At 31.3% G+C, this 72,089-nt stretch overlaps 1 protein-coding gene and 1 long non-coding RNA gene across 2 annotated transcripts; both read left to right on the plus strand.

The window, feature by feature from the left end:
* Window positions 1–16,482: 16,482 nt before the first annotated feature.
* Window positions 16,483–29,894, plus strand: LOC145328875 (uncharacterized). Its single transcript, XM_080172798.1, has 4 exons — window positions 16,483–17,175; window positions 23,916–24,329; window positions 27,609–27,675; window positions 29,669–29,894. Exons 1-3 carry the CDS (start codon window positions 17,083–17,085, stop codon window positions 27,636–27,638), a joined length of 537 nt encoding a protein of 178 aa, XP_080028924.1. The 5' UTR covers window positions 16,483–17,082; the 3' UTR covers window positions 27,639–27,675; window positions 29,669–29,894.
* Window positions 29,895–30,422: 528 nt separating this feature from the next.
* LOC145328877 (uncharacterized) lies at window positions 30,423–34,645 on the plus strand. Its single transcript, XR_013882669.1, has 4 exons — window positions 30,423–30,797; window positions 31,626–32,960; window positions 33,394–33,464; window positions 34,110–34,645. It is a non-coding gene; the product is annotated as an uncharacterized LOC145328877 (long non-coding RNA).
* The last annotated feature ends 37,444 nt before the right edge of the window (window positions 34,646–72,089 follow it).

A 72,089-nucleotide genomic window follows, 5' to 3' on the forward strand; every position in this document is an offset into this window, starting at 1 on the left:
AAATTTTCTGTAATACAAAACTATTTATATGATTTTTCAGTATGACCAAGAAACGGTTCTAATCCAGCGGATATTATACGATTTACTGGATATGAATTTACACACATTTCATTTACCAATTTTTAAAAATTAACTTGTACTTACAATCCACACAAAAATTTTTTGGAAGATTTTTTATGGTCTATTTTTCTATCCTTGATAACTCTGAAATTATTCTCTTTACACTAATAATCATTATTAGAAAATTGTTTTTGGTAATCCTATCTAACATCACAAAAATAATAAATCATTGATTCCTAAAAATACGATTTTTGGTATTTTTATTCTAAAAAGGACAATTATTTTCATAAGAATATCAGAACGTCCATAGGTTCATTCAAAACAAGTTAATTTTAAAATATTTAAAAGTAACATTTTATTATCCTCTTACAAAAAAATAGGATATTTCTTTGTCTGTCTGTCTGTAGTATATGATCTCGCTTACAGCTGGACCTAAATAATCATTTCTAGTAATAAAACTAGTAATAATCTTATTATTTTTTTAATATTCGTGAAAAATGTCTGTAATACGATGCTATACAAGACTTTTCTATATGAGAACCGGTTTTAAACTAGCATATATTAATCGGATTTGAAGTCATACTGGAAAACTTTTACTCTTTCTATAGTAAAATTCAATCCTATCTTTTTATCTAATATCAATTTGTTAAATTGGTTGGCCATTGCATTTAAAATACATAAAACGCCCCATTTTTAGACACATCTAGACATATTGTACCAGGGATAAAAATAAATTTTTCTGATTGTCTGATTATGTATTCCTTTTCTTATTGGTTGCATTTTAACTTCTCATGTACTTCTCATTTTTGGTTTTCCTTTTTAATTTTTTCCTTAATTTTTTTCCATTGTTTCAATAAAAACAAATTCTCCAAATAAATTTATTTATGATATAAAATATTAAGGTATTTTGTTTGATTTTGCCAACTACTGAGCCAATTCATTAAATCTTATAAAGAATCTAGGTAGATTTTCATCTATTAGTTCCTATTTATTTGCTCTGGCCACGGTGATTAATAATGGACAAAGTTTTCTCTGTTTTTGTATTTCTTCATTATCCCTGAAATTCAGACAGAGTATTTTTCCTAAAAGTAAAATTTTCATATGTTGTTGTCGGACCCTTTTTTTACTTTTCTGTTTACTTTCACAGACAAACTATTTGATGTATCAGAAACTTAAAATTTTTATGTAAATAAGCAAAGAAGAATAGGTATATAAAAAAGACAGTTTTCTGTGGTTATTAAAATGAAAAATTATAAGATTTATACCAGTTTTGTGGGCTATACTTAAAAACGCCTATCTCAGAAAACACCCATCTCAAAAAACGCCTATCTTAAAAAACGCTTAATACACATTTTACTTTGAAAACGCCCTGTTCTATTTCTAGCAATAAATTGAATAAGATGAATATATTTTGTTATAATTAATAATTAAAATTTGTCAGACTAAGAAAAATCTTTTCCACAAATAAACTTTTCACTACCCATTAATGTAAACTCTGTTCTTTTTGCTTAATTTCAAGTATATATAAATGTGAACTTAATTCAAAATTGAACATAAGGTATAAGACAATGGATTTTAAATTGATGTACATAACAAACTAGGGGATAGGCGTTTTTTGAGATGACCCGTTTTGTGAGCCCGAACTAACCAAACTGTTTATAATATTATGATTTGTATTTCAATATTCATGAATAATTGTTTGTTTTACAATTATATACATGCTTTTTTAGTATGGCTCATAACCGGTTTTAATACAGCGTATATAAAGCGGTTTTGAAGCCATACTGGAAATTTTTTTCTTCAAGACATTCTGTAGAACACAGAATTTAAAGATACGGTAATCTTATACGGATGAGAACCAAATAAGCTGATAAAAACGTAGTGATAAAATACATTAGGTTAATGTGTACTTTGATATCAAAATTCGCTTATTTTGATAGCTTCTTTATTATCTCTCTAAATTATTTGATTTTTTTATGATACAAATTGTTGGCAGTAATGTTAAAAAGTCTTCAAAATTTCAGTTCCCCTTTATAAATATTACTGAATTAAAACTATTTTTCCTCTTACTTTTCCTCCAACGAAATTTAAGATCCATAGAAAATTTGTTTTATTCTATATTTTATCTTAATTTCCTATCTATGGAAAATTGCTGTATGAAAGTGTCTAGTTTAGAGAAAGTGCATATTTATCTTATTTTCCTATCTATAGAAAATTAGTGTATGAAAGTGTTTAGTTTAGAGAAAGTGTATATTTATCTTATTTTCCTATCTATGGAAAATTAATCTTTGAAAGTGTCTAGTTTACAGAAAGTGTATATTTATCTTATTTTCCTATCTATAGAAAATTAGTGTATGAAAGTGTCTAGTTTAGAGAAAGTGTATATTTATCCTATTTTCCTACCTATAGAAAATTAGTGTATGAAAGTGTCTATAGTTTAGAGAAAGTGTATATTTATCTTATTTTCCTACCTATAGAAAATTAGTGTATGAAAGTGTCTAGTTTAGAGAAAGTGTATATTTATCTTATTTTCCTATCTATAGAAAATTAGTGTATGAAAGTGTCTAGTTTACAGAAAGTGTATATTTATCCTCTGGGTGCACTTCACAGTATTTATAACAATTTTATGACCAAAACTGTATCAAGACCAGTGTTTCTTTTAAACTGTAAATAAAATATTTTATTATTAGCAATATGCACTTGGAAATTGATAAAAATATCCTGCTGCAGTCTTTCAAGCTAACCATTAAACCAAATCAAGTATGACAACGCGAGGCTCTAAAATCAAAGGGAATGGCAAACAAGCAATAACCCTTGCATTGTAGAGTGTCAAAATTTAAAAAGCGGAACAATAATTTGTCAGTCCAATTTGTTGCAAAATTGCGTAATTACAGCATACAGAAAAAGTACATACTTATAGAGTTGCTACTCTCCTGTAATAGTTCTGAACTCTTCAGCATAGGAGGTTTGAAATCGATAGGACAATTCTAAAATGACTAAATTAAGGAAAAGACGATCCTAATTATATAAAAGCTTTGCCTTTAATACATCATTAATCTGCTATAATGTATGAACACTATTATATAAAAGTAAACATATACACAAAACTATTAGCAATAATTTATACTGATAAAGTTATACAGACAAATTACAAAATTTTATTTCAGTATAGGACAAAAAAACTTTAAATCCGACTAATATCCGCTGGATTAGAACCAGTTCACAGACATACTAAAAATCATGTTTAGTATCGTAATACAGACAACCTTCCCCTAATATTTGAATAGAAATCATAAAATTAATACCATTTCCTATAACTAGACAACTTTCCTTGGATATGAAATGAAAAATTATCCAGAGGTGCCTAAGTCCCGGCCAACAAAAAAGTGAATAATCTTATGATTTTTATTTTACTTTTCGTGAAAAATAGTCTATAATACGAGACAATACATAAGTTTTCAGTATAGCTCTGAACCATTTCTAATCTAGTTAATATTAATCGGATCCGAAGCCATACTTGAAAATTGATTAAGAAGTCAAATTCAATAAAAAAGCTATTTTATTACTTTGCAGTTTTTGTAAATAAAAGCTTCATAGACGTCCAGGGGGGGGGTAAAGTGGAAATTACCCCCCCCCCCCCCATTTAAAATTTACCCCTACCCTGGGGGTGCCGTAGGCACCCCCAACCATTGAGGAGGGGGTAATTACCCCCCCCCCCCCCAACAATTTTGGGGGTAAATACCCCATCCAAAATAAAAAATCTCTAACAAAAAAATTTTTTAATACTAAATATTTAATAAAATTTAAATTACCCCCCCAAAAAAACTTTACCCCGGGGGTAAATTTCGGGGGGGGGGGTAAACAAAATTTACCCCTGCCAACAGATTTCAGGGTGGGTAATTACCCCCCCAAGCAAATTTTACCTCCGGGGTAATAATTTTGGGGGGGTAAAAAATTTGCGACGCGCTTCGCGCGCCATTTTACCCCCCCCCAAAAGCGAATTACCCCCCCCTTAAAAAATTTTTACCTCCCCCCCCCAAAAAAAGCTTAGACGTCTATGAAAAGCTTGTTATGGAATTTTTCCTTATCCTATTTTTCCCAAACTCATTTTCTGCCATTTTTTCTGTCCTCGTTAAAAATAATAGAAAATAATAAATAAACCTAATAAGAAGTTTATTCAATAAACATTTAAATATAAAATTCTTCTAACTTTGCTAAGAAAGAATTTTTCCAGATAGATAAATAAATGGATTTACTGTTTTGGAACCGAGAATCCACGATTGTTCTTTATAGACCTTAATTTAAAATTACATAGAATTTAAAAAAAAACAAAAACACAGAGGTATTAAGATATAAGACAATGGAGACAAATTGATACACATCAGAAATAATATCAAACAAAAATAACCCATCTTTAGATTGAATTTGCTGGTTGTCAAGGTTAGATACATTGTAGATTGAAACCAACGAATCAAAATCCAATAAAAATAGAAACAATTAAGCTAATGTAATTTATAACTATGGGTACCAGCTAGTGTAATTTACAAAGGCCCTTTTCCCTCGTCTATGAACCTATATTAACTATTTTTTTTTTATAATCCCAGGTTTTTTTTCTAGAGAAAAAAAAACAAAAAAATATACATTAGCGTTCACAAAACTTAGTAATCCTTTCGTGTTCTTTATTGCATTACTGTTCTCATAATTCGAAATCCATTCGCATACCTAACTATTATTCCCTTATGTTTCCAAGAGATTTAAATTTGAAACGGCAAATTTTGCAGAGATAAATGATCCGTGTTATTTTTCTTTTTATATCATTGACTCTATTTTTCATTCAACGACGAGTAAAGAGCACACACAACCTATATTTTATATCTTTTCAATTTTATATTTTTCTTCAAAATTCAAAGGTTGACTAGAGATATTATCTCTTTGTGTGAAAGGTTATCCATAAAGTCTAATTAACAAAATATGTATGCCTTTTCAATGAAGCCTTGACGACTGTTTTTCAAATTAGTTTTCCAAAGACTCCACCTAACCAAAAGCAGTCGGACATTTATTATTTTGGATGGGGGAAGGGGGACGGTGCACTATTACCCTTTCATCCTCTTTATCTCAGCTGCCGATAGAGCTAGAGAGCTAGACCAAATTACTCCACTTAAAAGTCAGTTATTTATATCCTTATCTTTTACACAAGAGACGAAAAAATGAGATGAAAAAAATGATATTGTATAATATAACCAAAGAAAATCCAAACCCCGAATGAGTTTGTAATTAATAATTGCAAATCAGTTAGAAGGTAATTTATATTACTAGAGGCCTCTAGGGGCATTTAAGATGGTGGGGGGTTTGAGACGTGTTAACTTGCTACTATAGTCTCACCAGAGTTAACAACCTCATTTATCTCTGAAAATGGAGTTAGAAAAAAGGGAAAACCCCTTAAATCCCCTTGTTAAACTATAAATCCCCTAACTAACTCCTAATAAAATACACCTTTCAAAAAATAATGTGCCTAATTTAATTCCCCTAAGTATTTTGAATTTGAAATTTTAAAACTTAGTATTGGCAGACAAACATCCTGTTACTTTAGTGAAACGCAAATAAAGGCTTACAGCTTAAAAAACGAGCGAATGAAAAAAGGTATTTTTAGCAAGGAAATGTAATTTTATTGATAAGGAAAAATAAAGTTTAATAAAAAATAGTACTAAGACATAAATTGATTTTATTTTAGGATTTGCAACAAAGAAATGGCAAGAATTTTATGCTGTAAGAAAAAAGGGACTAGCGAGTTAAAGAAAAAGATGTATGCTCCAAATGAGCCTTGGTGTCCGACTGCCAGCTAAAATCTCCCAGCAGTACCCATATTAGTTATATTATTGCCATAAAAGAACCTTGACTTAGGCCCCGTGCGCAAATATTCTAACACACTCCTTTGTTGCAAAATTATTACATTGCATTCATATAATGTAACATAACTTTTAATAATCACAAATTTCATTACATTTATTAATACAATTAATTAAAAATAAAAATTTATTCTAATACACAATATAGTTTTAAAACCTAATTTGAAATAAACGAGTCCGGAAAAAAGTCCAAATTTGGTCACACGGGAGTGTTTTAATCTATTTGACCATATTCATGCGATGTATGTGAAAAAGTATTTGCGCGGATTTGTGCTAAAACAGACTTATTAATATTCATTGGATAACTTTGTTTTATTGTATAAAAAATGTTATTTAAATATAAAGTGTCTAAAAAGTGTTATATTTTACTGATTTATTATATTTAATTGTTAAAATTCATACTGTTTTTGCATGAAAAATGATAAAATGATCAAAGAGTAGTATTTTTTACTACACGGAGTCGGATGTTTAAACTCATGAGAACTGACGTTTTCTTGGAACTTTTCCCCGAAACCGAATCTTCCCCTTCAAGTCTTAAAACTTCGTTTTTACTATTTTTACTAGTATTTTTTAAGAAAATTGGTAAATTATGAATATTTTGACTGTTATGAGTGGCCAATTTCTGCAATATTGTATGTCTTATTATGTACTCAAAGTTTTAGCATTCTAATAGCTTGAACGCCCTTGCTACAGGCCTGCGTGGTCTGACATTTTATTTTTTAGGCGCGCCTTTAAAATAGGCAATCGTTAGATTACTTCAAGAATATTCTAGAAAGAAAACATACTCATACAGAAGCTAGGCCACTCTATAATTATCAAAATTAAATTGTCTATTTTAAAGAAAATGCATTATAATTTATGGATAAAAAGGGTTCTGTAAATAGAAAAACATGAATTATAATGCATGCTCCCCCCAAATAAAATGAGAAAACACAATTCCCCATAAATTGTGTTTTTGTTTTTGCCACCTATCTCTTGCTAAAAAATTTTTTAAGGATTGACATATCAAAATACTAACTTCAATTGCAATAATTTTTGTTCTTTTTTATTTTGTGGCTTTTTTTGTAGTTTTTCTATAATTTTAATCTTTTTTTGTTTGCTCTCTTTAATAATTTTCTTTTGAACCAATAACAAATATATATATGTCTTACTATAAGATTGCAATTGAAAATCAAGAATAATAAAAATATGTAAAAAGTATTCCTTATACGAAAAAAAAATGTCGTCTTTTTTAAAGTTTGCGCTTGAATGCCGCGCAACATATTTTACGTTAAAATTTATGTATCACATGAAATGAAGCTTAAGAGAAAATTTTCTTTTTATTTTATAAGTAAAAATTGATCATTTTGTGATAAAAACTATCTTGGAACGTATATTGAATACTTTTCCTTATTAACTAGTGATAATGAATAATATAGGACATGTTATAATATATCGATAATATAGTTTTTCTTCTTTTTTTCAACTTTTGTGCTTTTTTTAGTGTTCTAAAATTTTTTCAGATTAATTTACGGACTTATTGTTTTTTTCGAGACCATGGCAGTTGCGAGGGTCGCCGCTAGTGTAGGGTTAACAATGCAGGAAATTAACCTCCTTAATTTGTTTAACCCTTCCCTAGTAGCGGACCTCGCAGCTGACAGAGACGGGGAGGGCGTTCGGCTTATGATTCAGGTTGCTTTTTAAGACAATTTTAACTTTTTTCTATTAATGTGGTTTCCTTTTTAGGAGTACAGAGTTCTTTATAGATTTTGGACTGAGGTAGGTTCTCTTGTAAACACTGCAGTTCTTGAGCTCCATGTTGATGATATGATGTAGGTTTTTTGTTGCTGCTGGCGCAACTGCTTCTGAGGTAAAGTAGGTAGGTTTTATGCCTACTTGTGCAGCGAATTCTCAGACAACCAAGGTAATGAAGTATGTAATACTCTGCTCCAGGTGGTAACCATCAATGGCAATGAAAAAGACAAAAATGCCATTTTGTTGAAAATTGTCTTAATCACACTTGTAAACCATCCAGGTATAGTATGTGGTGGCAGCTGTGTGTAAGATATCCAGGTATCAACTGTGTATAGGATATCTAGTTATCATATGTGGTGGCAACTGTATGTAGGATATTCAGGTATGATTTTCGTTGACACCAGTGTGTTGCTAACCAATATCCGCGGCCTAAAATCCATGCCCGAATCCTCCATCTGCTTGTCAGCCTATTTTGAGGACCGCTACTCTTCAGGACCAGCTAGCACCCCTCTTATGCCATAGTCACGTATCCGTCCGGTCTCACATCACTGCAATGTTTAGAATTAGAATCATATAATTTTAATCATAACAAAAAACCCTAATTAGGACATAAAAACTAAATCATAATTTTAATCATATTAGGATCTTAATTAAAACGTAAAATTTTAATTTCTAAACTAATAATGGACTTATTTCAGAGGCAACTGCGGGAGTACCATCGCCTTGGACTGCGCTTTCCTTCCCTTGACCCGTCCTATGATTGTCCGTCCTGCGAGTGTAGTTCCCCCATCCCTAATGATACCCTTTTCTCTATCTTAGGTTTGGGGGTACTCACTTTGGTCCTGGCAGTGTTAAAAATAGGTAATCTTAAAAAATTTACTTTTTTATCTTTTATTCTTTTTTTTTCTAGTTTTTTAAGGACTTTTAATGTTTTTTTTCTCATTTTTTCTGATTTATATACTTTATTCAGCTACAATATTCTTACTTTCTAAGTGACAATTTCTACATATATATAAAAAGTGACAAAATATAATTAAAATGGTGACAAAAATATAATTAGAAAAGTGACATAGTCTTAGTTAATTAAAATTAAAAATGTTACTTACTTTATTTTTTATAACACTAGCCTTCTCTGTTTCTTTTTTATGGGGAAAAATTAACAGAGGAAGGTTTGTTTGAATCAACACATAAAATTCCCAGAGCATAATTGACTTTTTATTTGTTGTTTCAAACATTTCTTTTCAGCATAATGCAAAAAAAATTGCTTATTACAGTTTATTTTCGCTTTTACCGATATTGATATAGAAAATAGTTGTATTTTAACCTATTTGATTAAATTAAACCTTAATGGTTTTGTGTACACAACTATTCCCTATTTCACATGCATAGTAATGATAAATAGTTTATCCTTTAAATTGTCGCTTTTATAGAAGTTGTAACTAAAAAATAGTTATTTAGTTAATTTTTTAACCTTTGTGGTTAACTTTTTATTCAATAACTACTTTTTATTTCGATCTAATTAAGGAAACTATATTTCTTTATAGTTATATAGGCTTTTTGCTACTTATTGATGTTGTCTTTAGATTAGTTACCTAAAAAAAGGTTATTTTAAGCACTTATTCTTTTGGTATTTTTTTTCTTTACTTTTTGCTTGTTATTGTTGGGCTACTTATATTTTGGAACATATAATTTAGATTTTCTGATGACTGAGTCTTGTTTGATACCCATCCTTGACCAGTCGGGGAAAGAAAGCAAGATTATCCCCCTACCATTATTAATGATAGGGTCCGCAAGGCGGTATTATTCAGGATCAGCCAATAGTTTTTTTTCTAAATTATTTGTTTCAAAAAACTCTAGTAATAGTAGTTCTATTTTTTATATAAATCTAGTATGATTAGAAATTATACCTGCCGTGATTCTATTCTATTTTTAATAGGTACTTACTTATAAAATTTTATGGATCTAAGCTTAGGATTATTTTTAATAGATGAATAATTGAAATATGTTTAGTCGCTATAAAAAATAATTAGTTAGTTAGTCTTTTGTCGTGTCCGCAGTAGTTTTAATTATCATAATTAGTCATTATTTGTAAGAAATGTCATATTGTCATTTTACTAACTTGTAACTAGTCATCTTGTGTGACTACTACCTGGTTGGGTCTTACTGGTATCAACTCATATTGCGCCGGCAAAGGATCTTGTTTGCGGCAGCATATGCACTTAACTAAGTTTGTTAAATCTTTTTTACTCATAGGAAACCAGCGAAATTCTCTTGTAGCCCCTTTAAAGAAAAAGTTTACTAGGCAGGAATATATTATGATAAATGAGTTGAAACCAGTAAAGCTAAGCCAGGCTAATATTGTCCAAGACCACGTTTTAAAAAATGTCAAAATCGTGGCCCATACATCCCCAATTCTTGGCACATGAAAATACTCTTTTATTATTTCATTATTGATTATAAATTTTGTTATAAGACCACCTGACTGTCCTATGATTTCACAATCTTCGTTACAAGTATATTTTAGACCAAGAATCAGTTTTCTATTTGCCCCTGTTCTGAAGTCAAAAATATAGTCACATATATGTTTGGTATCAAAAGCACATGTTAAATCTTCAATTTTTGTTTCCTTGTCTGTACAATAAATGGACTTTCCTATTATTATGACTCTATTGCAAATTTTGTTTGGTGGAAAATCTGGTGAATAAACTGAATCTTTGTCTAATTTATACTTTGGCGTAAGACCGAAAAAAACTGGCTCATACTTGTACCCCTTATCATGACTATTTTTGTAATATTGTATAGTTTCGTCCTGATATACTATGGCTAGGGGAGGATTTTGGGCATTTAAAACAGTGCAAGTGCTAAAAATAAGAGGATTGATGACCTTGGGTTTTTCATCGGTTGGGACCACATATTCCAAAAATGATTTTACTAATAAAATTTCATGCATAATTCTACTATGTACTTTTTCGGTTAAATCTGAATCTTTTCCTTTTAAAGCGTCAATTATTTTTTGGACCCTAACTGCCCTACTTGTAACTGGTATATCAGATTTTTCTTGGAATACTATGGTACCATCCGATGGGAGATCCCTGGGCATCCTCTTTTCTATCTTAGATATAGTTAGCCTATTTGTCCTTAAGTCATCAGATAGTGTCTTAAATTTGTCATTAATATTGTCCAAAATATTTTGTTTAATTTTCTCGGGTAAAGTTTCTATCTTATTAGACAGTTCTTTGTATACATCGTCGGAAAAATTGTCAATAAGCATGTCAGATTCCTGGTCTGATCCTACCGTTCTAGTTATATCATGATTTTTAGGATCCATAATTGCAGATAATTCTTCACCTTCACTTCTCTTATTTAATCTTAGTTGCCTATTCTCCTCTTTTAAACCATTAATAATCTCTTTGTCTTGTCTTTCTGTCCAACTTCTTTCCGCTTTTAAAAAGTCAATAGTATATCTAGATTCTTCAATTAATTGTATCTGTTGTGACCTAATATCAAAAATGTTGCCCACTAATTTTTTAATTTCATTATCTTTTGACCGAATATCCCGTTCCTTTTCACTGATTATTTCCCTTTTTTCAAGAATTTTACCCTCAAGGATTGACTTTTCATTTAATAATCTCTCATATTCTAATTGTTTGTTTTCAAGTTTACTGTCGCTTAACTTTATTTTATCCGTTAAATCCTGGTTGTTTAAACTTAATATGGCTATTGTCCTATCCTTTTCACCCAAATTGTTAGACTTAGTTTTAGTTTCTTCATCTCTCCTATCTATACCTTCCTGTAATATATTATTTTCTCTACTTAAAACGCCCTTTTCTGCTAAACACCCTTCCTTCTCCTTTTTTTCTCTCTCCTTCTCTTCCTTCTCGTTTGCTAATAATGTTTGAAAATTATCCCTTTGCATAGTAATAGTACTTAACTCTTCAGTTAACCTATCTTTTTCTTTAATCAACTCACTTTTCTCATTTTCTAAACAAGTTTTCTCTCTAGTCGTGTCTATCAATAGTTTTTCTTTCCCCTGTAATTTTAGATTAATCTGTTCAATTTTTTCTTTACTTTCATTTTGAACTTGTTGTAATTGCTTATTAAACATTTTAATAGAATTGCCATTGTCAAAATTAAAATTATTAGTAATGTCCGTCTGTACTTCTTGGTCTTTTTTATTTAAAGTGCCAGTTGTGATTCTGGAACTATCCCTAGTGCCAGTTGTTATTCTGGAACTATTCCTTAGATTATTACTAGAACCTAGATTATTTTCTTCGCTATCCATAATCAAATTGTCCTCTGGAACTGGTATTAAATTATGTTTATTTTTGTCTGTCCAGTCCATCCTTCCAGGATTATCTTGACTACCATCAGAGGTACTCTCACCGTCAGTCAAATCCATGTCAGAATTATCTAGACTATTTATTATTTCATCTGATACTTTCCTGCTAGGATCCTCTCTATCTATCATAACTTCCATCCCCTTTTCTTCAATGTCGTCTGTATCTCCTATACTCTCTATTTCCTCTAAGAACTTATTGTCAGAGTGATCTAACTCTAAGCTATCTATTTTTTCGTCTGTCTGTTGGTTAGTCTGTTTATTATTATCTGTGCTGGCTATGTTATTTGCAATATTATCACCTACTTGTTGTGGAGTTATACCTGTATTTGATGGAATTTTATCATATAACTTACTGTCGTCAGATGTTTCGATAGGTATTAATAACTTACTGTCATCAGATGTTTCTATAGGTACAAATAACTTACTGTCATCAGATGTTTCTATAGGTACAAATAACTTACTGTCATCAGATGTTTCTATAGGTACAAATAACTTACTGTCGTCAGATGTTTCGATAGGTATAATATTGTTTGTACTATCTGTTTCTTGAAGTGATATATCACCTGTTTCTGGAACTTTATCTACTGATGGTATATTTAAAGTAGGTTCTATTTCACCTGAACTAGGAGTTTGATCTTTAGTTACCTGATTCCTAATAATGTTTTTGTTCCTAATGGGTGAGTTATCAATTACAAAATCGTCTTTTCGATCTGTTGGACCGGTTCTGTGGTCGATTTTTATAATGACCTTTTCATGAGGTTGTGCATTACCTGAAACATCTGATTCTTCGTCTAGTGTACCCTCCATATCATCATCAGAATCAATAGTGGGCACATTATCAAAAGAATTATCAATATTGATAGGTATATCGTCCTCATTATCAACATGTATATTGTCAATCTGTTCGTCAGTTTTAACATTATTGGCTATGTTGTATTGATTAATTTCCTGGTCAATTAGATCCTGATTATTTCTGCTCCTCTTTTTATTTTTTTCAACCCAATCCCGCCATATTTGTCCAGGAAAATAATCAATACCTAGCTTTTGTGCTAAATGTACCCGATATCTTATTCTTAATTTCTTTTCTGAATCAAGTTCTGAATATTCCCAATTTGCCTTTTTAAATATTTTAATTAACATGTTTCTCCTGTTTTTCTGCCCAAAATAAAGTGCAGTATTGATAATGTAATTCTTTTTTTCTTGTTCAGAAAGATCATTAAAAATAAGATTTCCTTGGAAAATTTTATTATAGCTAGTCTCATAAGTCCAAGCTTGATAATTAACTACTGCTTTAGTCCTTGGCCGTTTTCCTCTTTTATTCCTAACTAGTGGTTTTGGGGATGTATCCTGTGCAGCATGATCTTTAATAATATTTTCTATTTCTATAAGTAGTGCATCAAAATTTGCTATTTTACAACTCAGTGCTTCTTGAGGCCTATTTAATCTTTTTAGGTGATTCGTTAGGTCACTTAATGCATAGGATATTTCCCCCAAACCTTTTGATTGGAAATCAAGTCCCAGAAACTCAGTGATTTTTTGTAGTATAGTTGATCCTGCATATTTTCTGGATATTGATTTCCAATCTGACTCATCCAATATTTCAATAGATAAAGCTTGCGGGTTATAGTAATATTCAGAATAAGCTGTGGTGGGTAGAAAATGACTACGTCCTAGAAAATCTACCTCTTTTGGGTCTAGGCTTCTTGTTAGTTGTAGATGGAATATTATTAAAACCAGCAACTTCATTCTAAAGAAATAATAAAGTTTTAGCAATAAAAGATTTATGATTTTTCTTGACCATAATTTGTCTTAAAGTATTATTAGGAATATCTTGTTTTAAGAAGGAAGTAAAAAAAAGTTTGATAACAAAAAATTAAAAACTATTGTATTTTATTAAAACTTGCAAAAAAAAACTTAATGGCATATTAATTTGGGTATCTTAAAAATGAATATATTTCTTGAGGTTGTAACTTTCTGCCTATGGACATTTGGTATAAACAACAGTGTATCCCTATAGTCCACCCCATGACCATAGATTCATGTTGTATCAAATGATGACCGTTGAGCAATGTCCTTTCAAAACCCCACACTTGGTTAGGCTTATCCTTGATCCACTTACAACTTCTCGTGTATCCACAAGAAGCTAATGTATTCATTTTAGCTACCTTAAAAATAAGCTGCCAATCTAAAACTCTATCTTCAAAGTGCGCATAGAATTCCTGTACTGCTAAGTCTATGTCTGACATGGGGTATGAAAAGATAGGGGGGTTCAGGTATATTATGGTTTCAAGATTTTTTTCTGTCCTTTCCTTGACATCTAGATGGTTTATAAAACCTTGGATAACTACTCCTGATGCAAAGGGTGATACAATCTGCCCTATTTTAAGGAATTCTATATGCTCTCTGATTATAGATTGGATATCTAAAATGTAGCACACGTCTGTTTCAAGATTCCCTATATCTTTAATTGCTTTCCCCAAGTCTAAAAAGTCTCTTGTAATAATTTTCTGTATTTTAAACCCATATGTCTCATTCACTGGTCGTCCGTTATATGAAGTCAAAATGTACGTGGGTAACTTGCTTGGGAAAGACATTCTTTATGGTCTGAAAAAATCATATGTTTGGTTAATCTTTATTCTAGCCTTGGGCATTGGGTTAGCATTTGGTGTTAGATATGATTCAATGTATGTCCTCCATGCTTGAGTGTAATCGGGTGCAATATGAAGGCCATTGTCCTGGCTCGCCATAATTTCCTTCAGAATTAACCTTACAAAACCATGGTGTTTCAAAACCCTTTTTCTGGCAAATGTTGTTTTTTTCTTCAAAAACCATTTTTTGATGCCATCACTTTTTTCAAGAATTTCCACTAGGTTTAATTCTGGTAAAACGAAAGCGAGCCAGTCCGATAGCGGCTTCTGTACTATGATGTTAACCCCCTCCTTTTGCCAATACTCAATCTCTGTTCTGATAAGATTCTTAACCTTTTCATCATTCTTTTTGTGATCAGCCCTTGGGTGTTTTTTGCAACATTCAAAAACAAATCTTGGATGATTTGGGAGAAAAACAATTCTTTCTCCCAATTCATCAACTTTGACATCATTTCTTTTCAACAGCCTTATTAGAAAGGTCAAGAATCTTCTCAGCAAGAGTGGAAAAGTGTCAAGCTTTTGAGGGTCAAATGGAATTTCTGCTACTGGGTTATGGTTTTTTGGGTTAGCAATATATTGGTTGAAGTAAAGACTGTTGTTAGTCACATTTAGTAGAAATTTTGTTTTGTTAGTCACATGCTTGGGCATATCATATAGAATGTTTTGTAGTAAGTCTCTCCTACTACCGTCATATAGTTCCTGGAGGTTTGTTACCCTATAATACCTAATATTTGGAGCACCACCCTCCTTTGGAAATATCTTTTTTAAGAAAGATCCACCGAAAGCTATAACGTTACATTTTCCTTTACCTCCCATTTTATCTGTAATTTTATTCATTTAAATAATCCTTTTTTTCTATTTTAGTTTTATCCAGGGAGCAGTTTAATGGCTTTTGGGCCATTGCTGCTTCCTGGTTCCTCGGGAGGAGGAGGAGTCAGCCGGCAGAAGGAGGAGTGGAGAGAGACGTGGAGGAGAACGGGAGTAGGAGTGAGAGAGTGAGCGGGAGAGGAGAAATATCAGGGGAGCTAGCCCCTGTAGCACAAACTGATTCTTACTGTGTTATATCATAATAAGGTATTATTTTATTTTTCTCAAATTTTCTAAATTTTATCCCTACATTCCTGAATCATAAAATGCATTTTATTCAAAAGAAATATGGCTAATTTGTTCAAAATATTATGACTTCTAGACAGCGCAAATTTATTTAATGTTTTATTCAACTCATTCATCTTATTTCATTCTAAACACTCATATTTTACTTGACTCATTTACTCATAAAAAAAAATGTTTTTTGGTTCATTTGTATTCACACAGACTATTTTTACTCATTTAATATATCGCACTTAAAACTTTCTAATTCACACAAAAAAATTGCATACAATATACTGTAAAAAAAATCCATACAACATATCACTGTAAAAAAAATTTGCCTTATATTATTTTCGCTTTTTTCTACACATAAAAATCATATTCACACATTTTCTCACTCTTTTTTGTACATAATGTTTCTCATTCATACTAGAAAAAAAAATGCTTTCACACTTTTTGGCGCACACTTTCTTAAAGTATAATACCCTTAGTCGTTAATTTTAATTAATTAGTATTAAAAAACTGTTTACTCATTTAAATTTATTCTTGATTTTACTCTGAGCAAAATCCATATATCTCTCAAGTTAAATGATTTAATATGTTTTTTCAAAATCGCGGAGAAAATTATTGTTTGCTGTAAAAAAACTTATGATAAAAAGAATCGTTTTTTGCTATATTTGCTATACCAATTTCAATGTTTGTCTTTAGTTACTTGTCATATGTCTTTTTGTTTACTAAAATAAATTGCTAATGATTAAATTTTGCTGTTTTTTAGGAATATTACTGTTATTATGATTGGATAATTTTATGAGGTTAGTTTTATTCAAGTTTTAGCACTGTTTTATTCTATAGCTTATTTCCGTTAAAAGTAATATAACCATAAAAAAAATATGAGTGAAAATAGTTTAGTGGAACAGTGTGATAACTTTTTTGTGAGGAATATTATTTGTGACTGCGAGTAAGTTTTATGCTTATATTTCTTAGATTAGAAGTTTTAAAACTAAGCTTAGATCACATAATGGTAACAAAAAAAAAAAATGTTTTATATCTTTGACTAGTTAATATAATGGCAATAAACTTCTTTACTTTTAATAGTTAGGATAGTGCTTGAATAATGGCAAAAAAAAACTTCTTTACTTTTGATAATTAGGATAATGCTTATAACATATTTAGTTCTAGGTTTAGATTTTTAAGAACGATTAGAAGCAAACTTATTTTTTATTTTTGTATTACAAGAAACTAATTGTTAATATATATTTTTAGGAATTCATCTGAATATGAGTTCTACTATGGTTTGGGAGATCTCATGTCCGAAGACAACTTTTCGACTTTTGGTTCGATTCTGGGCTACGACCTTGGTTTCTGCTCTATTTCTTTGATAGTTAGTCTATCTTTAAAGGTAAATTCTGCTTTTTAATGGGAAAGAAATATTTATTTTGATATCAGTTATTTTATTTTCTTAATTTTCTTTAAGTTTTTTGTTCTACCATGGATTTTTTATATATACTATTTTTAGGCCTTATGCTAGGTTCAAATTCGATACCCGCTTGACTGATATTAGAATTTATATTCATTTATACCTCTCCCCTTTTAAAAAAGCAAAACAAAAGTTTTTTTTCTTTATTATTATTTGCATTTTAACACTTATTTCCAAATATTTGACATGATAGTATTTACATAAAGATTTTTTTAATACACAATACATTTTTTTCACTAAAGATTATTTATTACATTTAATCACTTTCCATATCTATTTGTTTTTGACTGTCTTTTTCATACGGGCCTTGTTTGTTATGAGGCTGTATAGCCCTAGTAATGAAACCCATACCTTTATTATAAAGGTGCACTTCTTGCTGAAAGGATATATAAAGTTTATCAATGTCCTCAATTTTTTCAGCAAGGTATAAAGAATATCTTGTTCTTTCACAAGCTACCAGTATCACTTTATCTATCAGTCTATCGTAAAATGTATGCATTTGTTCACTATGATATTTAAAACGTGGTATTAGGTCTATGATACCCCTAAGATCTCTTCTTGTAAAGGTCTCCATTGTCCTTAAATCCAGGCAAATAGTTTTCAATTGTGATTTTAGTTGGAAAACCTTTGAAAAAATTTCAGGGGTATCTAGGACTTTAACTTTTCCGTTTTTATCAAAAATTGGATAATTAAGTTGATTCTCAAAAAATTGTTCATTTGTTTGATGGTAAACAGTGCTCAATACATACATATGATGCATATTTATTTTAGTTTTTATTCTGAAAATTTGATATATCCCTTTTAATTGTCGTCAAAAATTAGTATTTAAATATATGTTATAGCAATGTAATTAGTTTTAAAACATAGGTTTTTATTTCATAAATGATTAAAAGAAGAAAAATCACGAAACCTAGCACTTATACTTGTTTGATTCAAATATTGAAAAATTCACCCAACCTTTATATTGAAATGCAAATTAACAACATATCATATTTATTAGCAGAAAAGAACAAATTAGTTTATAATCATATTAGCATAAAATTCTTCACGCAGTTGAAAGTATTCATCCAAAATAGGTCTAGTATTAGCGACAAAAATTTGGCGTTCATCACCATACTTTGGTTGTAGGGCAAGAAATCTATCATACAGAGTATCCAATCGCTCAAAAAACCTAGTAACCCAGAATCCTTCGTTAACTCTCCTAGGTAATGTTGGATCATTAAACCTAGTAAAACTTTCATAACGTGCTTCATCTTGAAACTTCTCAAATAGGAAAATAAAATTCAATTTCATACTCTCAAACTGGCTATTATTCAGCTCAAAAGCTTCTGCTTTTTCCTCCTCTGTTAATGACATCTTTCAACCAAAAAATAGAAAGTGATAAAATCATACCGATTGCAAACTATTTTATACAAACAGAATAAAGCGCATTGCTCACAAATAACACCTCTCTAACCTGTCTCAAATAAATTCCTATTGGCGCGCTTAATTTGCGCGTTAATTAGTTTATCTTTGTATTTTTATCGAAAATATTTCCGATCTATTTTATTTTCGTTCTATGGATGGTTTATTTATCCTTGCGCGCGCGTATTCTCATCTGGCGTGCTCACAGAGTTTTAATGTTTTCTGGATTTGGTTGTATTTTTAGTTTGTTAGCAAATATTTAAAAAGAATGGCTGTAAGCGAAACTGTTAGATTAATTTGGGAGGATTTGACTAACGTCATGAGGAATGCACATAGATATCTGCAAATGAGGGTTGAAACCTCTGACCCTACCGTTGATAGACAGGAGGTGGTTAGACTATTGGATGTTCAAGAAACTTTAGTCGCAAGGGTCTTGCTCTGTCGGCCTTTGCCAGGAGAAACTGAGGCTATTCAACTTGCTAAGTTGAAATCTGTAGAAGATGATGTAGAAATTCACCAGCTCCGAGTTTTTCATGTTTAAGCAAATTATTTGTGTTTCAAATATACATTAATAAATGTGAAAATTATTTTATCTATTTTGTTTTATATGATATTTTCTAGGATTTGTTTTGTTTTAATAATTTTGCCGCCTTTTTTATTGTCTAGCTGCCCGCAGCTGTTATGTAGATTAGTTATTATTTTAATCGGTTTAAAAAAAAGGGTGTTTTTTATTTCTCCAGGTGTGGTAGCTATTAAACCTTTGTTATTTGGCGCGTTTAATTTGCGCGTTAATTGGTTTATCTTTGTATTTTAATTGATGTTTTGCTTGGTTGTTTGGTTTTATTTTAGTTGTGTTTGGTTGCTTATTGAGAAAATGTCTACATTTGCTAGTCGTGAGGCTCTAAAAGTTATTTATGGCGATTTCACTAGAAATATAGCCAAAATTGTTGTGGGTTTACAAAACGGCGAATTTGGAGATTTAGCTTCTCAAACTGATCGCGATAATTTTAGAAGAGAGTTGCTGGACCTAGAATTTGAGTGGGTCAGCCGTTTCACTCCAGATGATTCTAAACCTGATACCTTTGGGGATGATTTTATCGAATATTCGAATGACTACATTGCGTATATCCGTCGAAGATTTGATTCAATTTCCAACAGGATCTGTGAGAAAACCAGCGGCAGTTTTCCATGATTTTGAAATATTGTCTTTAATGCTTCTAAATTAATTTTTCAATAAATGTTGGAAAATTGTTTTTTATTTGTTTTTAAAACGGCGTAATAATTTATTAATAATTGTTATTAAAAGGTTAGATTTATTTTATATTGTAAGATTTGTATTGGAAAGAATTTTAATTTAGCGCATTATTATGTTTATTTTGTTATCCAATAGAAATTAGTTAATGACAGGTTACTGAGGTTTACTCGTGAGCTTGATTCGCATCCCTAGCCAAGAGGAACAATAAATAGCAATGAACCAATGTCCAAATAAAACAGTGAATAATATAAACAGAAATTATATTGGTGATCGCTTTTTTTGTTTTTGGATTTTTAAACTAATATGTTCTCTTATTTATCTGATATTATGATTAGAACTAAAATGTTAGGAGAATTTTCAATATTAGATTCCCAATTTTGTGTACTTTTATGGCTTGAAAATTACTCTATGATATCTTTAAAAAAATTTCCATGATATTGAATAAAAAAAATATCCATGATAGTAAAACACTTTTAGTTGTTATTTGTTTGACTGAAAATGAGAAAGAAAATATTAAGAGAGAAAGAAATGTTCAACTTATTTAGGTTCTAAATACAGAGCCGCTTTTTTGTTTAGATCTAGGACTGTTTTTTTGAAAAGTATTATAATTTCTAATAGTATGAGCTGTCTATAAGGCCTAATTATTGTTTGTGAACTGATTCTTATATATTTGCTAAATTTTAAAGCAGCTTTGTATGAAGACCTTATTATATTGAACACTTTTTCCTCGTATTTACGTTTACATTTGCATTTTTTTCGTCTTTCCCTTATTTGCTGTTCATTTTCTATTCTGGATATATTATTTTGCAGGAATCTCAGAGTTTGATTTATTAATAGTCGAAGATTAATCAAATGTAAGTTTTGCTGAATAATGTTAATTTCTATTTCAATTTTATTGGCATTTGTAAAAACATGAGAATTTCTTGGGATACACATTATAAGACTACTTAAGATTTGTCAAAAAATGCCCACTTATAATATATTATTTGTCTATCAAAGTCTTCATACGCTTTTCTTATTAGTTTTGTAGTAGTTGCGCTCCAGGAAAATATTACTTGAAAAGCTATATTTATGTTGTCAGGTGTTTTTACCTTCCTACACAATGTAATAAGATTGTTTATTTTAGAATTTACGTGTCTAAATTGTTCTTTATGATAATTTAGTCTAGAATCACTTTCGATATTACATACTAATAATATACATTCCCACAAGTTTAAAAAGGAGTCAAAATCATTGAGTATCAGTTTTAAAATTGCAAAATGTTCCCTAATTTCTTGTGTTGCTAATTTTATGTACATTTATCTTTTTTGAGACCTAGTTTTGTAATGACAGGAATCACTTACATGCGCTTTATTTCTTACCCCACTACTGCCGAAACCCTTGTTTCCCCTAACTGTCTCTTTGTTTTGTCTGACTGTCCTTGGTATTTCATCTATACTAACAAAACCTTTATTTTTCTTATTGGGTTCTCTATTTTGTCTGACTGTCTGTGGTACTTCGTCTATTACCTCTATTTTAGGATGGCAAATCTTTTCTATAACTAACTGGCCTATTCTGTCATGTACTCTAACTTGAAAAGCTTTATTCCCATTATTTATGAGTAAAACCCCAATGTTACCCCTAAAATCTTCATCAATTACCCCTGCCCCTATATCAATGCTGTGAAAATATGATAATCCTGATCTAGGTGCTATCCTCCCATAAGTGTTTTTAGGTAATTGTATTGCAATATCTGTCAAAATTAGCTGTCTCTGATGTGGTTTAATTGTTAAATTTTCGGCAGAAAACAAATCAAACCCAGCGCTTTTTTGGTAAGCTTTATATGGGACTTTTGCTTTGTCAGATATTAATCTAATTTTTAGTACGTCAGACATTGGTTTAGTTATGTAGTGGCTTTGTTTTAAATGAATATTAATTCAGATTTAGGAGTTGGAGATATTTAAAACCAATTATTATGATAATGTTGGAAAGCTATAATTAGGGTGCTCAATTAGAAACTTTGATTTACTTTGTTTGATGTATTTAATAATCAATGAATTTGCAAATATAATTATACCATAGAGTTTTATTTTACAGTTGTCACTTTTGATTTGTTTATTAAAGATAAATATAGTTTTAAAAATCTTCTGAAAAAAGTCAAGGTGTTCTAATTCTTTGAAAAGAAATTCAGATGAAATTACTTTTTTACGCCTATTTATTGCCTTCCAAATTTGCAAGAATTTATTATATATCTTAAGAGTGGTTTTGAGTACTTCCAACTCCTTATTAATAAATGAAATCAACATTGGGTTAGTGTTTTTGTTAATAACATATTTGATAGTATTTATATGATTCACTAGCTTTTCTATTATTCACTTGCTTATTACTAAAGGTGTATCGCTAATATTTAGGCTTACCTCCCCTCTATTTGCTAGCCCCAAAATTTACCTAGAGAAAAAGGATAAGATTTGAATAAATATCTTTAAAAATTATCATAGTTTATATTAGTCTATATTCTCTCATTTGTCTGTATTTCCTTAATTTTCTATAGTATTTTTTATAGTATTCTTAATAAGTAGTATTACGCAGCTTAACTCTTAATAGTATTTATCTTTTATTTGATTGGTTGGTGTAAAGTATCATAAACTGTTGTTTTTTATATGTTTGATTTTAAATATTTTATTTAACAGTTTTTTTATTAGGACTCAAAAATTCATTTTTAGAAAACTATTCTCTATTCTATTCGTGTATAAAAAGATACTTTAAAAGGGTTGTAAAAAGTTGAATGGTTCGTTACGGGCCTTACAATAGCGAGGCAGCGTAGCATCTCTTATTTAATTTATCTGTTAGTCTCAAAAAACTTTTTAATTTTTTGACAAGAAATATCTGCTATTACTTATTGTTATATCTAAACTTATTCAAATATGTATAAATGTCAAAATGTTGTAAATCTTTCTAAGAGAAAACATTTTAATATGAATTGTTGCATTAATCATTTTTAGTCTTATTTCATTTTGTTTTACTTAAGAAAATAATCAAAATTGTGACTAATGTACTTAATTTTAGTATGAAAAGTACTCAAAGATTTATCTAAAAAAAACCAGAAATAATGTTGTCATTTAGATGGTATTTATCCGATTAAGTTTTAATTTTATTTTTTGGCGCTAAAAGAAATACTTGAGAAGAACATTTAAATGTGATATTTGTAGTAATTCATTCGAATTTAATAGTTTTCGCTCATAGCGATGAAGATTTAATGTTTTAGAGTCATTTACTTGCGATTTACGTAATAATTCCTTTAATCTTTACGCCGCTACGGCTAGACAGTAAAAGTTTAATCTTTAAAACCATTTACGTGCGTTTTATGTATAAATTCTTTTAATCTTTACTTCGCTACAATTAAACAGTAAAAGTTCAATATTTAAAACTATTTACGTGTGATTTATGCGTAAATCCTTTTAATCTTTACGTTGCTACGACTAAACAGTAAATGTTTAATTTTTAAAGCCATTTACATGCAATTTATGCATAAATTCTTTAAGTCTTAACGTTGCTAGAACTAAACAATAAAAGCTTAATATTTAAAATCATTTACATGCAATTTATGCATAAATTCTTTTAATCTTAACGTCGCTAGAACTAAACAATAAAAGCTTAATACTTAAAATCATTTACTTGCAATTTATGCATAAATTCTTTTAATCTTAACAGTGTTATAACTAAACCGTAGATGTTTAATGCTCAAGTTATTCTCATGTGTTTTATGCTTAAATTTATTTTGGTTTAACAATGCTAGAACTGAACAGTAAAAGTTTAATATTGAAATTATACACATGGATTTTAGTATTAATTTATTAATGCTAGATAGTAATAACTATTATTCAATTATGTCATTTTATTTCATTTCTTTTTTAAGATTAATTTGTAGTAGTCTTTGACAATTTTCTGAGGATATATCATATTTTCAATGTTCTATTTTTATGATTATGAAATGTTATTTGCTAATTATTTTATTTTATTTTAGGCATGCTTCCTGACTATTTGCATGATTCTGTGTTACTACAACCGAATTTTGAAGAAACGATTGGAAATAGCGACTGATAGAATTGGTGAGCTTGAGAAGAAATCTTCATTGAAAAAAACTTACATAACGGGCCTTCGAAATCATTTCTACAAACTAAGCCCCCACGATGGGTGGGCCAGCATGGAAAACCTTGAAAACAAAGCGACCTCCAGGCCTGTGGCCACTGAGCCAGGAGATAACACTATTTCGCCTCCAGAAGATTTTTCTGATTCGACCCTACCTACATGTGTTGCTGACGTTCACATTTCAGCTGTTAAGAACGATTCTGACCTTCCTTACTCCGTTGGCAACCCGCCGCCTGTGGATCCTACTGTACTAGTTAAAGGTGTGGGGATGGATAGTGAGATGGGGAAGGTAAGAATTTGCAAGTTGGTTACTTTAGAAAAACTAGTCTTATCCGTATACGTCTACACGGTGAAGCTACTCTGTAATTTATGTATTGTTTATCTGTCTTTTGTTAAACTACTTTATGATTTAATTTGTCTGTTATTATTTGAAAATGTGTTGTTTTTATTATTTTATATGCTTATTTAGAGGTATCATCGCCAAGATCATATGATTCTGAAGTTTCAGTATGAGTTATTTGACTATCAGTTGGGGGGTCGGGGAGGGGGCGAAGTTTAGTTATTTCATTACTTATTCTTCGCCACTCTCTCAGATCCTCCAAAGTTATTAAATTAAAATGCCTACAGATTGATTTTGGAAGCTTATATTTCCCTACATAACCTTCGTCGATCTTTTTAAGTTGCTGCGGCGATAATTTTGCTTTATCGGTAGTAAATATATTAACAATATCAATTAAAAATTTGCTTACTTCTTGCACTACCCAGACTTCTAAGTCATAAACATTTTTATTTTTGTGATACAGTTCTTTTTTCTTTCTGTCGTTCCGAATCAAGCAAAGATCACCTATTTTGAAATTGTGTGGATATCTATGTTTATTTAGTTTTCGTAGTTCTCTTTCATGTTTTTGTATAATCTTATTCTTGTTTCTTTCATATATCTTCAAGAAGGGTGTCTTTGCCAGATCGAAACGTTCAGATAGAGATAGCTTATCAAATGTAAAATTAGGTCTGAATAATTCATCATATTTATTTATTTTTCCATCAAAATTATATAAGGATAAGTGGTGTAAGTTATTAGGTGATAAGTCTAAACCCATGAGCTTAAAATTATTAACTTGGTTTACTGTAGCACATATTGCCTGTTTTATACGAACACTATCTTTATGGGCTGAGTAGTACCTTATCAGATTTTGAATGAGCTTAACACGGCGCTCAATATTCCCCCTGCTGGCAGAACGGTAGGGGGCACTATTTATAAAACGTGAGCCAATGGAATTTAAAAATTCTTCATTTTCTGCATTTCTTATATTTTTTCCATTATCGCTGTGGAATTTTTCCACCTGTCCATTAATAGCTACGTAATGTGCAAAGCCTAATTGAATGTCTGATTTTTTTGTTTCTTCTAACATAAAAACTGTCAAATACTGGGTAGCTACATCACAGAAAATAAGTACTGCTTTTATTCTATCCACCCTTTCTTCTTTTCTCAGGGATGAAGGGAATTCCAACAAATCTACTTGGACTAAATAATTTCTTCTAAAATTATGGGCAGTAATGCTTGTACCTTTTTCTAATCTGTAGTTATTAGTTTTAGTTTGTGCACAAGTAGCACAAGACTTAATAATTTTTTTAATTGCTTCTAATAGAACTGATTTTACTTTTACATAATAAGTCCTTTTCATAAGATTATAAAGTCTATTTATCCCCGGATGAATTAAGTCAGCGTGGTGTGCTGCTGCAAAATAATCATATAACTCTTCTGGCAAGATAATTAAGTTATTTTTATAATGTATTTTAGTTGGACTCACATTTTTTGTTAAACCTGTCATTATTTGACGTTGTATAAAATAACTTTTTCTAAGAAAATGACCATTACCCAAAGATAGATTTAGGGTAGGTCTAAGTATTGTATCTTCATTCAGAGTAGAGTCTGAATTCTCAGAATCAGTTTCAGAATCAGTTTTGTTACTACTTTCCTGTTTTGTAGTATTATTTGAATAGAATTTTCTTAAATCTGATCTTATTTTAGCCCTTTCATATCTATTTGCTTTTTTATTAAATTCTTTTTGAAGTTTTGCTTGTCTTTTATTTAATATTGAATTATTTTTTGATGAAAATAATGATCTTTCATATTGATTGCTGATCTGATCTGATTCTGGTTCCGAAAATTCAGGGTGTTCTAAACTAAATTCCCTAGAGACACTTGCATATGAAGGTAGGGGGTTTTTTTCCTCCTTATTGTTTGAAACAGTATCTACGTTTGGACTTAAACCCATTCCTACTGAAGAATTATTTAATGTTGGGGGGAGGGGGTGTGATTCTCCTCCCCTTTCTGCCTTATTACTGTGAGGGTTTGACATTATATCTATGTTATTTTTAGTTTTTTCAAGAGTGAGGGGGTTTGTTTCCCCTTCCGAAATTGGAAAAAAGTCATTTTGTGGGTTTAAACTTAAATCCAAGCTAATAGTAGGTTGGGGGAGGGGGTGTGTTACCCCTCCCTTATCAGCATCCTTATTATTATTTTGTTTTGCTTCTAGAGGCAAATCTTTATTTAATTTTTGCGAGGGGAGGGGGTGTGATACCCTTCCCTTATTTGATACGCTATTTTCTTGGGATTTTTGCCTTGAATCTATATTTATTTTTGGTTGTGATGTGGGGAGGGGGTGTGATACCCCTTCCCTATCTGAAGTCTCATTTTGTGGACTAGCCTTATTATTTGAAGGTAAAACCCCATCATAATTAGATTTTTGAGGGGGGAGGGGGTGTGATACCCCTCCCACACTTGGGGTCTCGTTATTTTTGGAGTTTATATCTACTGGAATAGGTGCTGGCGGGGGGAGAGCTTTAGGTTTATTTTTTCCCCTTCTCCTAGTACCCATTGCTTCTTCATACTTTTTTAATAATTCAGGACCTTTACCCCTGGTAATTACTTTAATGTTAGTTTCATTTTTAGGGTTTTTAAAATTTTCTTTATCCCTGGGAATAGGGTTAGGTTCAAAAATTTTAAATAAATCACATTCATAAACCGGTTTTATCCTATCTGTTCCAAAATTTAATTGGTAATGTCTCTCCGGGATAAGCCTGGAGAGAAAATCCGCTAGTTGTTCATTTGTTGGAATTGCCATAAAAATTATTCTATCTGTTGTTGTAAATATAATTTTTTGAGAAAGTGTGTCAAGCATAGATTTACTGTTTTCAATTTTTGTATTTTGTAAGATTTTCATTACTGCAATATTGTCTGTAAGGACAATTGTTTTACAACCCAGTTTTGTTTCTGGGTAAAAATATTGAATAGAATCAAAAACGGCTATAATTTCTAAATAAGCTATACCGGTGCCTCTTAAAATAGATGGTCCAAAAGTTCTAGAGTAAAATCCTAATATTTTTCCTCTGCCTTTAATTGAATCATCGTTTGTCCTTAGAAGCTTTGCTACCATATTATATAAATTTTTATCTGGTACACTAATATTTTTTACTGTTTTTCTATAATAATGACATCCAATTTGAAAACTATCTTTTACACCATAATAATGATAATTATGATTATCATAACTTAATATTATTTCAGTATCTGCGCGACGATTCCATCCACTGCTGATTACTGCTTGTTTAACTGTGCCATCCTGTTGAGACAGGTAGGCTAATTTTAAATTTCTCTTGCAGTATTTAGAGAAAGACATAAGGAGAAAAGTCTCAATATTAGGGTCGTTAAGATTTTGAGTCCCTGCCCTCAACGCATTCATTGTCAATATGTATTTTTTATTTATTTCTTCCCTACTAAATATGGTTTCTGTGGATTCATCCATTACACTTAAATATGCATAAAGTTCTATGTTTAAACAACAAAAGCTAAAAAAATATAAACACCATCTGGTATAATCCTTGATCCCATCAATGTTTAAAAATAAACTAATTTTATGCAATAATTTTAGAAGATGGTTTTCTTTGAAAATGACACCTATATTATCACTATAAATTTCATTGAATAATGGAGAAAATTTTTCTGGTATGGGTTCAAGATTAGGAAATTCAACTGGAAGTAAATCCCTTATTTTTAGCCCAATTAGACATGCCCCTAGAGCCCTACCGGAAGCATCGGTGTACAGGAATTGTACATCGGTGTCTTCCCGGCTATCGTTATTGCATTCTTCTGATCCCATTGCTTTTGTAATTGCATAAAAATGATCGTTAGATTCTTTATCCCAGTCAAAGTTTTTAACCTGTTTATATAAACAATTCATATGATATTGTGTAGTCATAGATATTAGAGGTCTATAGTAGGTTAAATTTCCTAAAAATGATTGCAATTCTTTTAAATTTCTTGGTGGTCTCATTTGACTTATTGCTAAAGATTTTTTATCTGGTATTTTTACCTTGCCTTGCCCCACTGTGTAACCTAATATATCAACAGATTCTTCTACTAAATTTACACAAAAACGACATTTGTCAAGATTAAGTTTTAAATTTAATCTATTTACACGACCTAAGAACTTGTCCAAATTAGCTAGGTGATCGTCAATAGTGTCAGTTTTTGCATTAAATAGTGACAAATCATCAAACCATATCAAAACATGACTAATTAAGTCGTGTAGTCCATTATCATCTAAATGTATATTATCTAATATATAACTTAGTAAAAGGCTAGGGGTACCCGCATATCCTGTCAGGGCTCTTTTAAAACGGAATACCCCAAATGAAGTGGTAATGTTTGTAATTCCTGATTCTAAAACTTTGTCTGATAATTGTAAATTATAAAAAGCGTTTCGAATATCCATAAAGCTAGAGTATCCTACTTCAGGGAGGAGGGATTTTAGGGTCCGGAGTGGGTCCATAGTAATCGAACTGACGTTATAGGGGATTGTGCTATTTATTCCACGTGCATCTATGATGATGCGGGGACTTGCTTGCTTGTCTTTACGGGTTGTTATGAAAACAGGACTTCCAAATTGTTGATGGCTAGGGGCAGGTTCTATTATATTAAAATTAATACAAGTGTCAATGAAATATCTAAGGTGTTGTGTGTCATTCATTGAGAGGCTATACACCTTTGTGTTTCTTTTAAAATTTTCTGGTACTTCAAAATCAAAATAATCTTTACTTGCCCCAATATCAAAGCTATGACAAGCACCCGAATTGTACTTTAATAATATATCTGCTACCCTATCCCTTATGCTTAAATCTTTTATATAATGCAATTTTTCCTTTATTTGTTCTAAAGTAAGGGGTGGGGGGGGTAATGGTGAATCCAAAGTTAACCCCTCTTTTGGCTCCAACAAAAGTTTTTGAACCTCTTCATAACTAATCTCTTTAGGGATATTTACATAATTTTCCTCAATTTCTTGACAATGTATGCTATTTACTATCTGTATGTTCTCATAGGGCAGGGACGATATTCGTTTTTTGGATTATTTATTATAAAATTCCCTGTTACATTTCTAATAAAATATTTTGCTGTTTCTTTAAAATTTTTCCAACTTAATTGTCCTTCCATTCCTGACGAAAATGCTGAAATAAATGTGTCACAGATTATTTTACAACTAGATTGGAAATCTATTATTTCTACAGCTTTTATAGGCTTTAACTTAGAGTTTCTAAAACCAGTGATATTTATTTCTTTATCTTTTTCAGGAATGTATGGAAGTACGAGAGCGACTAGTCCCCCAGCCTCAAGGTGCAAGGGCTGATGTCCTACATTAGTTATAATTAGTCCTATTTTATTTCTTTCTTTGTTTAGATTATATACTTTATATTCAATTACTACATTAGGATTATTTGTTTGGAAAGGAATAATTCTTTCTGTTCCTTGTTGTAATGTTTTCAAGTTTTTTACATTAAAAATAGTTTTACTTTTTTGCCCTGGTATTAAATCTATTTTATCTATGTTTTTAATAAATGGTGGGCTATATACCTTGTTCCTTCTAGGGTGCAGCGAAATTTTTATTTTGTTTCCTGTCACTTTCATTACTAAATTGGTTTGAACTAAAAAGGGTCTGCCTAGTAAACTTACTTTTTCTGTTTTAATAATATGAAATGGAATATTAATTACACCTATCCCTGAAAAGTCGCAAGGTATATAATATGCCCCTATTGTTGGTATTTGTGAACCATCTACTGTTGAAAGCCTATACTTTTTTGCTTTTCTTTCATTTTTATAATTTGGATTTACTGCTAAGATAATGGACTCAGAGAGAACATTTACGGCTGCGCCCGAATCCAATTCAGCTATTACTTTATTGCTTTTTATTTTAAAAGGAATTAGAATCCTATCTGTAACTGAAATATCGCCATTTAATATTTTAAGCTGTACTTCATTTTTTATTTTGTGACTAATATTTTCTTCCATTATTGTACCCCCGCTTAATTTTATGCCAACGATGGTGTCTTTTCCTTGGATAAGAATTTTGTTCATCAAAAAAATCAAACAAAAGACCCAAGGCGCAAAAGCAAACCCAATTAGCATTAGTATCAGGAGTAATATAATGCAAAAAATAGTCTTGTTATTAGATGGAAAATCTAGTAAATATTGTATAATTTTTAATACTTTTTCTTCTATAGTAATTTGTTCATTATATTGGCTCTGTAGTATATCATATTTTGAATAGACGTCCCAACTTGTATCAGAAAAGTCTGAATTCTCAATTTTATTATGCTTATCCATGTCCCCATAACCTTTTTCTATTTCAGAGTATAATGGCTCTCCAGTATTGTGTTGTTGTTGTTGTATTGGACCTTGAGGGTGTTCCCCTAAAACATCCAGGTGAACTTCCCCTTCATGTAATGTAAAAATATCAGAATTTTCGCTTTCTTCATTATTAGAAGCTTGATCAATAACAATGTTTCCAATGGTATTAAGATAATCCATGTTTTTAAAAGTTTTTTTGCTTTTTTCATAATCTTTACTGCAAACTTTATTTAAATATTTTGAATAAGTTGATTCATTAAAATCAGAATTTTCACTCTCCAATGTTATACTGCTTTCATTATCGCTATTTTCATTATCCGTAGAATTTTGTAATGTACTGTTTGTACAAATGGACGTTTCAGATTGTCCGTCTGTGCTTATGTCCGTCATGTTCTGTGAGTTTAAGAAAAGCTCCATAATCTGTTGTTTGGCTGAAACGTTACTATATGTAGATACGGACTCAGATAACATAGGCTCGTTACCTTTTATTAGAGTTTTACTAGAGTTTTCACTAGAGGAATCTTCCAAAAAAGAAGTAGAATAATTACTAATCCCATCACCATTAAGCATATTATCTATCTTATTACTTATTTCTAATACACTACCTACTACTTTATCATTACTTACATTATTCTTATCTATCTTACAATCTAATACTTTATTATCTATTACTTTATTTACATTAGCTATCTCAGTATTCATTACACTATTTTCATTACTTAAAACTGACTTACTGACTAACATTTCATTAATATTCTGATTAGTTACATTATTTAACATATTAACATTAGGATTTATACAGATATCTTTATTGGAAATTTCCTCTATTTCATTTTCTCTAGTTACCTCTATTGTTTCGCTTTTATGGGTGCTATTATTCTCTTTATATTCTGATTTTTTTAGTGTGCTTGGAGACGTGTTACTGGATAGAGCGACGTTTTTAGAATCATTTTCTGCTTGAGATATTATATTTGCAGGTGAATCTATTATAATTGTTATTTTACTATTATTACTCTGAATTGAATGATGGTATGGGGACGCTTCTAGTTTTTTATATCTTTTGGTTGGGGCAATAAGCAATTCTTTATAGGATGGTATTTTCTTGGCAAGCCATATTGTAAACACCTTGAACATTGCTCTTGGGAGGGGGCCACATTTGGATAGACTAGACATGAAGCACTAGAATGTGTGCTTTCATTGCACTTAAGACACATAGCCTGTTTCCTTAAATCTCTAATACCTTTATTATCTTCCAACCATTTAATGTTTTTCTTCCTAATTTCTGGGTCTGTATGGTTGGCGCAATATCGAGAATTGTGGTTAGTTTTGCCACAATATTCGCAAGGTGTTCTTTGTCTTTGAGCTCCAGGGTTTGTCCCTGATGCTATTGGTGTCTTTCCTTCTGTCATTTCTTGTTTGTTTACTACTTTTATTGGCTGTGCACTCACTTTATTTTCCTTATATCTGTCTTTTTTTCTCTTAAACTCAAATTCATTTTGTAGATACGGTCTAAATTCTCGAAACCAGTTGATGAATACATTTACATTTGCTGCTGCCGATGTGGCATGTAAAAAATTACTTTTTAAGTTTGCTGGCACAAAGTAATTTGCAAATTTCATACGAATTTTTTCTAGTTTATGTTTTGTTTCCATGGCTGTTTTATCTAGCCATGAATGTAGCTTAACTATGCATTGTGCAGGCTTTATTTCGTCATCTATAGTAAATCTGTATTTGTTAAACTTATCTTCATACTCTGCGGCACTTAATGTTTCTTGTGCTATTGTTGTCATTATACACGTGACGAATTCTTTGCTAGTCATTTCGTTAGGATTTATGTCTAGTTTATCTAATGACAAACGGGCCTCAGTTGAAAAATAATGTATTAAAAGAGCATTGTATGTAGCATATGTCCATGGTGTTTTAAATCTTTCAATATACCTAAAGTTAAGCAAAAAAATCTTAAGATTGCTAGATTCTCCAAAAGATGTTGGCACCTTGCCAAGTAACTTAATTTCTTTGACAAGTCGTTTATGTTCGCATGGGCCAGTTACTAGGTTACTGGGAATCAACTCTAAAATTCTTTGCATACTTAAGTCCGTCCCTGCTAGTCTCTCTCTCTCTAGGAGTCTATCAAGTAATTCATTTCTCTCTATTTTTTTACTTTTAGGTTTATCCTGCTGTTTTGGAAATTCATCGACCATGTCTCTGTCCTCATCATTTGAATCTGAAGAGCTAGAGGTAGCGTCTTCAAATCTATTTTTCTTTTTCTTTTTGCTTATTTTTTTGACTTTGACCTTTTCAATTTTATCTTTTTTGTCTTTATGTCCGTCTTTCTCTTTGTCACTGTCAATTGGTTGACTCTCTTCTTTCTGTTTTTTCTCTGAATGGTCATAATCTGACGTCTCATACTCATTATCTGTCTGTTTGTCTTTCTTTTCTGTCTCTTTTGTATTTTCTGAATGTACTTGAACTGGTACTAGAATTTTATTTGTTTTGTCTGTACTTTGTTGTATCATATGTGCCCCTGTAACATTAACCTGTTTGGGTAAATTTTTTGACCCCCCATTTAATGGTTGGCTATTGTCTGTATCACTGTCTATGTCCGTGTCTCTGACTATATCTTTAGGAGGTAATTTAGATTCATCCATTTCATAGATTTATTTTATTTTAGCTTGTTTTGCTGCAGAAACTTATTGGACTTGTTATTACTTGTTAGTATTGGTTATGACTAGTGTTTTAAAGGTAATTTTAAAATGAATATTTCATAATTTTGCTATGTCAAAAAAAACATTTGTTTTGTATGTTCTCTATTTTTTAAATGGACTAGTGGTTTGTATACTTTTTATCTTTTATTTGGAAGCAGGGAGATGTTTATTGATAGGAAAAAAAATATTACTGCTTTTTATAAAAAGCCCTCTCCCTGTTTGGAAAAAAAAATTTTTATGATATAGCAAAAAATATGAAATAATTAAAAAAAAACCTCTTACCTTGGATTACGGAACCACATGAGACGTGTTAACTTGCTACTATAGTCTCACCAGAGTTAACAACCTCATTTATCTCTGAAAATGGAGTTAGAAAAAAGGGAAAACCCCTTAAATCCCCTTGTTAAACTATAAATCCCCTAACTAACTCCTAATAAAATACACCTTTCAAAAAATAATGTGCCTAATTTAATTCCCCTAAGTATTTTGAATTTGAAATTTTAAAACTTAGTATTGGCAGACAAACATCCTGTTACTTTAGTGAAACGCAAATAAAGGCTTACAGCTTAAAAAACGAGCGAATGAAAAAAGGTATTTTTAGCAAGGAAATGTAATTTTATTGATAAGGAAAAATAAAGTTTAATAAAAAATAGTACTAAGACATAAATTGATTTTATTTTAGGATTTGCAACAAAGAAATGGCAAGAATTTTATGCTGTAAGAAAAAAGGGACTAGCGAGTTAAAGAAAAAGATGTATGCTCCAAATGAGCCTTGGTGTCCGACTGCCAGCTAAAATCTCCCAGCAGTACCCATATTAGTTATATTATTGCCATAAAAGAACCTTGACTTAGGCCCCGTGCGCAAATATTCTAACACACTCCTTTGTTGCAAAATTATTACATTGCATTCATATAATGTAACATAACTTTTAATAATCACAAATTTCATTACATTTATTAATACAATTAATTAAAAATAAAAATTTATTCTAATACACAATATAGTTTTAAAACCTAATTTGAAATAAACGAGTCCGGAAAAAAGTCCAAATTTGGTCACACGGGAGTGTTTTAATCTATTTGACCATATTCATGCGATGTATGTGAAAAAGTATTTGCGCGGATTTGTGCTAAAACAGACTTATTAATATTCATTGGATAACTTTGTTTTATTGTATAAAAAATGTTATTTAAATATAAAGTGTCTAAAAAGTGTTATATTTTACTGATTTATTATATTTAATTGTTAAAATTCATACTGTTTTTGCATGAAAAATGATAAAATGATCAAAGAGTAGTATTTTTTACTACACGGAGTCGGATGTTTAAACTCATGAGAACTGACGTTTTCTTGGAACTTTTCCCCGAAACCGAATCTTCCCCTTCAAGTCTTAAAACTTCGTTTTTACTATTTTTACTAGTATTTTTTAAGAAAATTGGTAAATTATGAATATTTTGACTGTTATGAGTGGCCAATTTCTGCAATATTGTATGTCTTATTATGTACTCAAAGTTTTAGCATTCTAATAGCTTGAACGCCCTTGCTACAGGCCTGCGTGGTCTGACATTTTATTTTTTAGGCGCGCCTTTAAAATAGGCAATCGTTAGATTACTTCAAGAATATTCTAGAAAGAAAACATACTCATACAGAAGCTAGGCCACTCTATAATTATCAAAATTAAATTGTCTATTTTAAAGAAAATGCATTATAATTTATGGATAAAAAGGGTTCTGTAAATAGAAAAACATGAATTATAATGCAGGTTGAAAGGTGGGTGGTTGATTTTATCAAATCAAAAAGTGAAATCTAACTCCACCCCCTCCAAAAAACCTTTCCAGTACCTTAGAGAAGCTACATAGTAAAGGATAACCATAATTGGTTCAGCGGTTAGCGATATTCATCAGTACACACTGAGATTCTGTTACTTTTATATAAGGAAAAATTATAACTAGGTTTTGTGAGTCAATATTGTAGTAGAAGAATAGTTGAGTTGATTATGTAAATTCAAAATTAAACTCGAATACAATTGAATTTTCCCCAATATATGTAAAGAAACAAGGATTAATATGTACAGTACATAAGACAAGCAGATAATAAAATTATGAACAAAAAAGTAGACTACAATACAGTTAAGTAGTATGTCAATTATTTTGAACAAATATTTGAAAAGGATAGATAAAGTAATGTTATTCAAATCGATATATTATTACTTGGATGTTGCACCAGATTTTCATGTACTCTTATAAACTGATGCACACAGCTGGCTATAATAACGATACTTCAAATTAATCCTTTACCCAATCCCCTCCTATCCTACTGGATGGACTAACTGACCAAAAAATGAGGTTCATATTATCAAGCTACGACAAATTTTACCTTGTCCACATGTGTCCTGATACTTATAAAAAAAACAGTAAAATGAAGTAAATAAAAATTTCAACAACGATGGTTTTTTCGGTCTGACGAACATATACTCTAGTTATCAGGTAGCTTTGCTCATAACAATATGTAAAGAAAGAATAGCAAATTTTATATTCATTTATCTTGTAGTTCGTTTTGGTTCAAACCTTATTGAAATATTTGGGGAACAATGAGGTTTATTAAGAAAATTTCCTTGATATTTATTTTAGGTTTCTGAAGCTAAAATATTAAGCTTGAGTTATAGAAAGATAATGGGAATAGAATACGTGGATATTGTGTCAGGGGAATGTTTGTCGTCGATTTAGGTTGCTTATAAAGTCCTCAGATATTGGTCAATACGTCCGAGGATCAGGAGATAGGATAGGGTAAAGTCGAACACAGTAATAGTGTCTGACTGATTATGACGTAACAAAAAAAATTAGCCAATGAGAGGCCGCTATTGACCAATGGTAAAATTTATAGTGGCCTTTCATTAGCTAATTTTTTTTGTTACGTCATAATCAGTCAGACACTATTACTGTGTTCGGTAAAGTCATGGGAATGAGGGGTATAAACACATTTGCCAGCTGGGAGAAAAAATTTAACAGGGAATGTGAGATTCTCACAATTTCCACGCATTCTATATCCATTAGAAAGATATTTAAAACTGACAACTCGGCTGCAACTGCGAACTGTTGACCGCTTGCGGCAGCAGTTTCGCTGACTATTTTCAGCAGCTTAAAGCAGTCTTTTTTTGTACACAACACTATTATAGTGGCTAAGTTGGAGATTGTTCAGCTGCAAGGGTGGCAGATATGGTTGCGCCTTTTTATACTTTTGTCTCAAGCTTACAATCTAAATAACTACTTATTGGATTCTCTATTTTAAGTAAGCTTCAAATAGGTCCTGTGATGGTTCTAGGCTATTTCATTTTAGATTAAATCTTGGTTTTCCGGTTTTTTTTCGTAACCCCTTCCTAATCCCCTTTGGATACAGAGCCCCTAGAGGCAAGGGGCGCAACCGCTATAGTTATTATAAAAACTAAGTTAAAACAAAAATCACCCAACCTCTTAAATAACTTTAACTGTACTATTAGATGGTTGCCAGGGTCATAGCGGAATAAGACAATGGACGATAAACAATAAGTGCATTGTATTAAAATTCTAATTATGATAAACAAAATCATCCTTCCTGTAAAGTCTAAGTAAAAAGATTTATTTAAAGTATCCAAAGTTTTTTTAAGCCCACGAGTAAGATAATGTGGTTATACAACTTTGGGTACAAGTGTGATTTACAATCCCACGCACCCTCCTTTCTGACTTATCATTAGATTTTGTTGTTATCATTTTAATTACTATTTGTAAAGTAATTATAAAATACGCAAAAAGCTAAATTTTAGATCTATCAATATTAATTATAATAAAGCAATTGATCCTATGGTTTATTACTAGTTGGAAAAGATTAAATGGTGTATAAGAAAAGTTACAACTGTTTTAATGGCCAATTTATATTTTATAAATGCTCTTAAGATGCATAAAAACAAATTTATGGAATGCATGTTTTTTTTGGAGTGGGGGGAAGGGGGAGTTGCATTTTTTGGATATATTGGTTTTTAGTAAAATTATGTCTTTGCTGCCCTTAGATGAATTCATATATAACTTTAATTAAATCTATTTTTTTTTTGGATTGGGAGGAGGATTGAGGACAAATATCTAAGTGGGTCAACAAGTTCCCTTCCATCCTTTTCATAAAAACTTAATAATCTGCCCTGACTAATACTAAGCTTTCTTTAATTAAAACTTAGTCAAACCGTTTATGAGATTTTATCTAATTAACATACAATATACATAGAGCCTAATATTTTAAATTATGTTCAGACATAAATATTGTTTTACACCTTTATATTTATTTTTCTGAAATGTCCTTATATGTTTATTGCTCTAATATGTTAGAGCCATTTTCCAGTGTTATATGTACAATTTGGTTGGGTGATGAGCTTATACATGTATAGTTACAGAGTGGCTATTACAATAGGCCCCAAAGTTTTCTCATTTGTTGGCTCAACAGCTTTGGGGACTTTTAATAAATATTGATTGGCTGGTTTATTTATATGAGTCTCTAGACGATTCAACCACTAATTGTAATCTAAAGAAGAGGTAATTTTGTGTATCATTATTGGGAAGTTACATGAATTTATTGACCATTTTCTTATTCCTTAAGAACCCTCAGATAAAAATGTAAATGTCTGTTTAGTCTGCCTTTCTTTTTGTCTCTGTGGGTTCCTGTTTGTAGTATCTCGATAACCTCTAAACCGATATGGCTCCCTTTTAGTGAAGAATCCTATAAGTCCAGGAAAGGTTTATTTTTTTTATGTTATGTCTACAACTGGTACCCAAAGCTTTATACCAATTTATCTTATTCATTGGCTTTAAAACTTTGTTTTTTTTTATTGACTTTTGATTGGTTGGTTACATTATAGTAGTGTTCAAAATTAACAACACATGATTGTAATATTAGGAAGGGGTAGTATTGTTTATCATCATTGGGAATTCATACCAATTTATAATTCCTTGTGTTATCTCTTTAGATCCCTGCTGCTTATTGAATTAAGTCTACGTTCCCAACTGTATTATGATTTTTTTTCAGTGGACAACCTGAATTTGTGTGTTTGTGTTTGTGTGTGTATGTGTATGTTTGTGTGTGTATGTGCATGTTTGTGTGTGTCTATGTGTGTATATATGTGTGTGTATGTGTTGGAAAGTAATCTTAAGGATATAATAAAAATTCCTAGCTCGGCACAGGGCACATATACTGAATACTAAGCAGCCAGCCTCAAATATGGTCTCTCTCTCTCTCTCTCTCTCTCTCTCTCTCTCTCTCTCCTCTCTCTCTCTCTCTCTCTCTCTCTCTCTCTCTCTCTCTCTCTCTCTCTCTCTCTCTCTCTCTCTCTCTCTCTCTCTCTCTCTCTCTCTCTCTCTCTCTCTCTCTCTCTCTCTCTCTCTCTCTCTCTCTTTCTCTCTCTATCTCTTTTGGTTATATGTACATTTAGTTTTCTTTCTAATTTCTCCATTTTCTCCTTTTTCTTCTCTATTTTTTCCTTTTTTTGATTTCTATATCGAAATTTTAAAACAACAAATCTTTATTATGGTTTCTCTGTCTTTTTCATTTAATTTTTCATTCAGACAAGTATACTTCAAATTTATTTTTTTCTTACTTTTTAATAGGTGATATGATTTTCAATTTTATAACTTAAAACTCACCCAACCTCGAACCGAAAAGTTTACTTTTTAGTTTATACAAAAAATTAAAAAATTTTTTTGTTGCATTTTTTAATTTATTAGAAAATACAATTAAGCAATTAGGTTTGTTAATAAACAGAAATAAAATTTCTAATTTCAAACTGAAACTCGGGTTAAGATTTCTCACAATAATAATAAACATTTTTATTGTTTTTTTTCTTGTTTTACTAAGGTTGAAAAATATTCTAATTTTAGTTATTGAAATGAGACCTATTTTAATAATTTGCGAATGCGCCCGAAGTTTTTTCGGATGTAGCTGTAAGATTGGAGCTTGAGAATGAGATTAATCTCCATCTAATAAGATATTAATTAAAGCTTAATTAAAACGATAAATTCAATCAATCTATCCTAAAGCTATCAATAAAATTCCTCAATCTTTTATTTGCCAACTAGTGATTTAAAAGCATTGAAGGACACAGAAAAGGACTTTTCCAGTTACTATCCGCTAGATTAGAACCGATTATGAGCCATACTAAAAAATAGTGTATCGTGTCGTAAAATAGACAATTTACCACAAAAAAGTCATTGGATTAATCCATGTTTTATTACTACGGCATCTCGGGTCAATAAAACAGACTTTGATTCTATAAATAATTTTCAATTTACTTATACGCTGAAAACTGTCTTTTAGAGGATCTAATAAAGAATTACTGTAGCCTGTAATCACTTCAATAGACACAGGTCTCCTTAACAAAACCTTAGATTAAAAAAAATCTCCAAAGAAACGGACAACGGGGCCTTCAAATAGGGCACAGTGGTGGTCAGAATCCGTTGGAGATTAAATCTTAGCTGCTCCTTCTTGCCAGATATTGCAATTTGAAGTTTTGTGGTAAAAATGCCTAAAATTACAAGAATTCCAAGGATATATGCATAAGTGAACACCTTAATTCATCAAATAAAAAGGATGAGTTTAACATTTGAGGAGTTTAGATATCTCTTCATATGTAAACTACACACTACATCCCTATTCAAAACAATTTTTACTACTATAAATGATGTGTTTAACTTCAATAAGAGTAATAAATAAGGTACTATAAGCTTAAAGAGCACAGTGCCTTCGAAGGTGCTTTGGCTTTAGTGTCAGAACCTAAATTGGCACATAGTGCATTTCATTACCCTAGGTTAGGTTACTTCATTTCACTTTTCAATAGAATCTAAAATGCAGCGGTTTTTGAGAAAATTAGATTTAAAAATTTCAAGTTCAATTTTCACCCACTAGGAGTTACCGCATAATCATGACAAGAAAAGCAAAGATTATTTATTTAAAATTTTAAACAACTTTGCTTTTATAAAGTCAGTCATAAAACCTCTCTATATATGATTTATTTAAGGCTGAATTTCCGTGACCTTAGCAAAGCAATTAATAAAAATGGACAATAATTAACTCACTTTAGGAGTGGTTTTATGAAGAACTTTATAAAAGCAAAGTTGTTCAAAATTTTAAATAAATAATCTTTGCTTTTCTTGTCATGATTATGCGGTAACTCCTAGTGGGTGAAAATTGAACTTGAAATTTTCAAATTTAATTTTCTCAAAAACCGCTGCATTTTAGATTTTATTGAAAAGTGAAATGAAGTTACCTAACCTAGGGTAATGAAATGCACTATGTCCCAATTTAGGTTCTGACACTAAAGTCAAAGCACCTTCGAAGGCACTGTGAGAGGTTTGTGCAATTTACAACTTTATCCTAAAGCCTGTTACCCTGGAACCAGAAGAAAAAACTTCAGTTTAAGTTTACATATGGCCCAAGTTACTTTTAGTAATTCTGCCCCCCCCCCCCATAATCTACAAACTTTAGGGTGGAGGGGGGGGGGGGGGAAGCATAGTAATACTATTATGTGTTTCTCAAAAACTAATTGAAGTATAGTGGGAAAAATTTTTATGGAAGGTTGTTAGGCCAAAAGATTGTCCTAACCTAATTGGTGGGGGGGAGGGGGGGGGGGTGGCAGAAGATCATTTCAATGTGTTTTAAAAAACTAGTAGATATATATATAAGCTTCTGGATTTTTATTGTTGTGGGACCCAAAGCACTTTTACATATATTGCTCACCTCTTCCCCTCCCCTAATAAATCAAAAACATAACATTTTGTGAAGAGAGAAAGGGGGGAGGGTCGCAGTTGAAAGGGTACTACTCTGTTGTGTTACTAAGAAACCGCTAGAATTATAGCAGCAAAGCAAACCTTTGAGATATGCTTTGGTAGGTCAAAAGTAACTTTTACAAATTTTGCTGAAACCCTCCCTCCAAGCCCCCTTTCCCTCCGTATTGCTTTACAATCTCCCTCCCCCCCCCTCAAATTAAGTAATAAAGGCAAGTATAGCAATACCCTTGTGATTTACTTTGAGATTACTCAAGATATAGTGTGCTTTTGGATTTAAACTTAGTAGGTCCATAATTACAAATATTGCTTACCTTTCCCCAACTTCAACCAACCCCATCCAAAAAAATTATATTGCTGCACAATTTCCTCCACCCCCATAAAAAAATATTAAATTATTGTTTGCCCTCCCCCTCCCTCTCCAGCTGCCCTCCATACAATCTTATCACCTGTGTTTTATTCAGGAACCAATAAAGCAATAAGGAGCAAACATTGGAATAAAGCTTTTAGATTTCCAAATTGCTTTATATGTATTACCTATTCAATGTTTGGGGAAGGAGCAATGGGTTGACAATATTTCTTTTATTAGTCCAATAGGTTGAAGTAGATTATACATCAAAATAATTGTACTAAATTGGGTCTGTGTAGTTGGAATAGATATTTAAAAAAGTAAATATGGGCCTATATAAGTTAAAATATTAACCCTAAATATCTCTAGAGGTTTCTAAATGATACACAATATTATTTACCTATGCCACTAGCCACTATTTCCATCAGATGGAGGGGGGGGGGGGGGGATTCAGCAATATTTGTAAAAGTAACTAATATCCTAAAAAAGTTAAAATCCAAAGTTTGCTTAATATAATTCAGTGATTTCAAAGTAACCCAAGATTATTTTCCACATCCACTGCCCCCCTGCTAATAATTTGAAGACTAAGAAAGGGGGAGGAGGTTGGTTGCAGCAATATTTGTAAGAGATTTTGATGCCTACTAAAGTTCAAGTACTAAAGCTTATATATTTCTTTAGTAATATCTAAAGAACTCTGCCCTGTAGTCAACAATATTTCCAGAAACTTTGGGCCTAAGAATCTTACATATAAATTTTTTTCACAATACTACAAGTAGTTTTGAGTAAAACATAATACTATTACTTTGCCCTTCTGCCCCCTCCCCCTTAAATTTATGGGCTGTAAGGGGTGGGGTTGGAGGGGGGGAGGGGGCTTTGAGTATTTTGATTTAACTTTAGCTATATGTAAACTTGAACTGAGATTTTTTCTACTGGTTCCAGGGTATCAGCCTCTAGCTTATAGTTTAAACTGGACATTGTACCTTTTTCATTACTCTTGTTAAAATAATTTCTTTAAAGTTTTAAAATTTTCCAAATGGGGAGGTACTGTGTAGTTTACATATGCAGAGACATCTAAACTCCTCAAATGTTAAACTCACCTTTTTATTTGATGAATTAAGGTGTTCACATATGCATATATCCTTAGAATTCTTGTAATTTTAGGCATTTTTACCACAAAACTTCAAATTGCAATATCTGGCAAGAAGGAGCAGCTAAGATTTAATCTCCAACGGATTCTGACCACCACTGTGCCCTATTTGAAGGCCCCATTGTCCGTTTCTTTGGAGATTTTTTTAAATCTAAGGTTTAGTTAAGGAGACCTGTGTAGAACCAAATATCTCTGCTACTCTTCCCACTTCTTGAATTTTAACCATACTTGTTAGTTTTTAAAAGCGAAGCATTTCTATAATTAAGGTCGGCCCGTCCGTACGTCCGTAATGGATAGCTTTTTTTCGTTAATTTAGGCATGTTAGAATTGTCCTATTAATTTCAAACTTTTCATGGAGATTCCTGTAGTAGTTAGGTACGATTTAGAAAGCGTAGCAACTCTATAATCATTACCAGAATGTTCGTACGTCTATTTTAAATATGTTGATTTTTTTTACTTTTTTGACAACAAATTTTTATGTGATCTAATAATCCGATTGATCTGATTCCTAGGACAACAAAGTACAATATTATAAGCGAAGCAACTCTATAATCAAGTCCTAAAAAAGCAGTTTTTCAACAAATTTACTTACAATTTTGCATCGAATCTTAAACATTTATATTCTGATTATTCAGTTCTGACACTATACAAGTGCTAATGTCCGTTTGTCCTACCGTTTCAGTGCTTCGCTTTATGGATGTTGCCATCCTTTTTTTTTTTATAAAAAAAAACCTATTACATATGTTTTCCCAGTATCAAGAATCACGTATTTTTAATTGTCCCTCTTTTTGGTTGAATTTTTAGAAGCTTTTTATAGGAGGATAATTCTGAATTACGTTTAACATTTTTCCAGTATGGCTTCGAAAAAGATAAATATTTGATAGATTAGAACCGGTTCTCAGCATTACTGAAAAATCATGTTTATTAACGTATAACAAACAATTTTAACACATATATTAAGATATAAATTCATACTCTCTCGGGGTTAACAAAACTAGTTTTAATCTTATAATTTTTCCATTTCATTCAGCGGAAAGCTGTCTATAATACGATGCGATAACGGATAAATAAATATTATTTAATAAACTTTGAAATTAATGAAATTGTATTTATCTAGAATCAACCTCCCAGTTTTTTGTTTCCTTAACAAGCGATCATTTTAATACCATAACTACTTCAGATTTGTGGTTAATCAACAATTTTAATATTTGTAAGATAGGTTGTTAATATCCAAATTTACTCATAGTTTTGGTTATTTATTATTTTTGTTTTTCCTTTCAAATTTAGAAGATCATGTCTAAAAACTGTAGTTTTGCTTCTATGATGAATATAATCTGCTAACATGGACGTCCAAGCTTTTTATTTTGAGTAGGGTAGTATGAGGGATTTCTTAGGTTTCAGGGTGTAATCTAATGTATTTTTAAAGATTTTGAATGGGGTAAAATGAGTTAAAAATTTTAGCCATACTAAAAAAAATCTTTCAATGATTCTCAGCTTTCTGGTCTTATAGCAGCAATTCGTGTTGTTTGTAGCCCAGCTGCAGAATATTACTAATTAAAGGTGGTTTAGATGAAGTTGCAGGCATATTGCATTGGCTTTCTAGCAGATGTAAATTGTCCAAATTTTGGCGGACAGCTGCATTTGAGGCTTATTGATTAACCTGCGGCTGAATTTTGCCGCAAATGCAACTACCTAACCTTTTAACATTTAAATTCATTTTTAAAAGATATTATCCTTCTTCCTCTGAAATCCATAGTCAAATTATAGTGGTATTAAATGATAAAATTACTCAAATAAAATATGACCCTTTTTAAAACTCTCACAAAACCTATTTTGATGAAATTTGGAGTGCTCATATAATGAAGCAGATTTTATGGGGTGCTTAAGAATAACCAAACGGATAAACGATTTATAATTTTAACTACTTCTTAGTCATAAAAAAATAGTAGAAATTCCTTGGCCTTAAACAGACAAAACCTATTCACATCTATCTATCTATTCAAGACAATGATATCAATGGGGTAATTACTTTTATGATTGGCAATTACAATATATACTAGAAGAAAGCCTAAAACGATCCCGGGACCTAAGTGTAACTTGCATAGAATGAAAAGCTCAATTGGTTTTGAGAAGACAATTTACTTTACTTCATCAAGTAATAGAATGCACAATAAGCTATAATCTCCATAATTATTTTGAACTTTTCTCCTTCTTGAATAACAACTTTCCTCACCTCACATAAGAATTAACCATCCGTAATAATTTTTTTTTAGAACCTAGTAATAGTGTCGGACTGATTATGACGTAAGAAAAAAAATTAGCCAATGAGAGGCCACTATAAATTGTACCATTGGTCAATAATGGCCTCTCATTGGCTAATTTTTTTTCTTACGTCATAATCAGTCCGACACTATTACTAGGTTCTTTTTTTTAGCCTGTTAGTGTGAACACATTGATGAAATTTGCACCAATTTTGCTTGAGATTTATGAGCAGGAAGAGAGCAATATTGAACCAGTAGAGAAAGGTTGCCATATAAAGTAACAAAAAATAAAAACCAGCGACCGTAGCGTAACATATAGCACATTCGCTCATTAGGAATGTGATAGGTTCGACCATCTTTCCAAATTTGCGTCATAACTAAAGACGTTAAAAATGGTTCCTACTACTACAATGTCAGGTGCGCGACATAAATAGTAAGAGTAGGGGGAATGGGGTATTCCTATCCAGTTTTTTGTTTATGAATGAATATTTTTTGCCCGAGAGAATAAATGATGGAGCGATAGCTCATCATTTATTCACGAGTTATTTAAGCATAAAAATGTTACCTCAGGGAAAAAAAGGAATATTTACATCCACTATTTAAGGGGTCGTTTATATGAGAATGCTTTATTCCAAATGAGTAGCAACTAATTACCATGCACTTAGGACTTCCAGATAAAAGTCGTTCAATCAAAGGGTTGTTTTTGACCTTATAACTATGCACATAATTAAGTAAGGCTTTGTTCAGAGATAAACTAAAATGAGATCTGAAAGTCTTACCGAGGCTCAACAAAAATAAAGAAAGTAATACAAATATATACATCACTAACAGAGTTGTAATGAGAGAATGAAAATAATATAAAACTTTCTTATTTCAACTAATACTAACAATTTCACACTTTTAAATAATTTATTATATATTATATTATATTATTTTAACTTTTTATTAGATAAAACTAAATAATAACAATCTGTATAAAGAACAACATATTTTATCTTTTGTTAAAATATTATATAGAGCATCCCACCTAGCACATAAAAGTGGGTAGAAATTATTTGTAATATTCCTTTAGGCAAATTTATGTTTCATTTAATTTTAAATAGTGAAACTACTCTGTGAGCCTCCTAATAGATTGTCTACAACTAAGTTAACAACAGGATTTCAAGTTCCTTTTCAGAGAAGCCATATGAACTGGAAAAATTTTCCACGAAAAATCGTTTTAAAAAAATAATACCTGTTTTTGGCCCAATCCTGCGGCCTCTCTAGGTCAAACAAACTGTCCAAAATACGATGTGATTAATAGGATTAGGGAATAGTCATTTATCGCATCGTATTATAGACAACTTTCTGCGTTTAAACATGACACTATACTGGAATTTTCAGAATGGCTGACAATCGGTTCTAATCCAGCAGATATTAATCGGGTTCAAAGCCATACTGGACAAAAAAAACTGTAAAGCATAAAGCTCACTATTGAACTCATCTTTTGCTAAATAACGTTTAAAACGAGGATGACAACATCCTTAGAAGCAAAGCTCTGAAACACTAGGACAAACGAACATTAGTACTTGGGTCTTAACTGAACTGAATAAACATACTATAAATGTATATAAGTCTAAACAAAAATGTAGGTAAATGTAGTATACTGTTAACGGATCGGGCAACTTACATTTTTAGGATTTGATTTATAGATTCTTAGTTTATATCATTGTAACTGAAATCGATAGAACAATCCTAACATGCCTAAATTAACGATGAGAGCTTTCCTTTATGGACAGACGCACCGACCCTAATAAAGAAAAGCTTCATTTTAAAAAAAATTACGACCGGAAGACAACTCAAGTATGAAAACGAAAAGGTGGCCATTTCTTTCAGCAAAAAAAATATAAAAAAGCTAAATTTTTCTCTTATAAAGATCTTTGCTTGTCTCGGAAGATCTCGCTGCTTTATTGATATGGTTATCTTTTTACAGTTAAGCTTCTTTCAGATCCAGTGAATATTTTTAAAAACACTTTAAAGAGAAATTGGCCCTGGTAAAAATGACCCCACGAACCCCTCTTTCTTCAAGTGCCTCTAGAAGCTTATCCGCTAGACAGATATATCAAACAATTACAAGGACATAATTGAAATTAGGCTGAAAAAAACTCTATGCATAAAAACAGAGACAAATTTTTATTGTTGGTTCAATAGAACACCGAAAGTTGTCGAAAAGATGGTTTTAATGATTCAACTTTCAAATGGAGTAACGACAAAAATCCAACAAGCTAAATTTATGTTCAAACATTGTAAATTTTTCAAAGCAATTATTAAAAAGTTTGGATCATGGAAAGAACAAGAAGTAGCGGATTTCGTTTTATTTTCACAATAGCTTTTGATAGGTTATTTTAGGTTAAGTAAATGTAGATAATTGCCCCCCTCCCCCCCGGGTTAGGAAATTGTCCCCGCAGTGGCTAGAAATAGGAGAAAAGCTACTATTAAAATACGACAAAACCCACTATTTTGTTTTCTTTTCATGATTCACAAGTTCATGATAGTTATGATTATCTCTATTCAAAATAAGCTTTTGTGTCAATTCTACAATAAAAAACTATTAGAAGTTGGTTTCTTAAAACATTTAAGTCCAAGAGATGGTTTAATTACTTCCCTTTTTATGTCATCCTACCCCGCCCCTATGGTTAACATATTCATAGTAGACTCGGCTTCTATAGACTGCTCATATTTCACAGAAAAAAAGTATTTTTTTCTTGGTTAGTTTAGTGCTAAAAGAGTAACTATTCAAAAATAAGCCAAATAATGAATTTTAAAAGCAAAACAATAATCTTAGAAATTTGGATCCATAAATCTATTCTAGGATTAGCAAGTCTAAAGTCCACTGGACAACTTGGATATGAATTATTTTTTTCCAAAGGAGAAATGCAAACTCTAGATAAACTCGTATATCCTCCCCCTTTTTGACAAGTAGAGTAAAAAAGAGACTTTGATGACCCCAATTTGTTGTAATTGTCAAACTTTTGGTCGTAAAAGCCTAAATATGCCTTTTTATTTTCCTTCTCTCATTTAATTCCTTCTTCCTTTCTCTCTCTCTCTCTCTCTTTCTCTCTCTCTCTCTCTCTCTCTCTTTCTCTCTCTCTCTATCTCTCTCTCTCTCTCTCTCTCTCTCTCTCTCTTTCTTTCTCTCTCTCTCTGGCTCACTTTATTTCCTTAAATTGCAGTTTTTTTTATGAATGAAAAAATAGGACATTTTAGTTTGAATTTTATTTCATGCCATAAATAAATATCAAACAATTGGATAGACAGACAAACAAACATTAAAGCATCTAATATTTACAATAGATTTATTTTTACTTGGATCTTACACCACAAACTTGTAGCTGGCTAAAATAACAATCCCCCATCCACTCCCTTTACACAATTCGCTCCCCTCCTACTGGATGAACGAATGTACCAATATATAATGTCCAAGTTAGAACCCTAAATTGACGAAAATTTTTCCCCTGGCATAATATCCACGTATATTCTATATCCATTGATAAAAATGTAAAATAAAAAGAATTTTAAATAAATCTAAAGATAGGTGTTAAAGGAAATTTTCAAATCTAATTTGTAAAAATTGAATATGTTTTGGTTCAGTAATTGAATGAACAAACATTTTTACTAAATTAAATTTATCCCAAAAGAATACATATTGGATTTGTCACTAAGGGGAGAACTGGCTGATTTTTTGAGCAAAGCTTCTCCAAATTTCAGTTCTATCCCTTAATATTTTTCTTGATCATAAATATCATCCATTACCCCCCTCCCCCTGAATTCTATATTTCAAGTTATTCTTTACTAGCAGCGGCTACGCCCCTAGAGGCATCTAGAGACCCTTGGGTTGAGGGGGAGTCAAACACCCTCCTTCAATTACAGTTTCGTAAAGAAATTTTTTTTTTGGTTTGGGTTATTATTTTCTAGGGGTGTTTTCTCTTTGGGTGGTGGTGGTACTCTCCCCCAAAATAGTTATAAACCTTACCAGGTCCTATGAGAATCTACCATGTAAAGGAGAACCATATCGGTTCAGTGGTTAGTGAGATCTCTTGGTACACACTAGGTTGGGTCGATTTTGGAATTAATAGACATTGGCAAGGGTTACTGGGCCAATATAAAACCCTGTGAAACTTGAAACAGGTTTTTTAATCCAAAAACAACGGGCACGCGTGGGGTATAAAATGTGCCCGCCCCCTTATAAAACCAAAAATTGAAATTCCTTCAAAAACAGGCATATTGCATATCAAAATGACCGCATTGAAATGCTGATTACAGATCTGAAAACCGTTTTGAAAAATATTGATTCAGTCTGAAATGATTTTCAAATAACCTACCAAAATGAACAATTTTGACTACATCAGCTGTTTTTAGGTACTTAATGAGATCTTATTCAAACTAGGAGCAATATTTTTCAAAACGGTTTTCAGATTCGTAATCAGCATTTCAATGCGGTCATTTTGATATGCAACATGCCTGTGTTTGAAGGAATTTAGATTTTTGGTTTTATAAGGGGGTGGGCACTTTTTAAATCCCCCGCGCGCCGGCAGCCATAAGAGCCAAGTCACTTTTAAAACTTGAATGTGGCTAATCATACATATATATTAGGGTGGGTCGATTTTGGACATTTTTTTCTGAGGCCAAAGCGGGGATCTGCACTCAATTTATATAGATATAATATACCTCTGGGTGATTTAAAATTTATCCTAAGTCTTATAACCGCTGACGACCAGACATTCAATTGTATAGCTATTTGTAAATGGGAGTCAAAAATTTATTGAATCAGAACTATGGCTTCATAGTGCTCCCTGGAAATGCCTTGAGGAGCTGAGTCAGGAACTTTTGTCCGTTTCAAAAAATCTCGTTCCTAGCCTGAGAAAATCTAAAAAACCTCTACAAATTGGACAATTCTCAATAAACCTTTAAAAATTTGGGTTTTTTAGTGATTTCTAAGGCTAGGAACAAGATATTTTGAAACGGACAAAAGTTCCTGATTCAGCTCCTCAAGGCCTTTCCAGGGAGCACCATGAAGCCATAGTTCTGATTCAAAATTTTTTTTGAATGTCGTCTTTGCATACTAATAAGTAATAAATTATATTTTTAAGTGGTCGTGTTCTAAAACTCAATTTTTTAAAATTCTTTTTCGGTCAGAAATGTTTTTAAGGTTAATTTTATCTGTTGCATATCCCCGCTTTGTCTAATTCTGATATGAACCCACCCTAATATATATGACTTCCACATCTTATGATAACAGTAAAATCTAAAAAAGGGGGAAATGGGCCCACCTTAGTACACACAGAAACATGTAGAATGTAGATCCTGTTACTTTATTATAAGGATTTTATTAATTTTATCATCTTTAAAACTACATCAAATAAATTTGAGTTTTAAAATAGTTTGACATAACGTAATTTTTAAACTTCAAGCAATGAATATTAAAACAGAATTATTTGTAAAGGCCCAATGTATCCTTTCCTGAAAAGAATGCCATTAATCAATTTTACTAATTAAAAATTAAGTTTATGATTTTAAGCTTGACCCCTTATCCTTATGAAAGTAACAGAGCATCTATCTATCTGTGTATAGCTTAAGATCTCGCTAACCACCTAACTGATATGGTTCTCCTTTACAGTAAAGCTTTTTAGAGGTCTAGGAATGATTTGTAATTGTTTTTGGTGAGGGTACCTCCCAAGAGATATTAACTAACCTGAAACTATAACTTTAAAAACTTTTTCTGGTACAAACTAAAATTAATAAGTGGGAATTGACAATCTCCTCCACTGCTTCCCTCAACCTCTAGGGGCGTAGCCGCTAGTGAAGGATATGTAAATGAAACAACATTTTTTGCATGTAACTGGCCACTGACAATGTAACTGTGGCCGTATATTTAACCAGGGATCTTAAGGGATAAGACAATGAACAAAATAATTTAATTCATCCCTATAATGATAAGGAACAAAATTACACATTTAATATTTTAAAATTGTTGTTGAAATCAATATGAGAACCCAAAGTTTTAGAGCCAACGAATAAGATAACGTGTTTGTGATGTCTTGGGTACATGTGTAATTTACAGCCCAATGTCGCCTCCCTCCCTGATATTAACCCCAATTTTCACGCCTGGTCAGTTCAAGCCATGAATACAGGGATAACTTAACAGAAAATAAATTTTATTTCCTTCAGTTCAGTGAACCTAGTAAAAGTGTATGACTTTGATTATCACGTAAAAAAAATTAGCCAATGAGATGCCAGTATACACTGTAATTGACCAATGGTTGGCTAATTTTTTTACGTCATAATCAGAGTCAGACACTGTTACTAGGTTCAGTTCAGTCCCCATAATTTCCCTACATATTTACAATAAACACAAAAAAAATAATTTTAAAAGATAATTAATTTATCATTGACTTTTTTTTTAGATGGATGGGGAGGATATTGTTTTTCTATGTGCAATTTCTATGAGGAGGGTGTTGCTACCCTCCCCCCAAAAGATTACAACATTTTCAGAACCTATGAGAAACTACACTGCAAAGGAGAATCATATCAGTTCAGCTGTAAGCGAGATCCTTCGGTACATACAGACAGACACAGATCCTGTTACATAAGTAATTATCGAGTGTAATCCCAATCGTGACAACACCTCTTAAGGGGCGTTTCGTCGTATTTTCACAGTTGATTTTTTGCTATTTCTAGCCCCTGCGGGACAATCACCTAACCTATCAAAAGCTACTGTGAAAATACGACGAAACGGCCCTTAAGAGGCGTTGCCACAAAAAGGGCCGAATTATGAATCCCTGAATTCTTGGATGAAACTGAGAGTGAAAATTAATAGGTAGTGTTCCTCAGGGATCTAAAGGGATAAGACAATGGCTGATAAATTGATGCACGCCACCTCTGGTGATATTCACAATTACACCTTCTGTAGATTACAATTAGTGGTTAAAACGTTTGGACACTTTACTTAATGAATCTACCAATCAAAATTCAATAAAAGTCCCCAAAGTTGTTGAGCCAACAAATAAGAACAACTTTGAGAACTGTTGTATTAAGCAGCCCAATGTCCCCTCCTTCCCTGTGTGTTTCTGCTTCTTTTTACTTTCAATTATAAAGGTTTAAATTATTTACCATTTAGTGGCAAAAAAAAATTTCAGGTTACAAACATTTATGTTTTCATAGTATTTATTCATCGCATATTAGATAGATTTCCGTGAATATAAAAATTAGATATTTAAGATTAAAACCAGTTTTATAATACAATGTTATAAGCGAAGCATTTCTATAAGTGCTTTCGTTTCTGAGCTTCGCTTTTATTGATATTGTTTCCAGGGCTCGGCAGTCCCGGACAGCCGCGACTTAGCCTCAAATTTAAACCCGTTTGGGTGCTCTGAACACTTTATCTGAAATTCTCTGAGCTTTACAAGCGGTCGCGCGGCTGCCGTGCTCTTGTTTTAATTTTCAGAACCCCTATCCCTTTTTTCTATGCAATGGTCGGCATTGAATTATTTATGCAAACTGCAAAGTGGTTTGTACACAAAAACCTGTGAAATTTGATAATTTATGCCAAAATTCTGAAAGTTTTTTAGATGAATTTTACATTTGACCAAATACCTTGAGGCCAGCTACTAACATACCTATATAATTTTTTAACTATTATCATTTTCTTAAATTGTCAAAAAATCTGTTGATTGTAATAAAACTGGTTTATTTTTTTATTTTGGTATTCGTGGAAATTTGTCTATAATACGATACTAAACACTATTTTTCAGAACCGGTTCTAATTTATCGGATATTAATCAGGTTCTAAACTATACTGGAAAAATCATTTTAAATGTACATAGTCGACGTAAAAATAGATTTAAATGGCTGTAGTCTATCTATCAGTAAAAACCAATACACAAATGGTGTTCGTGTAATACAAAGGGACATGAAATTAAAATGCTATTAAGATTACATTCGAAAATATTAGGTTAGTCTATTTTAGGTAGTCTATTTTACAATAAGACATTAAAACTTCAGAAAAGGACAAGGTGATTTAAAATTAAAATAATTAACTGACAGCCTTCCTCCTTTACTATGTTATAATGTAATTATTTTCTTTTTGATTTGCAGGAACACTAAGTAGTAAAAAGTAATTTTGTCAACAGTTTTGTTTGGACACTAAGTAGTAAAAGTAATTTTGTCAACAGTTTTGTTTGGACACTAAGTAGTAAAAAGTAATTTTGTCAACAGTTTTGTTTGGACACTAAGTAGTAAAAAGTAATTTTGTCAACAGTTTTTCTAAATATCATCCTTTTACTATTAACACAAATAGGGTGTTTGCAAGAATTTATAAAAAATAAAATTTTTATAGAATTCATTAAAGTTTAAGTTTTAAATATGATAAAATAGAAACATTAAAATGTACTGTTTTTTCAATATTTTAACTTTTTATTAATTTTTAAATGGAACTTAGCCCTTTAAATAGACTTTTTCAAAAGTAGCGAAATAAAGAAATTAGCTAAATTTAATTAATGTATCTTATAGTAATTAGCGTTCAAAGTTAATTCTTTAATGAGAATTTAGACGCATAATAAACAGTAAACTGTCATGCAGTAATTAAGAAAATACATGATCTTAACCCTTAACGGTCGGGGGGAGGGGCGTTGTTCTGTATTATATGAACATCTAACCCTTTTAAATAATGATAGAAAATTCCTGCAACTCATAGAACACGAATATAAATGAATTTTTAACAGGGTAAACGAAAAGTAGATCAACAAAAAGAACGATTATGTCCAATAGCAGTAATCCTTTTTCCAGTATGGCTTCGAAACCGATTAATATCCGCTGGTTCTCAGCCATACAGAAAAATCATAAATAGCATCATATTACAGAAAATTTCCAATGAATATTAAAATACATATCATAAAATTTGGGGCTTACAAAAATACTTTTAATCTTTTTATTTTTCATTTCAGTTTCCGCGGATAGCGGTCAATATTACGATGCGATAAATAACTATTAGCAGCTTATCTTTTATTATCATTTTTCTTTTATAGTCAGTTTAAAAACGACGCCATCTTCTGGTTTACATAGTACATCCCGCTCTATACAAATCCTTTTTTGTAGACATAATTGTCCTGGGGTATACGTGATAAATCAATCTAAGATAAAATCTAAAAAAATAATTAAGAAAATTTTGTATTTAATTTTTCCTTAATCCCTGGTATTTTTTTACATAAAGTAAAAAATACAACAGAGAACTGTTTATTGACTTATGTTTTTGTTAATCCTATGAGAATTTCCATTAATGTATCGAAAAAAAACATTAAAAGAATATCAAAACGTTTCTAGTATTTTATGTATTATTTTAAAGAGCTTTTGGTTTAAAAATTTTATGTAACATTTAATTAAAACTTTTGAAGCCATTGTTTCCTTAATAATCTTCCGATTTTTGCAGCGGTTGTCCTTAAATTGAAAAAAAATTGTTGCCAATTGATATATTATCATTTGGATGTTGCATTAGATTTTTATGTACTCTGATAATACTGATTAAGTAATACTCGCAGCTGACTAAATAACGATTCCCAACACCCTTTACCCCTATCACCTCCCCTCCGACAATTGAACAAACTGACCATTAAATGGGGTATATTAGCAAGCTAAAATTTTTCACTGTCAACAAAAATATTACGCTTCCTAAATTGTTATAGAAATCATCTTGTCAAGTTTTAAATCGATAAAACAAATCTATCAAGCTTAATCTATCAAGAGCTATACTAAACGGACATGCAGACGGACGGATCGACTCTAATTTAATCTTAAACATTTTTTCTTGTGGTTGCATAAAGACAAAGAAAATAAATGTTTTAAAATGAAGCTCACCTGAAAAGGGGTTTCAAATTGGCTTAGCAGTTAGCGGGATCTTAGAGGACATACCGTCTTTTATTTAAATTCATGTAGTTAAAAATTTAGTCAACTCATTAAAGTAAGTGTCAATGCATGGGCTGGGGATCCTGTGCCGACGTTCAATTGGGTCTTTGAATATCAGCCAATAGCTTTGAAAATATTAACAAGCCGCTACACAAACAGCAGAAAGCAATTTGCTAGCAGACAAAAATGGTCCGCCCCACTGGAACCAGGTAGTTTTAAGGAATATACAGCTTTACTTATACATTTAGTGTCAACTCTGAGGATGATATATAAAAACTTAATTATATTTCTCGTATTCATTCGAATCCGGTGGATAGGAACCGGTTCTCATCCATACGAAAAAACTATGTCTAGTATCGTATTATATCCAGCTTTCTACGAATATAAAAATGTACAATCATAAGATTAATTCCAGTTTTGTAGCCCGTGCCTTCGGCACCTCGGGGCTATAAAAAACTGGTTTTAATCTTATAATTGTACATTCTATATCCGCGGAAAGCAATTTATAATACGATGCGAGAAATAACTATTCTTTTATTTTTTGCTCTTTTTGTTTACATACCTTGAAAGGGCAAAAATGTCCTGAAAATTCTAAGAAGATAATATAACATTGTCCTTTCTGTATCAAATTATATATAACAATACTAAAGCTAGACTTGTAAAAAAAAAATCTACCAGCTTTTTTACATCATAGTAAACACGTGATCTGTAAACGATTTCTGATTATATGTTATTTGTTAACCCTTTACAGTCGGGCCCCTTGCCGCACCTTAATCGGTCGGGGGGGGGGGGGGGGTCATTCAACGCCCCCCCTAATTATCTCAGTTCCTATTAGAGCGAGAGGGCTAAATTTTTTTGTGCAATTCCCCTGTTTGATAATGAATTTCCGACCTTTTATAAGTCTAAGTCAATTTTCGCTTCCTTCACCCTTTTATTAAACAACCTTTGTTTTTAGGTCTTTTTTTATTTAAAATTTCAAACGGCTGTAATTTTCTTATTTTTGAAGCTAGAAGAAAATTTTTTTCCCAATAAAGGTTTATTTTTATGTAAATTTTACATTAGAAATATCAAAATATAAATTTCAGCGGCCGCAACTGTACTTGGCAGCTGCCAGCCGCCGCAGTCGGCGGTCGGCGGGAAAACGGCGGCGGATCTTCATGAAATTTTAATACGTTATGTAGACATGTAAGAAAAGCTTAAGTTTAAAATTTGAAGTCTCTAAGTCACAATTTGCGGCCACAGGAGCCTTTTAAAGATTTCTGGAGACCTGGAGGATCAGGACCTGCAGGATCATACCTGGAACCTGAAAGTGACTTGAACACCTGTATTTCATATAAGGATGTACTACTAGAGGATTTTTTAGTATTTTGGTATGATAAAATGCTTTGTTTTAGTCAAAAAAATATTTTTGCTCTTTACCTGGATGACCCTGCTAGGTTTGCTGGCATCCTGTGCCCGCCAGGATGGAGATATTCAAAAAATTCCAACTCTCAGTTATGTGTCATACCCATACTTAAAAAGTCAAGCAGTTTGGGCTCTTTATCTTTCACACACAGAAAATGAGATAGAAAAAACCGGATTGGGGGGCGTTCAACGCCCCCCCCCCCCGACCGTTAAGGGTTAAGGATGGGACAATGGTTAATGATTTAATCTACAAGATTATTCTCCCCTAATTTTTACAATCTTGAATATTATGTAAGTTTGTTCTCATATTTTTTATTGTATTGTTATAAATCTAACTCTAATTTTAAATAGCGAAAGTTTTCTACGATTAGGGTACGACGAACGTACGTAACGGTTATGTCATGTTAGAATTTTCCTATCTTTAAACTTTGAATGATGATTCCTGTAATAGTTAGATACGATATAGAAAGCATAGCAACTTTATATGTTTATAAATTTAAACGTGTTAATGTTTGTTAGTTCTACTGTTTGGTTTCACAGCTGCACTTTTATTGATGTTGTCATCCTTGTTGTAGCTTACTCTTGCTTTAAAAAGTTCACTCACTCACTCCCACATTATAAAAATACAGATAAACAGGCAAGGAGTGGTATTTAAACAAGTTTAACTATATTCATAAATTTAGTTTATGTATTAGGTTTTCCCCATGCCTTGCCAAACCACTGCGATGTTCCAAACCTACGGGGCTACCCAGTACCATATCCTTATACTAAAGTAACAGGATGTTTGTCTGTTTGTCTGTTTGTTTGTCTGTGTATCTGTGTGTCTGTACCGAAGGATCTCGCTAACCGCTTAACCTATTGGGTTCTCCTTAATAGGGTATATTCTTATAAGTCCCGGGAATGTTTATAACTATTTTGGGGGAAGGTACCACCACCCTCCCAAGAGAAATCACAAAAAACGAATTATTTTTACGTACTCGATTTTAGAAAGAGAGTTCAACGCCAACATAAACGTCAAACGCAAGATAGACATATTTTAAATATAAAGAAAAATTTAAAGTGCTACTAGAGGCCTCTAGGGGCGTAGCCGCTAGTATAACCTAACGTAGCCTCATCTAATTTTACACTAAAAACATTCTCTTGTCATCAATTTTCAAAAAATATATGAAGAGGGGGGGGAGGTCTGTCCTCAACAATGCACTTTGAGGGAAAACGCCAAAGAGACAACCCAGAATAATTAATCATAAGAAAATAATATATCATGTATTGTCAAAGTGAATATAATGTACAGCAAAAACCATTGCGAGCCATTTTCTCATTAGATTGAAAAAGCCCACAATTTTTTTACCTTTTTATTTGTTGGTTTATAAACTTTAAATGCTGATATTAAAACTTGATTGGATGGTTAAAACTAACAGTGTCTAAACTTTTACACCAATAATCTTTTATAATTCGCATTTCTGAATCTTATCATCATTATACCAAAATCTAGTGATACTCTAAACCAAATTTTGAATTATTTACAAGAAATATACAATGATCTTTCCTATTTAAAAGGGGGTCTAAATCAACATAAAAGGAAAATGGATGCCTGTTGAAATGTTTGAAACATATTGACGGAACTTTTAAGTCCTGGTCCAAAAATAATTTGTCATTTTTATCTTCTTTATTTCTTTCTTCCTCATGACTTTAGGTTCTTCTTCACATTCGTAGACTGTCTTCCCATACAAGACAATTAAGTCCATAAGTTGTGTATTAACAAGTGACCGTGGCTCAACACGTATCACATCTACTGGTCGTTTTCACGATAAAAATGGTTTCTAATGCTGATATGTCAGGTGTGCGACATAAATAGTTAGAGTAGGGGGAATTACTTGGCCTAAAACAGGTGCAATTCATAACCATGCACAGAAAGACAAAGATCGTGCAATCAAAGGATTGGTTGTCTGATGGATATATAACCACAGCATTAAGCATGGTTTGGTTTAGAGATACACAAAAATAAGATCTCATTGTGTATCCCGTCCTCAAGGCTAAAATTCGTTGCAATAACAAGCTTATAAGAATAAAATGGAATAAGACCTGTAAGGTAAAATAAAATATTTTTCTCATATTCATTCGAATCCGGTGGATAGGAACCGGTTCTCATCCATACGAAAAAACTATGTCTCGCATCGTATTATATCCAGCTTTCTACGAATATAAAAATGTACAATCATAATCTTATAATTGTACTTTCTATATCCGCGGAAAGTTGTTTATAATACGATGCGAGAAATAACTATTCTTTTAATTTTGTCTGTATAGTAAACTTATATATATATGTTGTAAAGCTACAGTGAATATTTTCCTGTAACGGAGGCTTAATGTAAAATAAAACTTGCGGCTGACGGCTTCCCAGTTGCGACTAATTATTACTAAAATTACTATACTTTTCTTAACAAATTGTTTAAAATTAATCTAACAAAATAGATACATTATTAAAATGTTTTATTCTTTTTATTGCTTACACTAATCACTAAAATATTGAATTAAAAGGATTCAAACCAATCAACCTGTTGCTAAAAACACCGACTATTGATAGATGAATACCATTATATTGTATGGTATTACTATTGTATATGTGTCCAAAAAAGTAAAGAAATCAATTAAATATTCCCCATAATGTACAATATACATAAATAAAAATAATTTTTGCTAAAAAGCCTGTTACACAAATACCATAGACAAAAATACGGAAATATGTATTACAACATACACTAGTAGCGAAGCTTTTAAATATAAAGAAAAGCTTATTGTAGGAAAGAGCAAGCATAAGAGACTGTCAGTTGGGTATTTTGAAATGTAGATGCTCATTGATATAATGAAACTTCCCACAAAGCAGCTCATCAGCAGTTTATATTAAGTAAAAGCTGAGAAAAATACGAATTTTAAAATAAGATGTGATGAAATAGAGCAGTAAATATAGACTGATGAATAAAGTAGATGTGCATGAGCAATCAAACTTGAATAGCAGCTGAGAAAATTTCTAGACAGACAGTGAAAATCTATGGCTCTAAAAGTTCTTTGCTATTATTCCCTACACTTAAAAATATACATACTTATCGTACAGAAGGATAAGATAATGGATGATAAATTTATGTAGATCCCCAATGATGATACACTAAATTACACCTCCTGAGGGTTATAATTAGAGGTTAAAACCAATTAAATTCAATAAAATTCCCCATAGTTGTAATGCTAATACTTTAGAGACTTGTGTAATGAACATCCCAATGTCCCCTCCCTCCCTGCATACATATAAGAATAATTGTTAAATCTTATTTTTACATAAAATCCACATTTTTTGTCCCTTCGGGTGGTGTGACCGCACGAGACAATGGGGCATGAAGAAATGGATAGATAAGTGATCAAAACTGACAATAAAACAGAGAAAATGGAGATGGTTGGTGGGGCACACCACTAAGGAAAGGATATGGTGATTTAACCAATTTGATTTGGAATTCCCAAAGAAAGTTAAAACCAGGTAGACAAAAAACAACCTGGAGGAGAGAACACCTCTATGAACTGCAAGAGAAGGAAATTTCATCTCTCAGCAATACCTCAAGCCGTGCCAAATCTAAAGAAGATTAAAGAACCATTGTGCGTGGCCTATGCTCTTCAAAAGAAGAGATACATGGCAATGATGATAATAACAATTTTTGAGGGTACCACCACCCTTCCAAGAAAGAAAAATACCCCCTCCCAATTTTTTTATATTTTTTTAACTAACAACCCACAAATTTTTTACTTTTTCTTTATAAATCTCCTCCTCAAGTGCCCTTAGAGGCTTATTGGGGGGGGGGGGGGGGAGGGCGTAGCCGCTAGTTATTTCATAAAATGCCCAAAGAATTTATAGAGTCATTTTTTCCTTATTTACTTATCCTTTCATCTTGAGAATATAATGCTAATAGATTTTGCAAAAAAAAGGTTTTTAATGTTACAGTAAGTGAAAATTGGTGTTGGGTAGCCTTTGTCTAAATATGTTGGTTTAGATTGGAAATAATCAAATGTAAATGATTATTTAGTTTAATTTTTTAATGATTTAATTAATCTGTTATTTTATCAGTAATGTTACCTAGCCATGTTCTACTAAATGGTTGAAACATTAAAACAGTTTTCATAAGTTACATTTTGTAGAAGTATAGTAAAGGGGTTAATTCCCCCTAAAATTGTTTCGTGGAGGATGTTTTTTTTTACCCCTCAACCCCATGAAAGAATTACCTATAAGTTAGTGGCTATACAAACCCTACTTTTTTTTGGGTGGGGTAAGAGATAAAAACCATTTTCGTCCCTGTTACCCTGCTATTTAACCCCCCCCCCCCCCTTAGAAGAAAAATATCAAAAAGCTTAGATGTCCATGGGCTTAACTATGCTATATTTAGTCTTTGATATTTCTGCAGTGTCTTGATTGAAGGATAATCCATTAGTCCCTTTCATTATTACTTTTTTTCTTGATGGATTAGTTTCTTATTGGTGGATAGATACATTCAAATAAGGGAGGGAGGGGACATTTAGCTGTTTATCACACTAGTACCCAAAGTTTTATAATAATGTCTTCTTATTTGTTGACTTTTGGGACTTTCATTGAATTTTCATTGGTTGGTTCATAAAGTTGAGTGTTCTAACCGTTCAACCACTACAGAAGATGTAATTTTGTGTATAATCATTAAAGATGTACATAAATTTATTGGCCATTGTCTTATCCTTTTAGATCCCTGCATACAAATATACAGGGTGAGTCAGAAAAAACTGAGTTTTCCGATTTTCTGATACAACCAGTAGGAATATGGAAAAAACAATTATAGGTTTTTGTTCTCTATAAAAATATACATTAAACTTAGAAAAGGTGTTTTTGAATATCTCTGAAAACAACGGCGCTTTTTAGAGCATAAAGATTTCAAAAAGTGTTTGTGATGACTTTTTCGGCCATTATTTTGTACTTTTTAGGTAGATTTATTTATAATAAAAAATGTCTATCATTCTAAAAAGATAAACAAACATTTTTTTTTCATTATTAAGATTTTTATTCAACAGATTGTAAATATCTAACATCTTAAAAATACAATTTATTTAAATTAAATTATCACATTATAAATCAAACGTTTTGTTGTAATCTATTGTTAAGATTTAATACCCCATGACCAGAAAACCAGCTCATGACCGGAAATATTTCATCTTGTTACCTAAATTCCTCCCCCCTCCCCCTGAATTTCCTCTATATTTGGTGCAAGACTGAATTTAATCTCCAAAATCTCCGCCCCCTTTTGACATTTATACTTGTGTGTTATAATTCATCATAATAACTTCATTTAAATAGGGTAGGGTTTCTAAAAGGCATTTCTAAATATAAAAATTCAAACCTTGATAACTTTTTTATTTTAAGAGATTTTTTTGTCAAATAAAAAGGGTTTATTTTCTTTTAACTATAAGCTACGTTATTATAGAAGATTCTTTTAAACCACATGCATCACAATCAAGAAATATGAAAAAATGATAAATTGCAGTAATCTAAAAATGCTTTTGTGAGGAGCCAAAAAGCATTTCACCTTTAAAACTCATTAAAGTACATTTCTTAGACTTTTTTCTAAATAAATATTGAATTTTTAAGATTTTTTTATACAAAATAGATGAGTTATTTTAATTTTTCTTGATCAACATTTTTCACACAAGGCATTTTTTGATACCATACACCTATCATAGAGGCCGCATTTTTAGAGATAATGAAAAACACCTTTTACAAGTTTGATGTGCTTTTGTACAGAGAACAAGGACATATAATTATTTTTTCTGTATTCCTTCAGGTTGTTTCTAAAAATCGAAAAACTCAGTTTTTTCTGACTCACTCTGTATAGTTATTACTTTTTTGGGTGATGGATTATGCTAAATAACATTTTGTGTTTAAAACCAAAAAAATAATTTACACTAACAAAAAAAGCAACTTGTAAATTATTAATATAGTTCATTTTAAATTTAGTTCTTTATTTATTTCCGAAAAATGGATATTTTGTTGGGGCAAACTTAGGGTAAAACTGTCTTCGACATGTAACTAATGGGAACTTGAAAAAAACATATGTACAGAATATATACTGTACAAAATCAGACTGTTGATTTGCCTGTTATTCAAGTTAGTGCTTTAAATTGACACATTAACCATAGATTTGGAAAATTATTTTTGATCAGATTTTAGAATTTACAGTTTCATTTAAAATTAAAAATAAAGTAACAAAGATGACAAAAGTCAGAGAGTAGGATAATTGTATCATACAAAAATTTGTTGTGAAAAAAAGGAAAATAAAACAGCATGTTTCAAATGAACGTAAAGACTTTCTGGCAACGATTATAAAGTTGCTACGCTTCCTAGATCGTACCTAATTGTCATAGGAATCATCATGCAAAGTTTAAAATCGATAGATCAATTCTAACAAGTTTAAAATTAACGAAAGGTCCTAATCGTTTCTGACGGACGGACTGACCCTAATTGTAGAAAAGCTGTGCTTTTAAAAATTAGGTATAAATATATTGTTGACATGTTGTTGTATATATAGGAGTGAGGGTGTAAATTATTCATAAAAGTAAGATTTTGATTAATAGTGTATGTAAACATCCCAGGGTCTGGGTTTAATTCAGCAAATTTAATAGCAAAATGTTAGATTATTATCTTTTTATAGATTTTTAAAAAAGGCCATAGTGTTTGATTATATCAATGCACCTAGTTTTGATATAAATCTAGTAATTTGTTTATACCCATCCAAACACTAATTTTGACGCAAATTTGAAGCTAGTAAAAGTGGCTGACTCAGATTATGACGTCAAAAAAATTAACCAATGAGAGGCCAGTATACACTGTAATTGACCAATGGTAAAATTTATAATGGCCTTTCATTGGTTAATTTTTTTTGACGTCATAATCTGAGTCAGCCGCTTTTACTAGCTTCGCAAATTTTCCAATTTTCCCTCTTCTTTGTAAAAGAAATATGATAAGTGTCTGACTGTGCATGTACTGAATTAAGGATCTCCTGCTATCCCCTAAACCAATGTGGTTCTTCTTTACATAGTAGCCTCTGTCCAAGAAAGGTTTATAACTATTATTTTATTGATGTTTAACACCATCCTTTCAAGAGAAATCGCCCCTAGAAAGAAATAACTCCCGCCCAAAAAATATTTTATACTGTTTTTTATATAAAACTAAAATTGCAATTGGGGGGGGGGGGGAAATCCCCCCCCCCCCCGCATCAAGTGCCTCTTGGGGCGTATCCGCTAGTACAGCATATTACACAAGACAAAGACCAAATTGCTGTAAAATTGTGTCAATAATCATCCATGTTACGTCATAAAAATGAGGGATTATCCATCTCTTTCCCACTTCACCTCTCATCTCCCTCATTTTTATGACGTCACATGGATAATTTTTGACACAATTTTGTGGCAATTTGGTCTTTGTCCAAAGTTCATGATTGTCTTTTTTAACTGTGTACTTTATACATTTGGTACATTTAGCATTATAAAATTTGATGTAGTAAACCCATCATATTATCTTCTTCTTCTTTATCTCCCTCTCCTTATGGAGTATTTCATGGAGGAATATAGATGGATGGACAAGTAGCTAATTTTGCATTGGTTGCCACAACAAATCCCCATTCTAACAGCAATATGTTTTAAAGAACAGGCTATAAACAAAAAGGTATTTTTTTTTCTTCGTTTGGCTTTGAAACCAATTAATATCTGCTGGATCTATGCCATACTGAAAATTATGTGTGTTTTGTTAGTTTTTTGTTTAAAATTAATCTTATGATTTACCATTTATTAATCGCGGAAAACTGTCTATAATACAATGCGATGAAAAATTATTACAAACATTTCAAGCTAACGAACTTGCCCTAGTTATAAAATTATTGGGCTTCTTAAATTACAATTTTCAGCCACCTTTACAATTCTACATGATGTTAATTTCTGTGGTTCACCCTCTTCAATTTATATACTCAATCTTGTAATTAAACTTTTTTACAGATTGCTTAAGCTTGAAAAATTCTAGACATTGATCATGAAATATAAAAAAATAATATAATAATGGCTATCTATCGCATTGTATTAAAGACAGCTTTACGCTGATATTAATATGAAAAATTAAAAGATTAAAACCAGTTTTGACAAAGGCCCAAGCTAACAATATTGGTATTTATTTTATGCTTTGTATATTTTAATATACGTGGAAAATTGTCTATAATTAATACATATCAATTTAGGTTTCTTACATAGAACTCATGTATTGGTCAGTTCGTTAATTAACAGGAGGGTTGGTGATGGGATAAAGATGGTGAATCGTTATTTAGCCTGCTGAGAGTTTCTCTTTATTACAGAACATGAAAATCTGGTGTAAAATCCAAGAAATAACTAACAACATATCCAATCTAATTACAGAGTAGTAGCGCTATTAATAAGCAATGTTGTGATGACTCTTTCAGGAATTATTATAAGAGTGTGAATCTACAATCTGCATATTAATACATACATGTAAATATGGATGTTCATACATTTTAGCAAATTTCAGACATAGGATAAATGATATTTAAAGCTTTTATTGAATTAGAGCTTAATGTTAATTTGTATAAAAGATAACATAACTTTATCTATGGCTGCGCTATTTGTTGCCTTATATTTAAACTGGTTATTTCTCCGGGCCCTTGCCATTAGATGTTGGCAGGCAGACGAAGTCACGAAAATAGCCTTAAACCACCCAAAGGCATCACTAAAAATTACAACTAATTTAGATCAACAATTTACGAGAACTTTAGCTTTAGACAAAAGAAAACCTTACTACTTTATGTTACAGGATAAATTTTTTTATGATATTATTATTGATTGATTTTTAAACTCTTTTATATTTGCAGCTTTGTATGAATTACAGATGTCTATCTTGTTCTACCATATGTCTTTCTTTCTATATATTCATCAAATTATTCACATTTATAGATATTCATACGGATCTATAAAACTGGATATAGAATACGTTGATATATTGACAGTGGATTTTTTTTTATCAATTTAGGTTGCTTATATGAAACTCACTTATTGATCGGTTCGTTTATCATCCAATTAGAATGGAGGGGATCGGGTAAAGTGGGTTATCGTTATTTAAGCCTGCTACGAGAGTTACTATATTAGAGAATATGATATCTGGTGTAAGATCCAAGTAATAATATATCCATTTAAAGGATCATGAAGTATAAATGTTTGTGTTTCATTTATTATCATAATATTGTATGTATATATAGCCAGGGATCTAAGGGATACGACAATGACCAATAAATTTATGTACATCTTCAATGATTATTCACAAAATTGACTTTTCTGTAGATTACAACTAGTGGTTACAATGTTTCAACACTCAACTTAACAAACCAACCAATCCAAAATTCATTCAAAGTCCCCAAAGTTGTTAAGCCAACGAATATTAACAAGAAAACGTTGTTATAATATTTTGGGGACTAGTGTAATAAACAGCCCAATGTCCCCTCCCTCCTTATTAAATAGCACAGCTACTTTATGATTAGACCATGTCCAAAAGTTTGACAATAAAGACACTCAATTAATTTAGACAGTATTTTTAACATTGGTAAAAACTGTATTTAAGGCAAACATTTCCAAATTTCAGAAAAGTATAATCCTTTTAAGGGCTTTATTAGAAACAATTCTTATTTTATTATCTTAAGTGTACCACCCTTTTCTTTACATAAATTATCTGAACAAAAAATGCTTTGTAAAGTCCCTTTTAGCATCGTAGGTAAAAAAGTTATTTTGGTAAACATTTTCAAATTTCATGGTGTGATCCGATGACTGATGACCAAAATTATGGAAAAAGGTGTTCCCTCAAGACAACATTTGTTTACAATAAAAAGAAAAGAGCAATATTTTTCTCCCTCCTGTCCCATTAACACATATATCAAACATTAAAGTAAATTAATAGAGGGAGCACGAGCTATATATAACTCTATCCACACACAGGGTGGGGACCCTATGCCAACTTTCAATTTGGTCTTTTAATATCAGCCAATAGCGTCGGAAATATAAACACCGTAAGATAAACTTTAGTTTTATAAGAATATGATATTTAAGTTTTGATTTCGCTGATTTTTTAAACAGCCAACTCTGTGCAACACATGAAATCATTATTTTTGGGTATTTTTCATGTCTAAACCAAGATTAAACATTTCCTCCTGTTTTTATTGAACAGAAAAGCTTTTTTGATGAAACATACTAGAGGAGGGGTTAAGAAGATTTAAACTGGGAAACATTGAGATGGAAGAGGGTGGGGGGGATAAATAAATCCCCCCGAGGAATATGGGTTGCTCCGCCCCCCCCGATATTGGGTCTCTTTATAGTTGCTGATTACACCATTTGTAATATTTAGTTATGGATGCTTAACTTAGTTGCAGGCTGATACACTTTTTTGAAACAGTGGACTTGATTATAAAGATGCATCGCTTATAACATTATACCTTATTGTAAGAGGAATCATTATCAAAATAATCAGATAAATAAGATAATTAAATAGCATTATTTTTTTTTGTAAGAAAGTTTAAAAATTAACATGTTAAAACTGGACGTATGGACATTATTTTAACGATTATAGAGCTGCTACGATTTCTAAAAAGTACCTAACTACTACAGGCATCACCATGCAAAGTTTTACATGTCTAAATTAACAAAAACGTACGGACAGACCGATCCTAATTGTAGAAAAGCTTCGCCTTTAAAATTTTTAATTATTTGAGGCACCCTGAAAGAATAATCTGAAAGGGTTAAGTTAATATCTAATACATAATACTATGGGGAATAAAAGTAGTTAATTCAACCTCCGCCTTAGATTAGTCATACAATATTACCTATTTATTTTTACATTAGAGTTACCATAGAGTTTCATACTGAGGCTTTTAATTGTCTGTTTTTTTTCTTTGGCCAAAAAAGTAACATAAATTTTCCAGTATTGCTTCTAATATCCGGTGGAATAGAACTGGTTCTCAGCTATACTGAATAATCATGCATAGCTTCATGCATAGTATTATAGACAATTTTCTATGGATAAAAAATAAAAATCATAAAATAATTCCAGATTTTCTAACCTGGCCCATCGGCCCCTCGAGGCTAAGAAAACTATTTTAAATCTTTATTTTAAATTGTGATATCCACGAAAAACTGTCTGTAATACGATGCGATTAATGGCTGTTAAAAATTTTCTGTTTTTATCGTCAATCATCCTCACTATTTAATTCCTTTTTTGACGTTAATTTTGAACTTGAATAGCCAGATAAAAAGATTATGTTATTCTTTAGGGTATTTCACATTTTTGAATTATATAAGTCTTTACCTAAAGATCTCACTAACAGCTGGACTGGACAGCTGGACAATTCTTCGTAGAGGCGAAGCTTTTTTATATCTCCTGGGAAGGTTCTAGAATTCTTTTGGGGGGAGGATGACTCTAATCTCACAAATAAGCCACCATTAGAAAAAGTAAATATGTACAATCTAATAATTATTAATCTAATATCAACATAAATAAATTTGTGGTCTTCTATGCTATAAATAAAAGATGCTACAACCTAGATAGATAAACATATGTGGTCAAAACTTTTAAAAGATTTTCGGTGGTTTCCCTCAAAATGGTTAGTCGAGCACAGAAATGTTTAAGTCAGGTTAGGTACAGTTGGGACTCTAGATTAATAGGCCCCACAAGGGTATAGCCTTCCACAGGGGTAGAGCATAAAGAAAAAAAACTACTCTACCCTTACTAAAAAAGAATTGATTGAATAAAAAACAGAGGGGAATGAAGCAGTTTTTGAGGTTCGTCAACACATTAAAGGTGCATAACCGACCATAAAAGTAACAGACCTAACAGCTAAAAAAATTAGATAAGTTTTGACAAAATTATACGTAAAGAAGTTGTATCAACTTTTTTGCTTTTTATTTAAGATAGCTAGCCGGTCCTTTCAGTAAGTAGTAGATGTAAAATTTTTCATAGAATTCAGATATGCAATCGGTTTTTTTGTAGACCTCTTATTTTTTAAGTAATTTAAGTTTTAAAAAAAAAATAATTAAGTCGGTTTTAAGGTACTAAAACGCAACAAAATAAAAGAAGAAAATAGCCAGTATAAACAAAAATAGTAAGATCTTTAATTTGACACCTTACTTTTAAAATTCTGTTGAGTAATTGTTGAAAAAATCTATTTTTTTAACCTCGGTTTAATCAAAACATTAAACCTAAATATTTTCTCATACAGACATAAAAAATATGGGTTCATATATACCATTAGAATGAGAAAAATAATATGAATCCATTGTAAGCAAAATTGAAAAAGTTTTTAAAAATTGTAATAAAAAATAGAAAAAATAAAAAAGTTATTTTAAGAATTGTAACTACTAAACTAGCCAATCACAAATCGCAAAAATTGACGAATCGGGAAGCTTAATCTATAAAATTAACCTATAGAATTGCCAGAAAAAAAGGAGAACGTTCATACAATATATACAATAGATACTACAATAAATATAGTGATATTAAAGAACATGTAAAGAATGAAAAATTATGAACAAATATGCATCAGTCTGTTTATAAACTTCAAAACAATGCAGTTAAAAATACATTATTGTTTCTTGTGTATAAAAAATATCTGCTACATTGCATTGTCTTTTGTTTAGGTTTTGTTCAGGTTTGGTTCAAGCTAACCCTTTAAAGCCGAAAATTATGATTCTTAAAATAAACTTATTTTTTTTTATTATAGTTTTATAAAACTTTTTCAATTTTGCTTAGAATAGATTCGTAATATTTTTCTGATTCTAAAGGTATATATGAACCCATGTTTTTTATGTCTGTTTGAGAAAATATTTAGGTCTAAAGTTTTTATTAAACCGAGGTTAAAAAAATAGATTTTTTCAATAATTACTCAACAGAATTTTAAAAGTAAGGTGTCAAATTAAAGATCTTACTATTTTTGTTCATACTGGCCATTTTCTTCTTTTATTTTGTTGCGTTTTAGTACCTTAAAACCAACTTAATTATTTTTTTAAAAAACTTAAATTACTTAAAAAATAAGAGGTCTACAAAAAAACCGATTGCATATCTGAATTCTATGAAAAATTTTACATCTACTACTTACTGAATGGACCGGCTAGCTATCTTAAATAAAAAGCAAAAAAGTTGATACAACTTCTTTGTTGCAAAACTTCTTAAATACATTTTGTTTAAGGACAGACTTACATTTTTATGACTTGATTAAAGAGATGCTTAGCCTATAATATTGTACCATATTGTAACAGCAATCATTACTCCAAAAATCAATTCAATCAGATGATTGTATCACATAAAAAATTGTTGTTAAAAAAGTTTTTAAAAAATGCTTGAAATGGACATGCGGAAATTCTGGTAACGATTATATAGTTGCAACACTTTCTAAGTCGTACCTAACTACTACAGAAAGTATCATGCAAAGTTTGAAATCGATAGGACAATTCTAACATTCCTAAATTAACGAAATAAGCTATCCGTTACGGACGGTTCTACCCTAATTATGGAAAAGCTTCGCTTTTAAAAAGAAGAAAAAAATACGACTGAAATCAAAAATTTCGTATGTAAAGTATTTCTGTATAAAGAAAAGTATTAACTTGTTGTTTATAAGTGAAGGAAGCATTACTGTTGATTTTACATGCTTTGTAGCGTACGTGATACAACTATTTTTTTCTACAGGAAATGGTGCCCGTTTATTTTATCTAAAAATTCTCGATATACACCTAAATTTAAAATATAATACAATGTCTGGTTATATAAATAGATTATTTGGTGGTTTGTGCCTAATCGAGCAGAGACACCCCCCCCCCCCTACCATAGTTTGAAATAATTGAAATTGTTGCTGGGGGGGGGGGGGATGGGTTAGGGAGGGGGGTTGATTGAAGATGTTTTTTTCTTCTTCAAATCAGGGTAGGTTAGGTTTTACATGGTACAGGGTAGCCCCACCCCGGAGGGTATAGGTTCCCTGACTTGGCCAGATATAAAGAAAGGAAAAATCCCTCCCCGAAAATTTAATTTTTTTCAAAAATAAGTGTGTTAGCGGGGTTCGATGCTTGCTAAGCTCTTTCAGGGAAAGGAGATATGCCCCCCCCCCCCCGAACTCAAAAAAGAAGCGTCTAAATCTGAAGCAACAATGACTGTTAGATGAAATAACTGACATGACAGGAAACTCTTAACAACTTTGAGACTTTGAGAAGACAACTATAATACAAAACATATCCATATCTAGAAGGAAAAGGTTTTCAACTGTGCTTGGAAGCAAAGCTTTTCTGCAGTTTGATTCGGTCAGAAATGGTTATATTGCGCGTATAGGCACTTTGAAGGAATCCATCAAAGAATGAGAAAAATCACCAAAAATGCTAGAATTTGAAAGATTGCACATATAATCGACCAAGAAAGTTTTGTAGATTTAATGAGGGATACAAAAAAACTTTATTGATTTTATGCCGCCCTCTATGGATGTATTTGCAGACCAAAACTTTGTCGTCCTTGCTTTAATACACTACGTGGTTTATGTGTTATTACCTAATATTGTTTTAACTGTTTGTTTTGGGGTTTTCTAAATAGTAGCACAGCTACACTATAGACAATGACTTCAATGACAGATAATACTATTTTCGAATCATTACCAAATGTGGAAAACTATAAAAATAATCCTATAATAAAAAGTATCAAAAACATACTGACAAAGCGCATCTTGAAGTAGCCAGGGAATCTCTATACAAAAAATCAGGAGTCTATCTTATATAGCAGCTGAGAAATTGATTTTTAGTTTGGCTTCGAAACCGATTAATTTCCGCTGGATTAGAACTGGTTCTCAGTCATACTGAAAAATCATGTATAGTATATTTCTTAATTTTAAATCAAAATAGCTATTAGGTGTTAACTACACTTAAAAGTACAGAATTTATAAAAAAGGACCCTTTTAGATTTTACGAAGTCATTTTAAAGCCTTTTATATGCAGCATTTAATCAACAATAGCTTTTTAAATAGACTTTTAAATTTTACAGACATTAGGTTTGATCAGAGACTTCTAAAATGTCATTTTATGCATTTTAAAACCATTTAAGTGTTTTTTTAAATTGTAAGTCATTAGCTAATCAAAAAGTTAAATGTCTGTAATTTAAAATTATATTAAAAGAGGGTTCCAAAAAAGTACGAAACGCAATAAAAAAACTTTTAGACGCCTAATGCAAAAAATATATTAGAACGAAAAAAATCCCGCTTTTAAAAGTTAATAGAAACATCTTCAAATGTATGAATTGAAAAAAAGTCATTTTACATTAATCTAGACTTCTAACTTCTAGTGGAGGGCAGTGGAGGTCAGGAAAATAGCCGAAAACCAACCTATGAGAACAAAGTGTAGGATAAAGCTAGCTTTCGGGATAAAATTTCATTGCTCGTATCATCGTAATGAATTATATGTCACTGCACTGGATTCAACAAATATTTATTGTCTGCTAAAAATTCCTTTTTAATTTGGACGGGTTGAAGTGTCTGACAGTCCATCTAGGGTAATAAATATATCATACCAACCCAGAGAGAGAGAGAAAGGGGGGGGGGGCAATTATTATATTAGTCCCCAAAGTTTATGATAACGTTTTCTCATTCGTTGGCTTAAAACTTTAGGAACTTCAGTTAATTTGGATTGGTTCGTTCATTAAGT

Source organism: Acartia tonsa, chromosome 9 (assembly GCF_053477335.1).
Source record: "Acartia tonsa isolate MP-2025a chromosome 9, ASM5347733v1, whole genome shotgun sequence".
In the NCBI taxonomy this organism is placed as follows: Eukaryota; Metazoa; Arthropoda; class Copepoda; order Calanoida; family Acartiidae; genus Acartia; species Acartia tonsa.

Coding starts and splice junctions, on each gene's coding strand:
- LOC145328875 (XM_080172798.1), top strand. CDS start 17,083: ATGTCCGAAGACAACTTTTCGACTTTTGGTTCGATTCTGGGCTACGAC. Junction 17,176..23,915: donor TAGTTAGTCTATCTTTAAAG/GTAAATTCTGCT, acceptor ATTTTATTTTAG/GCATGCTTCCTGACTATTTG. Junction 24,330..27,608: donor TGGATAGTGAGATGGGGAAG/GTAAGAATTTGC, acceptor ATATTATTTCAG/TATCTGCGCGACGATTCCAT.